Source organism: Leucoraja erinacea, chromosome 18 (genome assembly GCF_028641065.1).
Source record: "Leucoraja erinacea ecotype New England chromosome 18, Leri_hhj_1, whole genome shotgun sequence".
Taxonomy (NCBI): domain Eukaryota; kingdom Metazoa; phylum Chordata; class Chondrichthyes; order Rajiformes; family Rajidae; genus Leucoraja; species Leucoraja erinaceus.
In genome coordinates, this window is record NC_073394.1 from 6064408 (window position 1) to 6136496 (window position 72089).

Sequence of the window (72089 nt, forward strand, 5' to 3'; positions counted from 1 at the left end):
TCACGTATGAACATGATCTTATGACAGGCAGCAGTTCTGGATGGTAATCAGGAGACAGAAAAATGGCAAACCCCCTGTTTCCGAGCACGATAGAGAGTTAACCCTGAATGTTAACTTGAATGATAGAGTTAGAACCTTGAGTGGTTTTACAACATAAAGGATGCAATATACTTGAAGCATGTTCTGCTTTATTGTTGCACATAAAACCTAAAAGAGTGCCGCAATGTTAGAAGCGTAATCTTTTGGGTAAGACATTAAGATTTCAAAGGTTTTGGAATTGATACTAATATATTGGCACTATTTTAAAGAATAGGGGGATTTTCCAAGTGTTATGCCTGAAATCAACGCAATTAACAGCAGGTTATCTGGTCATTACCACCTTGTTATTTTTAAGACTTTTTTTCTCTGCACAAATTGACTGTTGCTTCTACCAGTGAGTACATTTCAACAATGAGTCATTGTCACAGTGGTTAAAGTGATAAGTGGCTTTAATAGAGCCCAGTTTCGAGATAGAGTATGGAAACCTTTGATGGTTCTTCAGCCCATCGTGTTAGGGCTGACCAGCGATCACCCCATACACTGGTTCTACCTTCCTCTTCTTGCGTTTGAGGCAGCAGAGGTTATGTGCAAAGATCCTATAGTGGAGCAAGATAGAACACTCTGCTAAATGCAATGGGCTGAGGTGTAGTATGCAACAGAGCGGAACGTGGGCCTTTTTTTTCATCCATTTCCGTAACCCGACCCGACCCGACTCGCAGTGTAATCAATGTTGCGGGGGAACACTTTGTTTTATTAAATTTAAATTCTGAAAATGAGGAGAAGATTTATACCAAATAACTTTTATTTTTACGAGGATGTTTCCGTAACCGGTTTTCGTCTGCGCACTAGTATCTTTGCTCCGCTACGGGATCTTTGGTGCGGAGACGGAAGCCGGTTACGGAAATGGGGCTGAAAATTTACAGAAGCCAATTAAGCTACAAACCTGTACGTCTTTGTAGTGTGGGAGGAAATGGGAGCACCCAGAGAAAAACCACGCAGTCTCGGTGAGAATGTACAAACTCCGTACAGATAGCACCCGTAGTAAGAATCGAACCTGCGTCCTTTGGGAGTGGAACCAGATGGCGTTGTTCAAACAAAGGCAAGTGAGAATCGCCCAAATATACTTTATTTGTCGCTCACACCTGGAGTATTGTGTGCAGTTTTAGTCCCCTACTTTAAGGAAGGACATTCTTGGTATTGAGGGAGTGCAGCGTAGGTTTACAAGGTTAATTTCCGGGATGGTGGGACTGTCATATGCTGAGAGAATGGAGCGGCTGGGCTTGTATGCTCTGGAATTTAGGATGAGAGGATATCTTATTGAAACATATATTAAGGGTTTGGACACGCTGGAGGCAGGCAACATGTTCCCGATGTTTGGGGAGTCCAGAACCAGGGGCCACAGTTTAAGAATAAGGGGTAAGCCATTTAGAACGGAGATGAGGAAACGCTTTTTCACACAGAGAGTTGTGAGTCTGTGGAATTCTCTGCCTCAGAGGGTGGTGGAGGCCGGTTCTCTGGATACTTTCAAGAGAGAGCTAGATAGGGCTGTTAAAGATAGCGGAATCAGGGGATATGGGGAGAAAGCAGGAACGGGGTACTGATTGGGGATGATCAGCCATGATCACATTGAATGGCGGTGGTGGCTCGAAGGGGCGAATGGCCTACTCCTGCACCTATTGTCTATTGTATACCCAGGTACCGTGAAATTCATTTTTGTATACCGTTCAGTACAAGTACCACTGTACATAAACACTTAGATGGCCTTCTCAGTAGCACCAAGATATCACTTGGCTGACATTTTGATGGGCCCCCCCAGTTGGATCCTTCCCATACCATTAGAGTCTTGATGCATGTTGCCCTCGGGACGGTTGCAACAGAGAGGAGACAGTTGCCCACCTCTTCGCAGAGCGTGGATTTGCAAAGAGGGTCTGAAGAAGGATGCAATGATAGGCGTGAACAACACGGAGAATGACACCGTTGAATGTACAGACACTGGGAATGTACGAAGAGTTTTTGCAAATTTTTAAGCTTGTACATTTATTTTAATTCTGAATAAATTCATTTTTGAAATGAATGAAACACTAAAAAATAACTGTGTCCTGGGTTTCAAGTAAAGGGAAGCACGGTGGCACAGCGGTAGAGTTGCAGCCTTACAGCACCAGAGATCTGGGTTCGATCCTGTTTGCCGGTGCTGTCTGGATGGAGTTTGTACAATCTCCCCGTGACCTGCATGGGTTTTCTCCGGGTGCTACAGTTTCCTCCCACACTCCAAAGACGTGCAGGTTCGCAGGTAAATTGGCTTTGGTCAGATTATAAAATGTCCCTCCTGTGTGTAGAATAATGCTAATATGTGTGATCACTGATGGGCTGATGGGCGGGCACGGTGGGCCGAAGGGCCTGTTTCCTCGCTGTACCTCTAAACTCAAGGTTTCTAGAAGTGTACAGGATCATTGCTGATTTAAATAGAATACAGAGGGTTGTGGGCAATTGTGATTGAAACGTACTTCATTCATCAACTATTAAAATGGCGACACTGTTCTTTTTATATTGTGTTTTAAAAATATCTTTGAAGTGGCACTTGTGGTTAAAACTGTCTCATTCCTCTCAGGTGTGAAATAAGACTGTGCTGGAAGCACATATAATATAAGGCACATCATAACTGAGTTTATCACATGTACCGAGATGCAGTGAAAAGCTTTTGTTGCTCGTGACATCCAGTCAGCGGAAAGAAAATTGTCTATTGTCTTTCGAGCCATAAATTCATTCGTTCTAGGAGGAGAATTAGGCCATTCAGCCCATTCAAATTGCTGGAGAAACTCAGTGGATGCGGCAGCATCTATGGAGCAAAGGAAATAGTCAAGTCAAGTCAAGTCAAGTCACATTTATTTATATAGCACATTTAAAAAACAACTCTCGTTGGCCAAAGTGCTTTACATTTGTTATAAGAATAGTATAAACAAACAAACTACATACATATATACATATAGCCCTCGCTCAGTGGACGTCAGGAAAGGCTTGGGAATATAGCTAAGTTTTTAGTCTTGACTTAAAGGAGTTGATGGAGGGGGCAATTCTGATGGGAAAGGGGATGCTGTTCCACAGTCTAGGCATCGTTTCGGGCAATGTTTCAGGCCGAAACCCTTCTTCAGATGGGTTTCGGCCCGAAACGTTGCCTATTTCCTTTGCTCCATAGATGCTGCCTCACCCGCTGAGTTTCTCCAGCAATTTTGTCTACCTTCGATTCTCCAACATCTGCAGTTCCTTCTTGAACACTTTGCCAATCAATCATGGCTGATCTATCTTTCCCTCTCAACCTCATTCTCCTGTCTTCTCCCCATAACCCCTGACACCCCATACTAATCAAGAATCTGTCAGTCTCCACCTTAAAAATATCCATTGACTTGGTCTCCACCACTGTCTGTGGCAATGACTTCCGCAGATTCACCACCCTCTGACGTTATAGGCTGCAACTCCGAAGAAAAGGAATTGGTGACGTTTCGGGTCAAGACCCTTTATGTCGAGACTGACAGTCTGGTGAAAGGGAAACAAGAAAGAGATCTAGACAGTGATATAGAACAAATAAATGAATGATACGCAAAAAAGTAACGATGATCAAGGAAAGATTGAGCCCACAATGGTCCATTGTTGCCTGTGGGCTAGATGATAATGAACAATACAGACAGGCCCACACCGGCTGACATGTCCCAGCTACACTAGTCCCACCTGCCTGCGTTTGGTCCATATCCCTCTAAACCTGTCCTATCCATGTACCTGTCTAATTGTTTCTTAAACGTTGCAGTGGTCCTGCAACGCTGTAACTAGTTTTATCCAAATAATATTTTCGATCTTGAATCTGCAGGTTAGGTTCCTGAGCTGAAATATCCAAATTAATCTTTCCTCTTGGTATCAATGTTCCCAAATGATGCTTGGAAGCGCTTCAGTTATTTTCCATGTACCTGGAGCTATCCCGACCTACCTGCCCGGCGCGCACACCCAGTACCGTATTGTCCCGAGTAGACCTCGCGACAAAAACTCGACCGCATTCCTCCTGAACAAAAAAAAAACTAAATCCCCCGGACGCTGTCCCATGCAAACGTCTGGCGTTGAAGCACAAACTCATTTTAAATTAAAATAATCCGAAGCCGTTTGCCGTAGCATTGCAAGCAGAGATAGGATTGTGTGCGTCTGCTGTCAATCACCGATTTCGATTTATTAAAAATTAATTTGTATTATTATTATGGCGAATGGTTTTACTTGGATGCATATAATTCGAGTTACTTAAAACAAGAAAAAAAGTAACATAAGCAAAACCTAGCATGAGCAAGAACCTGCAATAGCCAACATCCCAGATTTTTTTTTTTAATCGTATCAGTGGTATTTTGTACAGGTTTGCTCACAACAACAAAAATAGGGAATATTGATTTCTCTAACTTCAAGTTACCCCTGCACTCCCACTCTCACCATCCCTCCCCCACCAAAGTCGCACCAGGTTCTCGTTCTCACCTAGCACACAGCTAACAATGGCCTGTTTCCTTTCTCATTTTTTCTTTTTTTGCACACCTTTCATTCATTTGTTCTATATCTCTCCACATATCTCTCGTTTCCCCTTTCCCCTGACTCTCAGTCTGAAGAAGGGTCTCGACCCGAAACATCACCCATTCCTTCTCTCCAGAGATGCTGCCTGACCCACTGAGGACACTCCATGATTTTGTGTCCATCCACACAAAAAAAACAGACATTATCTGGTCTGTAAAAGGAAACTTTAAAAGCTGTTTTCTCGAACTCTCTCGTGGGGAACAATCTCGTTCAGACCCGTGGAGGAGCGGGTTCGAACCCCTGCGCCCCTTTTTCAATTTACTCTTTTGAAGGGAGAGAGGGGGGGGGGGGGGGGGGGGGGGGGGGGGGGGGATGGGAGTGGGAGAGTCAGGAAATGAATTACTGCAACAACAAAAAACCCAGCACATGCAGCAGACACACAGAGAATCCCGGAGAGAAGGAACGGGTGACGGAATAAGAACCTTCTCCCCAGAGATCCTGTTTATCCCGCTGAGTTACTCCAGCTTTTTGTGTCTATCTTAGGAGAAATTGTGAGGCAGTTCTGGGCCCCATATCCGAGGAAGGATGTGCTGGCGTTGGAGAGAGAGGGTCCAGGGGGGTGGTTTACTCCAGCATTTTGTGTCTATCTTTGGTATAAACCAGCATCTGCAGTTCCTTCCTACATACAGAAAAAAAATTGCTTTATTGTATTTTTTCTGAAATGCAAAGCGGGACTGGCGGTCTGGATGGACTTTTTGCCCTATAAAAAAATCAGTTAAAAAATAATTGATTTATGTAATTTTGAAGCTGCCCGTTGATAATTATTCGCATGCAAAATAATAAAGGGATGGTGAGTTCAATGGGACCTGTGGGTCGGATACGAAGACAGTGGCTTGCGTTGGGTGTTAAGTGAAATGCACAGATTTTTATGTAGGAAGGAACTGCAGATGCTGGTTTACATTGAAGAAAGACACAAAAATGCAGGAGTAACTCAGCGGGCCAGGCAGCATCTCTGGAGAAACGGAACAGGGGGTGACGTTTCTGGTCGAGACCCTTCTTCAGACCATTTTCTCCAGAGATACTGGCTGGCCAGCTGAGTGACTCCAGCAGATACACACAGAATGCTGGAGTCATTCAGCGGGTCAGGCAGCATCTCTGGAGACAAGAATTGGCCGAGACCCTTCTCCAGAATAGCGTCTCGTGTGGAATCAAGAGTGCTTCATTGTCATATAACCCCTGGTAGAAGAATGAAATCATAGAATCCTCTTGCAGGGAAATAGGCCATTCGGCCCATCTTGCGCATGATGACCAGTTGGCATTCCTTCTCTCCAGAAATGCTGCCTGCCCCGCAGTTACGCTAGTATTTTTGGGGTCTATCTTGGGACTAGCGTGGATGGGACATCTTGGTGGAGATTGAGGAGTTGGGCCGAATGTCCTGTTCTCGTGCTGTATCATTATATGACTCTTTAAGATCACGACTCCCGGGTGTAATAACAAACCATCCCTTCTCTCCCGAGATGCTGCCTGTCCCGCTGAGTTACCCCAGGATTTTTTTTGGGGGGGGAGGGGGGAGTGGGGAGGGGGTCTCCTTCGCATCCGTTCTGGAGTGAGATGGGAAGATCTGGTGTGGGTGTGTGTGTTTTTATTTTTTGTGTGTGGCAAGCTCAGGCTTTTCCCCAGGAACAATAGCTTAGCTGTATTACGGTAAGGCGATGCAAGCGGACCATGTGGAGCGGCGCAGTGTTACTGTGGGCGGCGCAGTCTGGAATGCCAGGAATGTCCCGGCTCCTATTAATGATCATGCGACAAGATTCACAGAGAAAGGGAGAGAGAGAGAGAGAGATGGGGGTTAAAAAAAAAACCTTCAGACCCTAAGAGCAATGTGGAGAGGGAAGAGGGGGGGGGGGGGGGGGGGGGGAGGTCAGGAAATACCTCTTTGCAAATAAAACAAATGAAAACATTTAATGCAACCGACGCGCAGAAAATCCCCAGTTTCCTTCCATTTCCTGAAATGCAAGAATTTGCAACAAGCGGAGAATGTTTTAATATTTTTTTTTAAATTTTGCAAATTCGCAAGTTGCTTGCAGTTTAAGGTGGGGGGAGGGTGTGTGTGTGTGGGGTGTAAGGAACCAAGGCTGTCTTCTTTCTTTCTTGCATTGAGAATGCACAGAGGTAGGTGATCCCTCTTTCCGATTGCTCGACCCACAAATAAAAACCATTGGGTGCTTTCACATTCCACAGCACAAAAGGGGAAGGTTTGAGAAGCCAGCGTGATAGATGGCAGCCTGGACTCTCATCGCTCCCCTCGTCTGCCTGGTAACAGCCACCGCCTTCATTGGTTATGCTAATACCGCCGCTGCTATTTCTACCAAAGATCTTAGATTTCTACCGACCCGAGGAGTTCCGCTGACTGATCGAGGACATGTTGCCAATTTAACTTTCTTTCCTGTCTCTCCCCTCCCCTTTCTCTCTCTATTCCCCCTCTTTTCTCCCCCCCCTCCCCCCCCCCCCCCATTCTGTCTCTCTTTCTTCCCTTCTCTCTCTCTCTCTCTCTCTCCTCTCCCCTTCCCACCCCTTCTCTCTCCCCTTTCCCCTTCTCTCTCTCTTCCCCCCTCTTTCTCCCCTTATCTCTCTCTCCCCTCTTTCTCTCCCTCCACCACCCTCTCTCTCTCTCCCCCCCTCTCTTTCCCCCCTCCTCCACCCCTTTCTCTCCCACCCTATCCCTCTCTCTCTCCTTCTCCACCCCCTCTCTTTTCCTCCCCCCCCCTCCCTCTCTCTATCCCCCTCTCCCCCCCCCCCCCCCCCCCCCCCCCCCCCAATCTACCATTCTCTCTCCTATTCCTCTCCCCTCTCACTCACTCTTTCCCCTCCCCACGTGTGTGTGAGAGAGAGCAAAAAAAAAAGTGTTTCCACCCCGGCCAGTAGCGTCTTAATTTTATATATGGATTTGTCCCACAGGCGGGATGAACTGTTGCAGGAAGCCGGGATAAACTGACTTGACCCCTAGTGAAAAGCGGCTGCAAACGGGAAACAAAAGCATCCGCATGCCCTGAAATACCCTCGCGTTGCGCGGATCGTTGCAATTGGCGTGAAAATAGCAATCTGCGATTAAATTTTTTTTTTAAATGAATCCAGTGTCGGAAAATAATTTTAAGGGCTGAAATATGTGCGCTAGGGAGGGGGCGGTGTGAAGAGGGAGCGCATGTTTACTGTGAAGTTAGACACAAAAAGCTGAAGTAACTCAACGGGACAGGTAGCATCTCTGGAGAGAAGGAATGGGTGACGTTTCGGGTCGACTTTACTCTGACTTTGGCCCCACTTTCTAACGCCCTGAGTTATTTCTCAGCTGTCGGCCAGGCCGGCGTGGATTGGCAACATCCACTGCAATGTCCCACTGTATCCGAATAAAGCCTCGTTTGTAAATAAATATATGTATATATTTCTATTATATCTAATATATATTCTAATATATCTATTGTGTAGTGCCTATCTCCCTCCCCCTCATTCTCTCTCTCTCCCTCCCTCCTATATATATATATATGTATTTATAATATATATATATATATCCCTCTCCCCCTCTGTCCACCCCTCTCTCCCCTGCTCATATATCATATACATATAATATAAATATCCCTCCACCTCTTTCTCTGCACCCTCTCTTCTACACATATCGTTCTTCACCCCCTTCTCTCTTCTCATCTATATATGTGTGTATATATATATATATATATATATTCATTTCCTTCGCTCTTTCCCCAGCTCTCTTATTCCCTCCCCTAGATACAACATATACATTGATACAATGATTACATACCGTATGTATATAATCAATACATTTTATTTTCAATGAATAAACAAGACGTCTGCTAATGTGCACATTCACAACTGCAGAAGAAAAAGCTCTATGTGTCGGCAATCGATAAAAGTTGAATTTACATGGATGAAGCCAGCCTCCTCTGGCTGCCATTGGAGCTGCTATGTCGACTGCCCCTGTGTTGGCCTCTCCTATTTCTCCTTTGATCTCGCAGTTCCCAGCTGCTCTGCATAACAACAGCGGAGAGAGAGGTAATTGCGTCACTGGTGGGCACGCTATAGTTAAGTTTTTTTTCCTCTCTCCCCTTGAACTGTAGGCTCCGGAGGCAGGAACAGCATCCTCTGTTTTAGTCAATGCAATAAGGAGAGAGAGAGAGAGAGAAGGAGAGAGAGAGAGAGAGAGAAGGAGAGAGAGAGGGAGAGAGAGAGAAAGAGAGAAGGAGAGAGAGAGAGTGTGTGTGAGTGACTAAGAAAGAGAGGGGAGAGAAATAGAAGCAAAAATAACAAGAGAAAATCCATAGCAATGGAATATCAGCTGCTATGTTGTGAAGAGGAGACCATCAGAAGGGCTTACAAGGATCCCAACTTAATCAATGACCGAGTACTGAATAACATGCTAAAAACCGAAGAGAACTCTCTTCCCTCTCTAACTTACTTCAAATGCGTCCAGAAAGAAATCATGCCCTCCATGAGGAAGATTGTTGCAACTTGGATGCTGGAGGTGGGTGGCGACAATCAGAAAATTATGTGTATACATATATATATATATAAAATATATTTATATTATCGATAATGTATATTCTGTTTACATGCATTGTACATGTTGCCACTTTTTTTTTTGCAGAGTTTGTATCGGTCCCCCCCCCCTCTTTGACCGAGTGAAGGATTTTAATATTTTTTGACGCTCGATTTTGCGGGGGAGAAAATAATATGTTCGACTTGACAGTAAACGGGAGAGAAGGGGGAGATGAGACACTTCCCCATTTGCAAGTTTTATTTCTTCCCCTCCCCGTCATTTCCCTCATATTTTACCCGTTTTATGTTGATTTCTCCCCCCCCCCCCCCCCCCCCCCCCCCCCCCAAACGTGTCGTTCCCTCTTTTAAGTTCGGCGAGGTGGCAAAACTGTCCTCCTTTCTCGCGTTGAGACAGAGAAAGGTGATGGTGAACCTCTCAAAGGCCACCTTGGAAGAGTGGGTGCAAGGGAACGAAAAGTCGTGATCCCCCTTCCCCATTCCTCCTCGTTCTCCCCCATCCCCTCTCCCCCCTCCCCCCCCCAATTTTTTTTGCGCTCCCCCCCCCGGTCCCCCCCAGAAAGTTTCCCCCCTAGTTTCTGGGGCTGAGAAATTAATTTTAAAACCTTAAATAACCTTGTACACGTATGCAGTTCTGTGCGTGCCAGTATTATACGCCATCTTTGTTCTGTGGACTCTTTTTCCCCACCGACTCTTTTAATTCGCGATTAAAAGTGGGTGAAATGTGTGGGGGCTGCAATCTGGGGAGGGTGAACTGGCAGCGGGACATCGCGGGGGAGAAGGGTGGTCGGTTTCCAGGCATTTTATTTCGCGCTAGACTGTGTGAAATTGACGGGATTCTTTGTTGAAATTGACCAGAGAGCGCCCACGTCGCGTCCTCGCCAGAACTTTCACACAAACTTCGCGGGTTTGAGGGGTCAACAAATACCCGATTTGGGGGCTCACCACGGGGGCTACACGTCCATAACACCCCGGGGCTGAAAGCTGAGATTGTCCCCTATATTTTCGTGCCCTTTTCGCCCGCTTCAGACCACGGCTTCTATTTTTAATTATTTTTTGAAGTTGAGCTCAGCCCTGAAATGTCGGCGTCGCTAGCTCGAAACATACAAGCTCAACACTTCGCAGCACCTCAAGCATTCCCCGATCTCTACCCACCAACAACCCCCCCGGGCACCCGATTTTAGTTATTTACACGGGGTTCCCCGGGCGGAAATGCCCCGTGTCCAGCCGCGATGGAAAGAGTTTCGCCCGGGGAGGGTTTTCATCTAAATTTGATCGCCCGGGCTAATTTTTAAATATTTTTAAATATTTTTTGAAAATATGACGACGTGAAAATTGAACTCCCAACTCGTCCAGCGAGTGAGAGAGAGAGAGAGAGAGAGGCGATATCTCAGCTTGTGACACTCGCCCGTTTAGAATTCGTTGTTTGCAAAAATGTTTAATGGTTAGGACTTTGACTGTCAAAGCTGCGGGAATATTTATCTCCGGTAGTTTTTGTGTAATAAGTACAACTTTTAGTAGCTGTCTAATTCCGTGCTTCCTCCCACGTAAACTTGTGTCCCTAGGTATGCGAGGAACAGAAATGTGAAGAAGAGGTTTTTCCAATCGCTATGAATTATTTGGACCGGTATCTCTCGATCCAACTAACGAAAAAGGGCCACTTGCAATTACTGGGAGCTACCTGCATGTTTCTAGCATCGAAAATGAAGGAAACCATTCCTCTAACGGCGGAGAAAGTGTGTATCTACACCGACAACTCCATCCGAATCGAAGAATTACTGGTAAATGGCGAATTTCAACCCCCCCCCCCCCCCCCCCCCCCCCCCCTCCCCCCCCCCCCCCCTCTCTTCTCACCATCTCAGCCCCCTCTCTCCCTCACCCCTTCTGCCCCTCTCTCTTCCCCCTCCTCTCCCCCCCTTCTCCCCCCCTTCCCCCCTCTCACCCCCTTCTCACCCCTCTAACCCCCCCCTGCTCCCCGTCTCACCCCTTCTCCCCCTCACCCCCCTTCTCCCCTCTCACCCCCCCCCCTCTCCCCCTCTCGCCCTTTCTCCCCCTCTCCTCCCCCCTTCTCAACCCCTTCACCCCACCCCCCCCCCCCACCGATCTCTACCCATTCGCAGCCAGTCCCCCCACCTTTTCCCCTTCACCCCTTCTCCCCCCCTCCCCCACCTTTCCCCCCTCTCACCCCCCACCCCTCTCCAACCCCCCCCCCCCCCCCTTCTCCTCCTCCCTCCTCCACCCACCCCCCCCCCCCCAATCTCCCGCACCCCTCTCTTTCACCCCCCCCCCCCCCCCCCCCCCCGGGTTCTTCCACATATTCCACCCGGACTGGACCTCCTCTCTCTCCCCAGCCCACGGTGAACCATCGTCAACTTTCCAAGTCGCTCGACCACGTCTCCTCTCTTAATCCCAACGCCTGTCACCAACGCTCGCCGCAGTCCTTCCTTACAGCGTGTCCCCGCTTTCCCTTCGGAAACTCCGGGTCACGTCCCTGGCCGCCGGGCGCTTGGAGATTTTTGGTGTCCACTTTGCTGCTGACTCCAAACATTGCTGGATCAGCGTTTTTTTTTTTTTGGGGGGGGGGGGGGGGTGCAACATTTTTTTTGGGGGGGCGGAGGGCAACATATTTTTTATGGGGGGGGGGGGGGGGGGGGGGGGGGCAATTTTTGCCAAGGTTGCTTGGAAGTATCATGCCCAAGATCCAAGCCCCTCAAAGATGGTTTTAATTTTGGGAGATTCGCCGCGGTATTTGTCTTACCGCTTGGTGCAAACAAAAATATTCACTTTTATTTTTTTTTTAGGGATTATTTAAAATAAAAGATAATTGGGAATATTTCCTATTTCCATTCAATTTTTATGGAATGGAGATTTGCGAGTTTTAATGGAGTGCAAAGTGGATTTTTGGTCGTGGGGGGTTTGCAATGAGAATGAAAAATCTGCAAACAGGGTGGCAGAAATGTGCCTTTCTCAATAGCTCCCATTCCCCCCCAAGTGTCTTAACATTTCTTTCTATAAAGCGACTCTGTTCTCTAATGTGGGTCGTTAGCGCCCTCTATTGGCATGAACGCCCGTAGCAGCGAGATGCTTCCCTTTCATAGAGTGAAACTGGCGTGGAAACTGCGTGGAAACCGGCCCAACTTGCCCACACCGGCCAGCTACACTGGTCCCACCTTCCCGCGTTTGGTCCATATCCCACCAAACCTGTCCTAAATCGTTTCTTAAATGTGGGGATCGTCCCTGCCTCAACTATAGATGCTGCTGCACCCGCTGAGTTTCTCCAGAATTTTTGTGTACCTACCTCCTCCGGCAGCTCGTTCCATACACCCACAGCCCTTTGTGTGGGAAAGTTACCCCTCAGATTCCTTTTCCCCTTCACCTTTCCACCAACCTCCACAGCACCCTGTCTGACCTTGCTAATGATCAATGGAGAACATACTTTCTTAAACATTTATTCTACCCCTCTCTTATCTTAAAATAGACGCAAATTGCTTAAAAAAAAAAAAGAGCTTGATGGGATGCAGAGATGATGTTGCCAGGACTCGAGGGCCTGAGCTATGGGGATAGGTTGAGCTGGCTGGGACTCTACTCGCTGGAGTGCAGGAGGATGAGGGGTGGTTTCATAAAATCATGTCTTAAATCATGAGAGGAATAGATTGGACGAGTTGCCACAGAGTCTCTGGCCCAGAGTAGATGAATCGAGGGCCAGAGGAAATAGGTTCAAGGTGAAGGAGGAAAGATTTAATAGGAATCTGAGGGGTAGCATTTTCACACAAAGGGTAGTGGGTGTATGGAACAAGCTGCCAGGTGAGGTAGTTGAGGCTGGGACTATCCCAACATTTAAGTATAAGAAACATTTGGATAGGTACATGGATAGGACAGGTTTAAAGGGATATGGGCCAAACGCAGGCAGGTGGGACTAGTACAGATGGGACATGTAGGTCGGCGTGGGCAAGTTGGGCCGAAGGACCTTTCAACGCTGTATTACTCTGACAAGCAGGGAAATATTTGATGAGTCTGATATTTGAATCAGTCTGAAGAAGGGTTTTGGCCCGAAACGTTGCCTATTTCCTTCACTCCATAGATGCTGCTGCACCCGCTGAGTCTCTCCAGCATTTTTGTCTACCTTCGATTTTCCAGCATCTGCACTTCCTTCTTAAACAAGAAATATTTGATGATCTTTCCACTTTGCAATATTTATCACGAGGAGTTTAAAATTCATCGTCCAAAATATTACACTCAGTGGCAGTTTTTATAATCAATTTCTATCGTCGGTCTGATCTGCTAATGAATTGGAGATGGAGAGAAAAGAGACTGCAGGTTCTGGAATCTTGGACAAATAATAACAAGCTGCTGGAAGAACTCGGCAGGTCAGGCAGCATCTGTGGAGGGAAATGTCTGCCCACTTCCTTCCACAGATGCTGCCTGACCTGCCGAGTTCTTCCAGCAGATAGACACAAAATGCTGGAGTAGCTCAGCGGGACAGGCAGCATCTCTGGAGAGACCCTTGTTGCTCGCGTTGGGTGAAAGTCTGGGGTTATTGTACAGCAAAGGCCATTTACTTGGTTTGAAGGTAAAAAAAAAATTTTGGAGACCCCCGCTACCTAAGAATGAGGACATCTTCGATGCCCTGGTTTGGAACACCTCACCCTGGGTGTAGAAACAGCATAGACGGAGGAATTGGGAGCAGGGGGTAGAGTCTGGTTTAGTTTAGAGATACAGCACGGAAACAGGCCCTTTGGCCCACCGAGTCCACGCTGATCAGTGATCCTCTTACACTAACACTATCCTACACACACTCTCAATAGGCACCATTTAGAATTATTCCACACCAATTAACCTACAAACCAGTATGTCTTTGGAATGTGGGAGGAAACCAGAGCATTCAGAGAAAAACCATGCAGGTCATGGGGAGAATGTACAAACTCCTGTACAGACAGCAGCCGCAGTCAGGATCGAACCCAGGTCTCTGGCGCCGTGAGGCAGCAACTCTACCGCTGCGCCACAGTGCCGTGGTGGATCGTCTATTAACGGCATGGAGAAGGTGAAATGATGACAGAAACATTACCCACATCCCGCAATGGAGTAAAGGGCAGTGGGTGAAGGACGGACGGTACTGGAGAAATTAAATGCAGCAGGTCAAGCTGGACATGCAGTAAAGAGAATGCAAAGGGCAGGAGCTGCGTATGCTGGGTTAAACCAAAGATAGACACAAAAAGCTGGAGTGACTCAGCGGGTCAGGCAGCATCTGTGAGATTAGCATGGGTTGGCTAATGATCAAAAATAGACGCAAAAAGCTGGAGTAAACACCAGGGGTCGGGCAGCATCTCTGGAGAGTGGGATTATCCAATTTTCCCATTATTGGCTGGGAATGTTGCAGTTTGCAGCCTCTTACCATTCCTGCTGTCAATCCACCTACACAGGCGTAATTATGTATTTTCTAACCAACAGACCCCAGTCTGTTAGGTTAGACAAGCACACCTCTTCAACCCTCACCCTGAACACCTGTATGTACGTATATATATTTATTGCTCATTGTTCTATGTTTACTCTTCTGGGTAGATACTAACTGCATTTTGTTGTCTCTGTACTGTACACTGCACAGTGACAATAACGTCTGAATCTGAATCTGAATCTTTCTTTCAGCAAATGGAGCTGCTGGTCCTCAACAAACTGAAGTGGGACCTGGCCACCGTGACTCCCCATGACTTCATCGAACACTTCCTCACCAAGCTCCCCATCCCCAAGGACAACAAGCAGCTCATCCGCAAACACGCTCAGACCTTCGTGGCCCTGTGTGCGACAGGTACGTCGCGCCCTCTTCACTTCAACGCCGTTTTAGTTCATTGTCACGTGTCCCGGGGTGCAGTGAAAAACCTTTGTTGCGCGCTGTCCAGTCAGCGGAAAGACAATACATGATTACAATGAAGCTGTCCACAGTGTACAGGCCCAGGTTAAAGGGAATAATGCTCTCCCTGCAGACGAAACATGATTACATACAAGTAACTTACAGTGTATAGATACATGATCAGGGAATGATGTTTGGTGCAAGGTACAGCCAGTAGAATCCGATCAAAGATAGTCTAAGGGTCACCAGTGAGGTAGATAGTAGTTCAGCACTACTCTCTGGTTGTGGTAGGATGGTTCAGTTGCCTGGTAACAACCGGGAAGAAACTGTTCCAGAATCTGGAGGTGTGCGTTTTCACATTTCTACACCTTTTGCCCGATGGGAGAGGGGAGACGAGGCAGTGGCCAGGGTGCGACTGGTCCTTGATGATGCTGCTGGCCTTGCCGAGGCAGCGTGAGGTGTAGATGGAGTCGATGGAAGGGAGGTTGGTTTGTGCGACGGGTCTGGGCTGCGTACACGATTTGCTGCAATTTCTCGTGGTCTTGGATGAAGCTGTTCCCAAACCAGGCAGTGATGCACCACGAACTGTTCAATCAGGCACGTCAGACATGGGGGGGGGGGGTTGGGGCTCGATGCCTGGGTAACGTGCCTACCCGTTAGAGCCCACCCCCCATCCAGCTGGGAAGAGTTAAACGTTCCCTGAGTCTGAAGAAGGGTTTCAGCCGGAAACATTGCCTATTTCCTTCATAGATGCTGCTGCACCCGCTGAGTTTCTCCAGCATTTTTGTCTACCTTCGATTTTCCAGCATCTGCAGTTCCTTCGTAAACATTCGCTTGATGTGTTAACGTAAACAGTTTCAATACCAGTTTCCTTAGATGTAAAATGTAGCAACTAACAGGAATGTCCACCTTCGCCGATTGTCCGCAGCACAAATTCACAAATGATAGGAGCAGAATAAGGCTATTCGGCCCATCAAGTCTATTCCGCCATTCAATCATGGCTGACCTGACTCTCCCTCCTAACCCCATTCTCCTGCCTTCTCCCCATAACCCCCGACGCCCGTACTAATCAAGAATCTATCTAAGTCTGCCGTTAAAAAAAATATCCATTGACTTGGCCTCCACAGTTGTCAGTGGCAGTGAATTCCAGAGATCATCAGTGAATACAGTGCATAAATGTGCAGCCAGCTCTGGATAGTGAAGGAATTGCTGCCTGGTTGACTGTGGCTAAATGGGTTACAGTTTCGGAACCTCCTCTCTGGGTACAGCTGACAAATTAGCCAAAGTCTACTCCTATATCCTGGTCCTTAGTTTTGCCAAGATTTATGAGTAGTTCATTTATTAATCAGCAAACCGATACCCCTTTGGGATGTGGGAGGAAACCGGGGCACCCGGAGAAAACCCACGCGGTCAAAGGGAGAACGTACAAACTCTGCACCCAGGCAGCACCTGTGGTTGGGATCGAACCCGAGTCTCTGGCGCTGTGAGGCATCGGCTACGCCTCTCTGCTGCCCCCCTTCAGTATAAAATAGAATTGCAGATGTACTCCATCCGATTTCCTTCTCTGAAGTTGGCCCTATTAAGCCACACTGGGAGAAGTTGTGGTGTTGCTCCTTATTTATGCTAAAGGGCTGGAATCACGTCGGAGTCACCACTCCTTCCTTAGTGCCAGGCCCTAGTTGGTGTGCAGGTTCTCACACACTGTGTGCTAGTACTGCATCGGAGGCCCTTCAGCCCTCAAATGCATTACTGATACTGTTTCCCATCCGGTTCCTCAACCGGTTTCTGCGCCTCTAGACTTTGGAGATACAGCGTGGAAACAGGCCCTTCGGCCCACCAAGTCCGTGCCGACCGGCGATCACCCCCAACACTCTCTCTCCTCCTCCTAACCCTATTCTCCTGCCATCTCCCCGTTACCCCAGACACCCGTGCTAATCAAGAATCTATCTATCTCTGACAAAAAATATCCACTGACTTGACCTCCACAGCCTGAGGCAAAGAATTCCAGATGCACCACTCTCTGACTAAATAAATTCCACCTCATCTCCTTCCGAAAATAATGTCCTTTAATTCTGAGGCTGTGACCTCTAGTCCTAGACTTTCCCACTAGTGGACATCAGTTAGTTTAGTTTTCTGCCACTCGCAACAAGCTCCAGTGAAAAGATTTTGTGCTGTGTGCTAACCAGTCAGCGGAAAGACAATGCATGATTACAATCAAGTTGCAATTGGTTACAATCCAGCCATCCAGCTTGGCTTAGCTCAGTTTAGTTTATTGTCACGTGTACCGAGGTACAGCGAAAACCTTTTTTGTTGCGGGCTAACCAGTCAGCGGAAAGACTGTACATGATTACAATCGAGCTGTCCACAGTGTACAGGTGCAGGATAAGGGAAAATAAATAGCGTTTAGTGCAAGATAAAGTCTTATTAAAGATAGTCCGAGGGTCTCCAATTACGTAGATAGTCAGTCAGGACTGCTCTTTGGTTGGCAATATGACAGTCTGAAGAAGGGTCTCGTGTCGAAATGTTGCCTATTCCTTCTCTGAAGAGCTGCTGCCTGTACCATGGAGTTACTCCAGCATTTTGTGTCTACGGACAGTTCTGTTGCCGGATAACGGCTGGGAAGACACTGTCCCTGAATCTGGATGTATGCATTTGGACAGGTATATGGATAGCAAGGTTTCAGAGGGATACAAAAGGCTGGAGTACTGAAGAAGGGTCTCGACCCGAAACGTCACTAGTTCCTTCTCTCCAGAGATGCTTCCTGTCCCGCTGAGTTACTCCAGCTTTTTGTGTCTATCTTCGGTTTAAACCAGCATCTGCAGTTCCTTCCTACAAGTTTCAGAGGGATGTAGGCCAAACATGGGCAGATGGGACCAGCTTAGATACTAGCTTAGATGGGGCATCCTGGTTGGCATGGGCAATGGGCCGAATGGCCTGTTTCTGTGCCGCATTGCTCTTTATCCAGCCATTGGAATATTGCAGTATTTCGACAGAAAGCGCTTCACCCCTGTTGAAGATGGCCTGTGGGACATGCTGGCCTTTTGAATCGTTGAGAGAAACGTGTTTTCGAGCGGAGTCAGTGTAGCATCTTCCATTGAGGATGGCAAAAGGTTTAATCTAGAGATACGGTGCGGTAACAAGCCCACTGAGTCCCCGTGGACTAATTCTGGCTAATTCTTAAAAATAAATCTTCCATTTACCAGAAGTTAGAGTGGTGTTTGGGAGAAACTAAAGTTCCAATGGGTGAATCGAACTAGGTTGATGATTCATATCTAATTAGTTTAGTTTAGCGATATACGGCGCGAAAACAGGCCCTTCAGCCCACCGCGTCCGCGCTGACCAGCGATCCACACACAATAACACAACCCTAAATACGCTAGGGCCAATTTACAATTTTGGCCGAGGACAATTGACATACAAAAACCTGTACGTCTTTGGAGTGTGGGAGGAAACCGAAGATTTCGGAGAAAGCCCCATGCGGGTGATGGGGAGAACGTGCAGACAAACACACGTGGTCAGGATCGAATCCGGACCCTGGCGCTGTTAGGCACCAACCCTCCCGCTGCGCCACCGTTTAGAATCTGTGTTAACAGCGCTTGAGCTGTGTTTTGCTTTGTCGGCTTTTCCAGCGGAGGGCTAAATCGGGACAGTTCGAAGGTCGCAGAGTGCTGACATTCCACTACTTTGATCAGTGGCGCCGACAACCTTTTGACGGAGGGGGTGAAGGGGGCGAGAAGAAATAGGCGCAGCTAATTCCTGCAAGACAACAGGGCGGTACGGTGACTCAGCAGTAGAGCTGCTGCCTTTACAGCGCCAGAGACCCGCGTTCGATCCTGACTATGGGTGCTGTCTGTAGCGAGTTTAGACATGGGTTTTCTCCGATATCTTCAGTTCCCCCCCCCCCCACACACACACTCCATAGACGTACAGGTTTGTAGGTTAATTGGCTTGGAACACATGTAAAATTGTCCCCAGTGCATGTAGGATAGTGTTAGGTGTAGGAAGGAACGGCAGATGCTGGTTTATTTTTGATCATTTAGCCAAAACGTGCTGTTGCTATCCGTCGACACAAAGTGCTGGAGTAACTCAGCGGGACAGGCAGCATCTCTGGAGAGAAGGAATGCATGACATTTTGAGTTGAAACCCTACTTCAGTGATCAACGTTAGTGATAGTACCTGGCACCTTGCACCTTCCGAAGGGTCGGCCAGGGACTATACTGGAAGCTGGACAATATTTTTTACACTGGACAATTTTTTAAACATTTACCAAGCCAATTAACCTACAAACCTGCACGTCTTTGGAGTGTGGGAGGAAACCTGAAGATCTCGTAGAAAACCCACGCAGGTGGAGACGGGGAGAACAAAACTCCGTACAGACAGCGCCCGTAGTTGGGATCGAACCCGGGTCTCCGGTGCTGCATTTTGCCTAAGGCAGCAACTCTACCGCTGTACCACCGTGACCGCCCTAGTTCCTGCATGGGTGAGAGTGTGATTAGTGATGCTGTGTTAGTGTGCGGGGATAGCTGGTCAGCGTGGACTCAATGGGCTGAAGGGCCTGTTTCCGCTCCAAACTAAACTAAATGTTTGATTCTCAGCACTGGGCAGAATGCATGTCTACAGCAGTGAAGCAATTACGCCTTCACAAAAGCCTGAACAAGAGGCGCGGAGTATGCGCGACGGGGAGAGATGATTTTTAAAAGGCTTTTAATGGAAGGGATTACGCTGAAGGTGGTGTGGGGCAGAAATCCTTTCTGTGCAACCTTTGAATTGTCTACTTAATAGAGCTGGGTTTCATCTTTCTAAAGATCCTCTTTTATACTGCGGTAGGCCAAAATAAAACATTATTAACGTCGTTTGAAGTTAAAACATAATTGCCAGCTATGAATTGCTCCTGGCATGGACTAATTCTGGCTAATTCTTAAAAATAAATCATTCGGATCTTCGAGCCAGCACCTTCGAGCCATTCAATGTGATCATGGCTAATCATCCCCAATCAGTATCCCGTTCCTGCCTCCCCATATCCCGACTCCACTATCTTTAAGAGCCCTGTCTAGCTCTCTCTAGATCTCAGAGAAAGCCTACGCAGTCACGGGGAGAGCGTAAAAACTCCGTAGAGACAGCATCCTGAGGGGTGGGGGGGGGATTGCAAGATTGATTTGGTTTGGGTGGGGGGGGTGGGGGGGGGAGTGAGGCAGGACGGGTGCCCTCCACCCACACCGACATTTCCGCCCCACCCCTCCCCTCCCCTCCCCTTCCAACAGCTGTAATCAGGCACTATCCTCACACCAACTGACCTACCATCAATCTTGCTGGAGACCCTCGGACTATCTTTAATCGGAAATTTATCGTACGGTACGATTGGACTTTATTTATTTATTCCCGAGGGGGAAATGGTCTGCCAGCAGTCAGAAGATACAGTTTCAAGGCAGTGAAAGCATCTGGTGCATTGTACTGATAATGAAATTTAAGTGACCAGTTATTGCACGGCACATGTGTAATATTACACAAATATGAAATTCAATCATCGAGTGGAGAGCTCCAGGGAGAGGGATGTGCAGAGATGGGATTGCACTAAACATTATTCCCTTTATCCTGTCTCTACGCTGTGGGCAGCTCGGTTGCAATCATGTATATAGTCTTTCTGCTGACTAGAGAGCACGCAACGAAAGGTGGTTCACTGTGCCAGCGCTGCATGTGACAATAAACTAAACTAACTGCTGGTTTAAACCGAAAATAGGCACAAATAGCTGTAGTAACTCCAGGTCTAGTGCAACTCTGCAGTGGCACAGCGGTAGAGTTGCTGCCTTACAGCACTTGGAAGAGCCGGAGACTGGGATTCGATCCCGACTCGGGGTGCTTTCTCTATGGAGTTCGTACGCTCTCCCCGCGACTGCATGGGCTTGCTTGGAGATCTAGAGAGAGCTAGATAGGGCTCTTAAAGATGGTGGAGTCGGGATATGGGGAGAAGGCAGGAATGGGGTACTGATTGGGGATTACACAAAAAAGCTGGAGAAACTCAGCGGGTGCAGCAGCATCTATGGAGCTCCATAGATGCTGCTGCACCCGCTGAGTTTCTCCAGCTTTTTTGTGTAACCTTCGATTCTCCAGCATCTGCAGTTCCCTCTTAAATACTGATTGGGGATGATCAGCCAAGATCACATTGAATGGCGATGCTGGCTCGAAGATCCAAATGGCTTACTTCTGCGTCTATTGTCTATATCTTCAGTCCCCCCCCCCACAGTCGTGCAAGCTTGCAGGCCAATTGGCTTGGGTTTGTGTACTTTGTATAAGTGTAAATTGTCCCCAGTGTGCGTGTCAGGACAGTGGTAGTGTTAGGGGATCGCTGGTCGGCACGGACTCAGTGGGCCGAAGGGCCTGTTTCCACGACTGTATCTCAAAACTAAAACTTACGAACGAGTCCTGTCGCTCCTTGAATATCGACGCTGATTGGGCAAAACGTATTTGGCAACTTTTTTTGTTTAATTCTTTTTTGCAGACGTCAAATTCATATCGAATCCTCCATCGATGATCGCGGCGGGCAGCATGGCTGCCGCAGTCCATGGTCTCCACCTGGGGAGCCGCAACACTATCCTCTCCTCGCAGTCCATCACAGACTCCCTAGCACAGATCATCAAGTGCGACTCGGTAAGTCTGCCTCCTGTCCTGAACCGAGATCTTGCTTGCCTTGCCTCTCTCACTTTCAAAAGGTTCCACAGAGTCGAGAGTGCGCAGTTGTCGTATGTATACGCTGACAATGAATTGATGACATTGTTACTTCCAGCAGCTTTGCACAGCGAGCTGAAAGCAAAAGTCGACACACGGGACTGCAGGTTTAGTTTAGAGATTACAGCGCAGAAACAGGCCCACCGGCAAACCCCACACACTCCAGAACCAGGGGCCACAGTTTAAGAATAAGGGGTAAGCCATTTAGAACGGAGACGAGGAAACACTTTTTCTCACAGAGAGTGGTGCGTGTGGAATTCTGGTGGAGGCCTAACCTGAGTGTTGCGATGGTGTCTAATGATATTGTGAGTCCTGTAGCTATTATTTAGGGGAGGGACTGTCACAGAGATAGTGTGCTGTATTCAAGTTGAACTTGAACTCGTGAGTGCTGGTGTTCAATGGTGTCGGGGAGAGTGATTTTCAATGGAGGGCCATTTCTTCTCCATCAGCATTTAGGTCAGCGTGGAACGGGGAATCTCCTCACAGCTCCAGGGGTGCTCTGTTCGCTGCTGCCCACGGGTGCTGTCTGTGTGGCGTTTGCACGTTCTCCCTGTGCCTGCGTGGATTTCCTCTGGGTGCTCCAGTTCCCTCCCTCACCCCTAAGGTGTGCAGAGCTGTTGGTTAATTAACCTGGCGGTGTGTCAGGATGGATGAGAAATCGGGGCAGCATGGAACTAGAAACGGGGGGTCAGGATGGGTCGAATGGCCTATTTCACTGCTGTATCTTTCACTATTGGCCCAGCACAGGGAACTTGGGTTTGAATATATAACTGGTTTAACGTGGCAAGTTGCATTTAGTCGTAATTCCAAGTCGGGAAATATCTTTATATACTGCAAGGGCTGGAAATAATTGCTTTCCCCAGACTGAAGAAGGGTCCAGACCCGACACGTCGCCATTTCCTTTCTCTCCAGAGATGCTGCCTGACCCGCTGATCTACTCCAACACTTTGTATCTATCGTCAGTAAATAGTTGCCTCGGGGCTTCATGTCTAAAGCTAATGCCCCTGTCCCACTTAAGAAACCTGAACGGAAACCTCTGGAGACTTTGCGCCCCACCCAAGGTTTCCGTGCGGTTCCCGGAGGCTTGCAGGTGGTTGTCGGAGGTTGCAGGTAGTGGAAGCAGGTGGGGAGATTGACAAAAACCTCCCGGAACCGCACGGAAACCTTGGGTGGGGCGCAAAGTCTCCAGAGGTTTCCGTTCAGGTTTCCTAAGTGGGACAGGGGGCATTATAGAGTGGACGTGAAATGTTCTGATATAGAGTTCCAAAACAAAAGGGATTTCAGTGGCTTGGTATAATGACCATGTCATGTATGTCACACAGCCCAACCTCCCTTGCCTGCCATTAACTTCCATCTACACCTCACGCTGCCTCGGCAAGGCCAGCAGCATCATCAAGGACCAGTTGCACCCTGGCCACTCCCTCCTCTCCCCTCTCCCATCGGGCAAAAGGTACAGAAGTGTGAAAACGCACACCTCCAGATTCAGGGATAGTTTCTTCCCAGCTGCTATCAGGCAACTGAACCACCCCTACCCACAACCAGAGAGCGGTCCTGAACTACTATCTACCTCTTTGGTGACCCTCGGACTATCCTTGATCGGACTTTGCTGGTTTTACCCTGCACTGACCGCTATTCCCACAGCCATGTATCTGTACGCTGTGGACGGCTCGATTGTAATCATGTAATGTTTCTCGGCTGACTGGTTAGCACGCAACAAAAATCTTTTCACTGTACCTCAGTAAAGGTGACAATACACTAAACTGAGCCATTCAAGGGGACAATAGGTGTGTGCATCTCTACTGAACCTCTGGCAATTAATAGTGTACCAGCAGAGATGAGTAGAGGGTTCAGCTTAAAAGGAGAATAGGAAATGGCTCATCAGAAATGGACCTCATGGTGTGTGTGTGTGACCTTTGAACGTGGCCCTGTAACCCTCTTAATGACAAGTGGACCCAGTGTCCTTTTTCAAAGCTTCCCAATGGAATAGGAATAGGGGTAGAATTAGTCCATTCGGCCCGTCAAGTCTACTCCGCCATTCAATTGTGGCTGATCTATCTCTCCCTCCTAACCCCATTCTCCTGCCTTCTCCCCACAACCTCTGACACCCGCACTAATCAAGAATATGTCTGTCTACCTCTCTATCCACCGACTTGGCCTACACAGCCTACAGTGGCAAATAATTCCATGGATTCACCACCCTAAAGAAATGACTCCTCATCTCCATCCTAAAAGAATATATTTTAATTCTGAGGCTGTGACCTTTAGTCCTAGACTCCCCGACTAGTGGAAACATCCTCTCCACACGTCACACATCTCAGTCCAGTTTTATCGTCTGAGTAACAACGCAGTGACATTACCAGTGACCCAGCGGTAGAGTTACTGCCTTACAGCGCCCGAGACCTGGGTTCGATCCCGACCACGGGTGCTTGTCTGAACGAGGTTTGTACGTTCTCACCCGTGACCGCATGGGTTGTCTCCCTGGTCTTCGGTTTCCTCCCACTCTCCAAAGACGTTGAGGTTTGTGGGTTAATTGGCTTGGTGTAAATGCAAAAAACTGTCCCTAGTGTGTGTAGGATAGTGTTAATATGTCCGAATATGCCATAGAGGGAGTGCAGAGAAGGTTCACCAGACTGATTCCTGGGATGTCAGGACTGTCTTATGAAGAAAGACTGGATAGACTTGGTTTATACTCTCTAGAATTTAGAAGATTGAGAGGGGATCTTATAGAAACTTACAAAATTCTTAAGGGGTTGGACAGGCTACATGCAGGAAGATTGTTCCCGATGTTGGGGAAGTCCAGGACAAGGGGTCACAGCTTAAGGATAAGGGGGAAATCCTTTAAAACCGAGATGAGAAGAACTTTTTTCACACAGAGAGTGGTGAATCTCTGGAACTCTCTGCCACAGAGGGTAGTTGAGGCCAGTTCATTGGCTATATTTAAGAGGGAGTTGGATGTGGCCCTTGTGGCTAAGGGAATCAGAGGGGTATGGAGAGAAGGCAGGTACGGGATACTGAGTTGGATGATCAGCCATGATCATATTGAATGGCGGTGCAGGCTCGAAGGGCCGAATGGCCTACTCCTGCACCTAATTTCTATGTTTCTATGAAGGGCCTGTTTCCGCGCTGTACCTCTAAACTAAACCAAAACCCCGTTGCTAAAGAGGAGATTTTTTTTCCCTCTCTCTCTCTCTCTCCCTGAGTGTCTATTCTTCTGCCTTGTCGGCCAGCAGGAGATGCGCCTCAGTAGGAAACAAGCAATAAAAGGCAGTCGGGAATGAATTGGGGAAGGGAGGAAGGAGGTTTCTCATTTAACATGCGCGAGGGCTCGATGCGAGTGTGCGGTGATCTCTGAGGCAACGGCAGGCTTTTTTGTTTCCTGCCACAATGCCCGGACCAAACACTGCGATGGGTCAAGAGTTGCGAGCCCAGATTAAGTGTTTAAGAAGGAACTGCAGATGCTGGAAAATCGAAAGTAGACAAAGTGCTGGAGAAACTCAGCGGGTGCAGCAGCATCTATGGAGCGAAGGAAATAGGCAACGTTTTGGGACGAAACGTTGCCTATTTCCTTCGCTCCATAGATGCTGCTGCACCCGCTGAGTTTCTCCAGCACTTTTGTCTACCTGAGCCCACTGGCAGTGTCGGAAGGAACGGCAGATGCCGGCTTAAAGCTGGGGTGACTCAGTGGGCCAGGCAGCATCTATGGAGAAAAGGAGTAGGTGACGTTTCGGGTCAAGACGCTTCCTCAGATTCAATCTTTAGCAGTGTGTGACGGACCAAAAGGAACGGGGTGGGGGGGGGGCTAAAGCAAAGATTGTCTTTACCAACGATTATAGGATCTTTGGTCTTTACAGCATTGGTGGGAAACTGAACAAAGGGAAATGTAAATGTGTCTCGAATTTGCAGATGAGGTGAGAAGTAGGACTGGCTTTTGATTTACTCAGTGGGGCTGGAGGTGGAGTTTCCTGCTCTCTTTCCCGCGACGTTTCGGGCTTTACTTGCCAGGCTTGGCTCTCTCTCGTCCCCGCCTCTTCCCAGCTTTACGCAACAATAAATGTGAGGTTATCCATTTTGGTGGCAAAAACGGGAAAGCAGACTATTATCTAAATGGTGGCCGATTGGGAAAGGGGGAGATGCAGCGAGACCTGGGTGTCATGGTACGTCAGTCATTGAAGTGAGGCATGCAGGTATAGCAGGCAGTAAAGATAGCGAATGGTATGTTATCCTTCATTGCAATAGGATTTGAGTATAGGTGCAGGGAGGTTCTACTGCAATTGTACAGGGTCTTGGTGAGACCACACCTGGAGTATTGCGTACAGTTTTGGTCTCCAAATCTGAAGAAGGACATTATTGCCATAGAGGGAGTGCAGAGACGGTTCACCAGACTGATTCCTGGGATGTCAGGACTGTCTTATGAAGAAAGTCCAGGACAAGGGGTCACAGCTTAAGGATAAAGGGGAAATCCTTTAAAACCGAGATGGGAAGAACTTTTTTCACGCAGAGAGTGGTGAATCTCTGGAACTCTCTGCCACAGAGGGTAGTTGAGGCCAGTTCATTGGCTATATTTAAGAGGGAGTTAGATGTGGCCCTTGTGGCTAAGGGGATCAGGGGGTATGGAGAGAAGGCAGGTACGGGATACTGAGTTGGATGATCAGCCATGATCACATTGAATGGCAGTGCAGGCGCGAAGGGCCGAATGGCCTACTCCTGCACCTAATTTCTATGTTTCTATGTTTAGCCCTCCCTCCCCTGCTGCAGTCAGCCTGAAGAAGGATCCCGACCCGAATCCTTGCCTTTTTTACTGTAGACTTTAGAGATGGGGCGCGGAAACAGGCCCTTCGGCCCACCGTGTCCGCGCCGACCTGCGGTCCCCGTGGGGCACGCGCTAGGCACACGTTACCAAAGTCAAATTATCCTACAAACCTGCACCGCACGTCTTTGTGGAGTGTGGGAGGAAACTGGAGCACACTGGGGGGAGGACCCAAGGGGAGACTGTACAAACTCCGTACACACACCAGCCGTAGTCAGGATGGAACACGGGTCTCTGGCGCTGTGAGGCAGCAACTCTTACCAGCTGCGCCACCGTGCCGCCCTTCAATAGATATGATGGAAGTATTTAAATCTAAAACGAGCCGATTTGCACACCCTCTTCTGTTTGCCCACCTTAATCCTTGCTGCCATTCAATGTTACACAAAAAAGCTGGAGAAACTCAGCGGGTGCAGCAGCATCTTTGGAGCGAAGGAAATAGGCAACGTTTCGGGCCGAAACCCTTCTTCAGACTTGCATTCAATGTTGTGGGCTGTTTAACTATTAAAGCAGATTGACTTTAGGTCGACATACCTGCACTTCAGTCTAACCTGCCAACTTCCTCGCTAAGTGAATGAGGCTAATATTTGCTATGACTTGGCTTGCTTTATGGGGGTGGGGGGGGGTGAGAAGAAATGGGGATGTACTTGGAGCTAATGATGCAAGGAGTTGGCATGAATCTCCGAAGAAGGGTCTCGAACCGAAACGTCACCCATTCCTTCAATCCAGTGATGCTGCCTGTCCTCGCTCAGTTACTCCAGCATTTTGTGTCTATCTTCAGTGTAAACCAGCATCTGCTGTTCCTGCCTGCACAATAACTTGCAACTAGTTGGCCCTAGTTAATAATTGCAAAAGATTCAAGAAAATTGATAACCGAAAGTAGCTGTAAATTTGACTTCACATGATCAATAATCTAATCGAAACCCTGAAGCGCAGATTCATTAATTTTAAAAAAATAGAATTCGTTAAAAGTGAAATAAACGGGATTTTAATTTTTGTTCTTTTGCCCACGTATTTCGCTTACGACTTCAGTTTGTCAAGTGTGCATGGGGCCGCTTTCGTTCCTAGATCAGTCGGTTTCAGCACTGGGTCCAATTTCCTGTTTTCCTTTGATCATTGGTAATTAGAGCCCAAATTAAGTATAATTGAACCCCATGGGAAGCCTCCTACTTTTCAAAAGGTCTCTTGCCCTCATTGTGTGAGGGCTCTGCATTTTGTTAGGTGTGATCAAGTTTCTAATTGTCTTTCGGCTTAATCTTTTGCCTGCCCACACACCTTTAGATTAGGCATCTGTTTTTTCTCAAGAGATTGTGGATGTGGGAACACTGAAGCGCAAACATGGCCCTTTCTGATGGTTAATTCTCCAATCCTCCCCTCCTCCTCCTCCTCCCACCACTCTGTAAAATGACCTGTGCTCTCCCGTCTACAGCAACCTTCACGTGGTCTGCCCTGTTTCGACGAATGCAATCAACCTGGCAGGCACAATCAAATACCATCAAATAGAACAAGTTGCCCTACAACTTTAGGCTGTGCACGCCCCATATGCAAGTAGAAAGTTTAGTTTAGAGATACAGCGCGGAAACAGGTCCTTCGGCCCACCGAGTCCCCACCGACCAGCCGTCCCCGCACACTAACACTATCCCACACACGCTATGTAAGATGCCGATTTGAATTAAAGAGTTACTCCAGCATAATGCTGGAGTAATTCAGCGGGTCAGGCAGCACCTCTGGAGAAAAGGAATAGGTGACGATTTGGGTCGAGACCCTTCTCTAGACTGAGCTAGGGGAGAGGGAAGCTAGAGGCGTGAAAGGATACAAAGAACAAGTGAATGAAAGGGTATGAAAAGAACAAATCAAAGCCAGCAACGATGATCAAGGACAGGTGGAGCCCACAATGGTCCATTGTTGGCTGTGGAAAAGGTGATAACGAGTGATACAGACAGTGAAACCAAGCAGGACGACAGTGAAACTAGTACAGGGACGGAACATGGGGGGGGGGGGGGGGGGGGGGGAACATGTATCTATCTGAGCCTTAATGGCGTCCAAAAAAATAGCATTTTGACTCCCAAGTACAATGGTAAATCGTCACCTATGATTCCAGAGCAGGTCTTGAATTCACATCCATCTTGCTTGATACCCGAGGTGGTAATGGGAAGGGGGGGATGGTCTAGTTGAGTTTATTGCATTAGTTTTGTGTATCGAGGTACAGTGAAAAGCTTTTGTTGCGTGCTAACTAGTCAGCAGAAAGACAATACATGATTACTATCGAGTCGTTTCACAGTGAAGGGGACGGGTTTTACAAATTACGTGCACTATTGTGCTTCTTGTCTCTTGAGAGGAAGGAGGGAGAAAGAGCAAGGGAGGGAGAGGGAGGCTTCCAAAATGGTTTCTACATCATCATCTGGTGCTAAAAGCAGGAAGCGGCCGTTCAAACAGCAGTATACAAAGAGATGGCAATGAATGCACTGTCAAGTAAGGTGCGTAGAAGACATGTCAATTGGGAGCAAAGTTATGCATTCTTGTACTCTTACATGGGTATGACCGCACATTAAAACAACACTTTTTTCAGCAAAATGGCACCACGTAAAAATACTGATTTCCTCAGCAAAATACTGATTTTCAGGTACTAGAATACTGAAATGCTCTGACAACACGTGGCAGCACTGACCCTATCAGTAAATTGATTTGGTCATTGAGGAAGAAGGATTGAGGGAAAATAGATTAAAATGTTGCCATAGATGGGCTTATTTAGCGATTGAAAATATTTGTTTCCAGAAAGGAATGTAAAGGCTTGACAACCTAACAACACTAGTATTCGGGATCGAACCCGTGTCTGTGGTGCTGTACAGCAGCAGCTCTACCCCTGCGCCACCGTGCCGTCTCGCAGCCTGTACCGACAACGCATTGCAATCCACGCAATTTGCAATTCTCTCTCATCGTACTTTCTCTACAGACTTGCACGTTTTGTTCGAAATGGCCACGGTATCTTGTGACTGTTTCGGAAATAACTTGTTGAAAAATGCTCGTGAGTTTTGCAAGTCTTTGGAAGAAAGAATTGGATGGCCAAGGTTAACGTTTGCCTTTAGATCAGTGGTTCCCAACGTGGGGTGTACGCCCCACAGGGGGGCAATTTGATTTTTAAGGGGGGCAATTGAGTGCGACTGAGGAGGTCTGGGTCCAAATTTTCGTTTTATTTTTTTTTACAATTTTTTAGTAATTTCTTGCTCAGAACTTAACCAAGGTTAACCTTTGCCTTTAGATTTTTTTTTTTCAAGAAAAGCTGGAATTTCTTGCTCTCAGTGGGTTCTTTTGAGCAGCAAACCAAGGTCTTCTTCAGAGAAACAGAGTTCACTTTTTAAATGGGAATTATATATGGGTGGGGGGGGGGGGCATCAGGATTCTAGAGGTGATTAGTTTGCATTTAAAAAAAAGTTGGGAACCACTGCTTTAGATGGACAAGAAAAGCTGGAATAAGTCAGTGGGACAGGTAGCATCTCTGGAGAGAGGGAATGGGTGGCGTTTCTGGTCGAGACCCTTCTCCAGTTTGCCCTAATTGACCCCTCTAGTTTCCCCCCCCCTCCTCCCTCCTCTCATCCCCCCCCCCCCCCCCCCTCCCTCCCCCCCCCCCCCCCCCCCCCCCCCCCCCCCCCCCCCCCGTCCCCCCCTCTCCCCCTCCCCCCCCCCCCCCCCCCTCCTCCCCCATGCACAGTTGGTTGAATAGATTTGGGGAGGCTTTGAATGAATCTGTAGGGAGTAAACGTCATGGCTGTGAGGAGGACCACCTGACTCTTTGATGTCAGACAATAGGTCACGATGTTTAAATTGTCGAGAGATATCATCATTGATCTTTGATGGGGGGTTTTTTTGGGGATGAGAGATGGTGAGTTAATAAAATACGCATTCTTATGTTGTTCTGCCTATATAAGGGTTGGGAAAGATTTAAAGGAATTGAGCGCTTTTTATTTTACACAGTGAGTGGTGAGTGCTTGGAACACTCTGGTGCTTGAATACAATAGTGGCATTTTTGGATAGAAACATGGATATACAGAGAACGGGGGGGGGGGGGGGGGGGGATATGGATTAACTGCATGCATGCAGATGAGGTGGTCTTGGCGTCAGAGGTGAGGTGGTCTTGACAAAAAGCTTTGCACTGTACCTCGGTACACATGACATTAAACTAACTGCAACTGATGGACATTGTGGTCTTGGGGTTGGGCCCCATCTTGGAAGCATTATCTCATTGGTGACCCTTGAACTATCCTTGATCGAACATTACTGGCTTTACCTTGTACTAAACTTTATTACCGTATCATGTATCTATAAACTGTAAACGCCTCGAATGTAATCACGTATTGTCTTTCCGCTGACTGGTTAGCACGCAACAAAGAGCTTTGCACTGTACCTCGGTACACGTGACATTAAACTAAACTGCAACTGATGTTCGGCATGGACGTTGTGGGCCGAAGGGCCTGTTTATGTGTTGCACTGTTCTATGAATGGCTGAGGGGATCTCGGACCTTAAGACTTGTAGTATCTGATAAATTGTTGGCGGTGAGTCTGGTAATGCACTGATGTCTCCAAAGTCGGAACTGCTGTGAAATTGGATCGGATTAACAGTGCCGCGTGGCCTGAATCAAGTGCTTGTGGCAGGGCTTCACAGTTTCTCTATCTATCTTAAAGGCAGGATCGGGCCCGGAATGAATTGAGAATGCATTACAATAAATCATGTTTTGCGCTGCTTGCACCGTGTCCCTGTGTTTGCATTTGATGTCACTGTTCCAAAGTTGGCCATTGACTGTTTCTACCCACTGTTATTTCTGGCACTGCATGAAGTGGATAATTCATAAGTTCATGAGTGATAGGGGCAGAATTCAGTCCATTGAGTTCACTCTTCCATTCATTCATGGCTGATCTATCTCCCTCCGAACTCCATTCTCCTCCTTTCTCCCCATAACACCCGTACTAATTAAGAATCAATCTCTCCCTGATTGTCCCCCAGTTGTCTCTATCTCAATTGTTCCTATTACAGAGAAGCATAGAAAATAGGTGCAGGAGTAGGCCATTCGGCCCCTCGGGCCGGCACCGCCAATCAATATGATCACGGCTGATCATCCAGAATCAGTACCCCATTATGGGGAGAAGGCAGGAGAATTGGGTTAGGAGGAAGAGATAGATCAGTTATGGTTGAATGGTGGAATAGACTTGATGGGCCGAATAACCTAATTCTACTCCTATCACTTATGACCTTATGATTGATGTATCTTCAAAATCCATCCTTGCACGCAAAAACATTTTTTTTTTAAATCTTTTACAAGTGTGGCTGCTTTTAACACTGTCCTGCAGTTGACAGACTGAGCTGTGCAGAGCTTAGGTAGGGTTGCCGATTATGGCTGGCAGTTCCTTGAAGTTGTCATCTCTACCCCATTGTGAACATTGGACTTTGTCTGTGGAACTAATGCGCTGCAATGCCGAGCACCATGTTCTGCACTCAGTATCTTCCCCTTTTAGTTTAGTTTATTGTCACGTGTACCGAGGGTTCAGTGAAAAAAAGTTTTGCGTGCAAACCGGTCAGCGGAAAGACTATACATGATTACAATCGAGCCATTTACAGCATATAGTTTTGGGTATAAAGATTTAAGAGTGTGGAGCGATTGTGATATGTGATTGTAGATCCGCTTCTACGACCAACACACAAAGAGTCGCGTGGAGAGTGATCTCCAATTGGAGGCGTGGGTTCGAATCCCACTTCTGACACCATGTTGAGTGATGACCATACAAATAACGAAAACCTTACACCAGTATAAAGATCCAAAGATTTTATTAACTACATAGCAAGCATGACTACACACTTGCACATTCAACTTACACTAAAGGAATTCAGCAAGCAATGATAACTGAAACACTAGTGGGCATGACTCATGAAATGAGTGACACTAATCTACAGCTTGGGTGCCATCTTGGAAGCAAGATTCTCTTCCTATTGTACCTTGAGTTTGAGTTGATTGGATTTATGTGTGGTATTAGCTTGATCTGTTTTAATAGCATTCAAAGCAAAGCCTTTCATTGTACCTGGGTACACATGGCAATAATTAACCTGAACCTAGAACTATCTAGAGACTGCAAAGAATGGATCCACTGGGCTTATATTCACTGGAATTTATGATGAGGGCGATCAAATAGAAACATATAACAATTAAGGAATTGGACAGGATAGATGCAGGAAAAATGTTTTGAGTAACTCAGCGGGCCAGGCAGCATAGCATATCTGGAGAGAAGGAATGTGTGACGTTTCGGGTCGAGACCCTTCTTCAGACTATCTTGTTACTTATCTATCATCCAGGGATCTAGACTAAGACGTATGAGTGTGAATTTTGCCATGGGAGCCAAGGACATGCTGGTTTGTACGTTAATTCCCCCTAATGTGTGGGAGTGAATGAGAAAGCAGGATAGCATAGAACTGGTGTGAACGGATGGATGATGGTTGGCGTGGACTCAGTGGGTCGATGAGTTTCTTTCCATGCTGTGTCTCTAAACTAAACTAGGGTGGCATGGTGGCGCAGTAACAGAGTTGCTGCCTAACAGGGCCAGAGACGCGGGTTCGATCGTGACTTTGGTGCCCGTCTGTACGGAGTTTGTACGTTCTCCCTGTGATTGTATTGGTTTCCCCGGGTTCTCCGATTCCTTCTCACACACCAAAGACGTGCAAGTTAGACGGTTAATTGGCCCATGTAAAATTTGTAAATCATCCCTAGTGCGTTGGATACTGTGAATGTGCGGGGATCGCTGGTCGGTGTGGACTCGGTGGATAGATGGGCCTGTTTCCGTGCTGTATCTCTAAACTAAACTAAATCTAACGGGTCTGTCCCACTGCACGAGCTTATTCAAGAGTTCTCCCGAGTTTTCCCCTGATTCGACCTCGGAGAATGTCCGTAGGAGTTCGTGGATGTCTCGAAGCGGCTCGTACGAGTAACAGTAGGTACTCGGGGAAACCCGGTAAACTCGTGACGTTTTTTCAACACTGTGAAAAAATGTCCACGTAAAAAAATGCTCGTGATGAAAAAATTGTTACTTTTTACTCGTACGAGCTGCTACGAGACATCCACAAACTCATACGGACCCGCTACGGACATTCTCCGAGTTCGCATCAGGGTAAAACTCTGGAGAACTCTTGAATTACCTCGTACAGTGGGACAGGCCCTTAAACTGTAAGTGAAAATGAATCAGATAATTCCTTGGAAACATTTTATTTAAAAAAAACTCCAACGCGGTATTTTCTGTCTCCTGTTTGAATTTTCTTTAAATTTGTTGTCTACTTGTCTTTGCCTTCCATCACAGTGAGAAATGTGTGGGAGTCACTGCAGTGGATGTTCATGTTAAAATGTGCGTTTGAGTGATCTGTTGCTTTTAATTGTAAGACTGACCTGGCAAATGAAATTCCTCGTATGTTGCAAAACATACTTGGCGAATAAAGTGCGATTCCGATTCTGATTTTTCTCTACTTGTTCGCCTTCTGCACAGGACTGTTTACGAGCCTGCCAGGAACAGATCGAATCCCTGCTGGAGTCCAGCCTCCGCCAGGTACAACACACCAGCATATCCCCGGAAACAAAAACTCTTGAGGATGAACTGGACATCTCGTACACACCGACCGACGTGCGGGACGTGAACCTATGATGACCGACAGCGCGATCACATGCAAACTCACAAGGAAATGCTCGCTATATATATATATTATCTATCAAAAAAAAAAACATCATGACCTCCCCTCCAAAACATCCAGCACATTGTAAAAAAGAAGGGAACGGCTTCCTTTTTAGCTTTCAGTGCTCCCATCCTTTCACCAAGCATTACATACGAGTAGTCTGAAAACTGTAAAAAGGCAAAGAAAGGCATTCGCAATGCTGAACACGAGACATGCCACAAAACACATGCCGATTATATGAGACCTTAATGAAATAGTGTTTTTTTTTATATATACAAAAAAAAATTTAAGTGTTTATGCTTCTGCGTTTTATAATAATAGATAATAGAAAATGTCATTAGGGGAGCTATTAGATCTGATTTTTTTTTTGAGTGTGAATGAACCATTTTTAATGTAGAAGAGGGTTTTAGGTAGTAACAATTTTAATTGTTTATTTTTCTTTTTAAAAAAAAGAAAAGGAAAAAAACATGTAAGGAAACAATGCATAGCTTTTTACAGCGAATTAGACCTTTCTATACTTGCTTGTCTATGTGTTTAGTCACTTTATAATCAGTGTGTCCCGATGATAATTTGATTCCTTTTGTGCTTATCCTCTTCACCTTATAAATGGTTGATGTAACCCATTTTTTGTGTATTTTTAGTTATCAGCATTATAATATGTATTCTATGGAGTCTGTGGATAGCCTGGACGAGATTGTTGCAAAGTTCCACATTATTCAAACCGGCCAATTTTACTACCCAAGGCTAAATACCTAATTATACACACACTTACTAATGCTATAATATCTTTTTAAAAGACTTGGTCTTTTTTAAATTTTATTTTTACTTTTATTTGTTTGGACAGAACAAACCTATGTAAATAGAGTGCTAGCTGGAGTCTGCTCTTCCTGCTTGGTTAAGGACAGGTTTGATCAATGGCCTTTCTTAAACCATTCCATTTCAAAGCACTTTCAGTCGGTAGGTTTTTTTTTGGAAAAAGTCCTCTTTTTTGTTGTTTTTTTTTTCTTCTTCCTTTTGTGTGGAATTTTTTTTTTTTTTAATTTTGAGGGGGAAAAAAATGGAATGGTTTAGAAATATTAAGACGCTTGTGTTTTGCAAAACAAGTAACGTTGACTATGGTGACGGAGAAGGGGAATGAAACTTGGATGTGACGTTCTGATGAATGGCATTACATTCCAATCAAAACTGCTGGCATTGCTGAATTTTATTTTAAAGATAGAACGAACAGTGTTTAGAAATCATTCATGTGCCAACTAATTTAGAAATGGGGCCTGTTTAGATGTGTTTTTCAGGTTATATCAGCACGCATAGATTGTAACCATATTGTTCTGGAAGCTATTTACTTAATTATCCACAATGAAAGGAACTCCATGTAATTTATTTATAAGGTAATGTAGATCTATTTATTGTAAGACTGAGGTAGAAGAAGCTTCCAGTGGAAGGACATCAAAAGTTCGAGGGTTGTGGCGCAGTTGTAGGATCTTACACCTTGAGCAAAAGTGACATCCACCCAATAAGAGTTTTTTTTGAAAAAGTTTGAAATGCCACGGGGGGCATTACAGAAACTAGAAATAAGAAGATCCTTAGGACAGGGATTTCTCGATGATTGAGGGGGTATTCACGAGGTGCAGTTGTTATTGTGACTAACCCACCCCTTCCTCCCTTTGCAGACTTGAGTGTCTGCAATATTGTGTGCAACGGGGGACAGACACACAAACCCAGTAAACACTCACGAGGGGGTGAAGGGACACACTTGCACTTGATCTCAAAAGACGATGGTCTGTGGTTAACTGGCAAGTAGGAGGGTGAGTGGGTCAAAGTCACACTTGAGAAAAACCTGTTTTTTTTTTTCATCTCTCTCTGTTAAATGGCATTGCAAGTGGTTTTGGGATTGGGAGATGCATTGGTGGTGTTCACTACTCTGTCCGCCTAACCTCTCCATCAACATGGAAAATAGTCTGGGGATGACTCATTCCGGTGGAGAAAGTGGACTGGCCACCTGCTACAGATCGGCCAAACTAACCTGCATCTTCACCCGACGGGACTTCATTATTTTCCTATGCGAGTTTGTCTCGTTCTTCTTTGCTGCACCCAATTTATTATTATTTTTTTAAAAGTTATTATTTTTTTTATTTTTTTTTTCCTTTTGCTCTCGATAGTACTACGATTTGAAAATAAAAACCGGCTGGGAAGGGAACTTTTGAGCTGCCCTTTCTGGAGATGCAGGCCGCGGTCTCTCTCTCGAGGCCAGGCGCTCTTTATTCCCTCGTGTTCGGTTCGGTGTCGCGATGGAAGCGTGAGGCAATATTGGTGCTTCTAGGGCGAGTGCGATGAGGCAGAAATTCTGGATAAAGCTGCTGCTATTCTATGCCCCATGTGGAGAACGCTGGTGGAATGGACTCATTGTCAGTTTGTATGTACTTCTTTAAAATAAGAAAAACTTCAGGCCCCATTTTGAGTATCGATCGAGGTCTTGTGTTTTGTAGATTCAGTCTTGGACAAAAAAACAAGAGGTGCGTTTTAAAGTTGTTCCAGTGTCTTACATCCTGGCTTCTAGATATTGATAGAAAATTTGCACATCTTGGTATGTACTGATGCTAGAAAGTGGAGGGGAGATGTAGAAATTAAACTCAGACTGATGATGTGGTGTGAGGAGCATGTGATGGAGAGATATTTGTGTGAAACTGCCATTTATGGTGTTGATTGTAAGTTATGGAGTGGTCACTCCTAATGAGCTGCTACAGAAAAGTTCCCAGCTTGGTTTGAAATTAACATTTTTTTTTTTTTTTTTGCTTTTTCCTCTTTTTATAAAAAAAAAATTTAAATCCTTTTTTGTCATTGTGTTTTGCTGCTATTTTTGGATCAGTTTTTATTAATGCCATATACTGCCATGTTATAGGTTTTTAATTTTCACTTAGAAAATTGACATCAGTTTTGTAGATTTTTTTTTTTTTTTTTTTTTTGTTTTGTTAATGTGATCAGTTCTTCTTAATGTGATTACTGCTCTATTCCAAAAAAAAAGGTTCCTGTTCACATTACCTCAAACTACAGTTAACCTGACCTTTTTTACACCGTGGGTTTTTTTTTGTTTCACATATTGCCTCATAGTCCTGTTTTACTGAAAACTGAAATACGTTATACACTTATCTGAAATGTTTCTGCCTGGGAGAGGAAAAAAACAAAATTTCCTTTCAGGATCCAAGATGGTTCTGATGTATAATGTCTGAATTTCAGGAGTATTGCTTACCTCAAGTTATTTCTGCATTTGGCATCTCTGTTCTTCTGAACCTTCCAGTTTTTAAAACCATAATGCTGCACATACCACAGACGTTGGTTGTACAAGATTGTGTACCGAAAAAGGCAGTGTATTGTATTTTTTTGTATTAAAAAGAGGAGAATCTGTACTGAAAGGCCGAAAGCTCGATAGGGGCCTCGCATACCGACGATTATGTCTGTTTTAAAAAAACAAAACAAATGTTTTCACGTATTTTCAGATGGTCACAATCTATATAAAGCATTCAATTACAAATTTGTACTTTTATATTTTACAAAATGTCACTGTTCATGGTCTGAAATGCACATTTTCACAAACAGACCTGTACTAGACAAGTTTTCAACAGAATAGAAATAAACAAAAATATTTTGAAGCTGTCTTGTGTGCTTTTTGCTTTTTTTTGTTTAGAGCATTGGATGATACTTTATTATCGCATGTAACTTGTCACAGTGAGATACTGTATTTTACGTGCCAGTTAGGTTATTGTCACGTATACCGAGGTACAGTGAAAAGCTTTTGTTGCGTGCTAGCGAGTCAGTGGTAGAAACTTAGAAACATAGAAATTAGGTGCAGCAGTAGGCCATTCGGCCCTTCGAGCCTGCACCGCCATTCAATATGCTCATGGCTGATCATCCAACTCAGTATCCCGTACCTGCCTTCTCTCCATACCCTCTGATCCCCTTGGCCACAAGGGCCACATCTAACTCCCTCTTAAATATAGCCAATGAACTGGCCTCAACTACCCTCTGTGGCAGAGAGTTCCAGAGATTCACCACTCTCTGTGTGAAAAAAGTTCTCCTCATCTCGGTTTTAAAGGATTTTCCCCCTTATCCTTAAGCTGTGACCCCTTGTCCTGGACTTCCCCAACATCGGGAATAATCTTCCTGCATCTAGCCTGTCCAACCCCTTAAGAATTTTGTAAGTTTCTATAAGATCCCCTCTCAATCTCCTAAATTCTAGAGAGTATAAACCAAGTCTATCCAGATAAACCAAGTCTATCCAGGTAATACAATACATGATTACAATCGAGCCATTTACATGATAAAGGGAATAATGTTTAGTGCAAGATAAAGCCAGTAGTGTCCGTTCCGTTCAAAGATAGTCTGAGGGTCACAAAAGAGGTAGATAATAGCTCGGGACTGCTCTCTGGTTGTGGTAGGATGATTCAGTTGCCTGATAACAGCTGGGAACAAAACTGTCCCTGAATCTGGAGGTGTGCCTTTACACGTTTGGATACCTTTAGCCCGATGGGAGAGGGGAGAAGAGGGAGTGGCTAGGGTGCGACTGGTCCTTGACTGTGCTGCTGGCCTTGCCGAGACAGCGTGAGGTATCAATGGAGTCAATGGAAGGGAGGTTGGTTTGTGTGATGGTCTGGGCCACGTCCACAATTCGCTGCAATTCCTTGCGGTCTAGGATGGAGCTGTTCTCAAAACAAGCAGCGATGCATCGTGGTGGGTCCCTGGCGCTGTGAGGCAGCAAACTCTACCGCTGCGCCACCCCACAACATGGGTCGTCAACTATGTTGAATTTGGCACGAGGTAGAATCCGAAGGGCCTGTTTCCGCACTGTATCTCTAAACTAAACTAATAGTCACATGCCATGGTATGTCTCGAATTCAGTCCACAGCTCAAGATGCCATTGTGAATATTTCACAAAATACTGTGTTTAGTTTAGTTTAGTGGTTGTAGAGAGATTTTAGACCATACAAGTCTATTTCTCTCCGAAGTCTATTTCTTTATTTGGACAGCACCAGTTAAAAACAACAGATTTTTCTTTCCCCTCTGAAAGACTTTAGTGAGAATTAGTCTTTGCAGCCACTCAGTAATTTAATGTCCAGATTTACAAACACACGACATATTAAGCCAAATTTACAAACACAGGCCATATTTTCAGATATTTTAAAAAATATTTAAATTCTCAATCTATACTGTTTGCGTTTGAAGTCAAAATCTATGGACTTTAACCTTGATTGGAAGGAAAAACTTTAGAAAGAATTCTAGTAAAAGGTCAAAATGGCTTCCCTGTGTGTGATTATTTGAGATGGGCAGCACAGTGGTGCAGCGGATAGAGTTGCTGCCTTTCAGCACCAGAGACTCAGGTTCGATTCTGACTACGGGTGCTGTCTGTACGGAGTTTGTACGTTCTCCACGTGACCTGTGTGGGTTTCCACTGGGTGCTCCGGTTTAGTCCCACATTCCAAAGACGTGCGGGTTTGTAGATTACTTGGCCTTTATAAGTTGCCCCTAGTGTGTAGGGTGCGAAACTGGCAATAACATAGAACTGGTGGCGGGCGATCGATGGTTAACGTGGACTTGGTGCGCCAATGGGCGTGTTTCCGCGCTGTGTCGCAAAACTCTGAAATAGCCACATTTTCTGGATTTGTGCACGGAAACTGATCATTTGAGAGAAGGCTGTGGAGGCCAAGTCAATGGATATGTTTTAGAGTGGAGATTGATGGATTCTTGGTTAGTACGGGTGGTAGGGGTTAAGGGGAGAAGGCAGCAGAATGGGGTTGAGAGACAAAAATAGATCTGCCATGATCAGTGGCGGAGTAGACTTGATGGGCCGAATGGCCCGATTCTGCACCTACAAGTTATGAAATATAGATGGACCCAAAAACTCTGTGGGACTCTAGCTTGGTATCAACCAGGCCAGAAATAAAAACAAGTGAGGAAGCTACAGAAAAAGGGCGCAGAGAAGATTTACGAGGATGTTGCCAGAACCTGAGGGCCTGAGCTATAGAGCTATAGAGGTATAGAGAGATATTGAGCAGGCAAGGACTCTATTCCTTGGAGCGCAGGGAGCTGAAGGGCGATCTTATCAAGGTGTACAACATCATGAAAGCAATAGATCAGGTAAATGCACAGAGTCTCTTGCCTAGAGTAGGGGAATTGAGGACCAAAGGACACAGATTTGAGTTGAGGTGTGGGCAGATTTGATAGGAATCTGAGGGATAACTTTTTCACGCAAAGGGTGGTAGTTGCATGGAACGAGCTGCCAGAGGAGGTAGTTGAGGCAGGTACAATCGCAGCGTGTAAGAAACATTTACACAGGTGCATGGATAGCACAGGTTTAGAACGATATGGACCAAACGCAGGCAGGTGGGGCTAGTGTAGGTGGGACATGTGGGCCGGTTTGGGCAAGTTGGGCCGGATGGCCTAAGACTCAAAGACTAAAGACAGATCTCAATCTATTTTCACTGCGTAGCACTAATGGGGAGAACAAGCCTTCAGTTTGCGAAGTGGACAATGATTCTTCAATAGGCGAAGTCCCTCTTAATTTCCAAGGGACGCACCAGTCAGCCAACATCGGAATGAGGCTTCATGGTGGAGTGCTTACACGGACATTGTTGAACGATTTATCTTTCCCATTATCTTATTCTGCTGACAACTGTGCAAGGGATCATTTCAAAGATCCCAAGTCAATGGTTGCCAATGTCTATTGATGTGTACGGCTCTGTTAGACGGCTGTATGTGACCCAGGTTTCACAGTGTTGCCGAGAAGCCAATCCCCATTGTTCGTTCCAACAAAGATAACATGAGCTCGTGTCAGGTTTTTTTTTTAGGTTATATTACCTTGCAGGACATTAGGTTGGTGTTTTTCATCCTTTCTTAGTACAATTAGCAGCAGATGCGAGTCTCAACACCAGTCTCAGTGGAAATAAACCCCCTGGATTCAAGTGCCTCTGCATATGGTGAATCTTATTATTAATAGCAATTAAAAAATGAGTGGGGGGGGGGGGGAAATTGAACTTTTTTAACAGCTTGCCCTGGCAGATATAGGGAAGAAAGATAAAACGATCGGGTAAATTTATACTTCAAAATTACTTGTGTCTCACTTTCTTTCAGTGTAAGTGAGCTGAATAACATCAACTAATATGAAAATCAGATTATTTCCAAAATGCACCATACACAAGGAAATTGGCCAGATGGGAGGCTTTCAACGGGTGGAGCCGGCCTGCCTTCCTTCTCACTTAGAGTAATGGAAGCAATGTAGTGATAGTCATAGGGTGATCATCGGCGGGCACTCGAAACGAGTATGACTGTCCTCTCATGGAGGACGCCTGTGCGTGACTTCGTTTAACGTGGGGAGACTGGTGCACAGACAACCACCACACAGTCCTTGACAGATCTGGGTCAGGATCCAGTGGCATGGAGTCCAAGACGACCGGAGACCCTTTCCTGCTGCAGCCTTCATTTAGCAATGTTACAAAATTTTGAGATTTAAAAAATCAAGTCTGCAATTTATCCCATCAGATAAAGCATAACAATAAGTTTAATTTGACACCTAATTCACTTTCATATCTCAAGTAATAAAAAAGTTATGGCCATTTTCATACCCGGAAATTAGCATCTTGTTCCCTATTGATTTTCTATGGACATAACAAAAAAGCTGTGATCGAGGACAGTCAAAAGCCCATAACCTTCTTAAAAATGAAGAGAACTGAATGAAATTTTCAGTTACCATAGATTGAAGCATTCTGAAACAAATATAAAATAATCTTACTTGGAGGACCTGAAATTAAAGCATATAATTAGTTAGTTACCCAATTGTAGCTAATTTCAAACTTCAATTACTAGAACTAAACATCTATCCATTTCTAAATAAATGATTAACATTTTTAAATAGCCTAAGTGTCCAAATAATATTCACAAATAACTCACAATAAAACATGATTTTTAAATCTCATTTACATTCATATATAAGCCACATGGAAGAAATATTGTGTTCAATTGCCCTAAATTACTGTCAAATTAAATCAGCTCCCTAGTGGCATTCTCTGAACGCGCTGGTTTAGAACTTCACATTGCAGTGGATTTGTGCCCTCAAATGCCCAGAAAAATACTGCGGGATATAAAGAGCCCAAAATGAACTATTCGCTATAGAAAGCTTTATATACAGGGTTCTTAAGAAGCCCCTTTTAATGTAAAAATAAGGTACATACCTTTAATTGTTTGCTTTATAAAACCCTGGGGCTGCGAGAGGTTGCGGGTTGAGAGAGTGGTTTTTAAACTATTATAACTATTATACAAGGCCATAAAAACTAATAATACCTTTTGCGACGGGGTCCTTCAGCGATTTTCCATTAATGATTTACTAGGCTGAACATTTTCGATTGCAACAGCCTAGTAAAAATCGCGTTTTAAAACCCGTCCCCTCTAAACAGCCCCAAAATTGCGCACACGGCCTGGGGGCAGATTCTCATCGACGATTCGGGTAAGTTTTGTAACATACCTACTTCATCCGCCTTCCCAGCCGTTGTGACGCTCCGCTAAGGTCAGCCATCGTCCTCCGCCTGTTCCACCGTTGAGGTCTTGGTTGGATCGCTCTTTGTCAGAGACTTCCCCCTCGACCTTACCGCCATGGGTGGCCCTATGAGGAGCATAGCTCCAGACGGCATCGCTCTCAGGATCTCAGGACCACACAAGCTTCTCCACCACGACAAGGTGACAAGTGATACTGCATGGAAACAGGCCCCTCGGTCCAACTTGTCCACTCTGGCCAACATGCCCCATCTACACTAGTCCCACCTACCTGGGTTTGGCCCAACTCCCTCTAAACCTGTCCAATCCATGTACCTGTCTAAATGTTTCTTAAACGTTGCGATAGTCCCTGCCTCAACTACCTCCTCCCGCAGTGTGTTCCATACACCCACCACCCTCTGCGTGAATAAGTTACCCTTCAGATTTCAAGTGGGGTCCCTTCTTCAGACTCAGGAAGCGTTAATTATCCACGTTCTCCAGAGATGCTGCCTGACCCTCTGAATTACTCCAGCACTTTGTGTCCCATGCAAGATGCCAACATCTGCAGTTCCTTGCGTTTAAATAAACGTTACTGTTCCAGTTTGTGTTGACCTTTGGTGCTGAGAGAGTGGCTGGGCACTTAACTCCCCCACTGGACATATATACCAAGGCGAGACAGTCAACTAAATGCCAACTTGTGGTTGACCCATGTCTAGTACACCAGCATACCAGCTTCATGGCTCTGGGCTAGAGGTTAGGATCACGAACCTGTACTAACCTGAAAATGTTGAATCCAACCCTGGTTGCCAGGGAAATTAAATTCAAATAATTCATTAAATTTGGAATTTGAAAACAAGCCTGTCTCAGTAATAGTGACCAAGAAACTATTGGATCCATTAGATATAACGTCAAAACAAAACTAGTTCGCTCATGACTTCAGGTAAGGAAAGATGCCTTTCGAACCATCTGACCTGTATCTGACCCAATGTGTTTGACTTTTAACCCTCTCCTCAATTTAAGGGCAATTAGGGCCAAATTATAAAATTTTAATCTAGCATTTTGTGTCTTGCTCAGCACTTCAACTCCCCCTCCCATTCCCAATTTGACCTTTCTGTCCTGGGCCTCCACCATTGTCAGAGTGAGGCCCAGAGCAAATTGGAGGAGCAGCACCTCATATTTCGCTTGGGTAGTTTACACCCCAGCGGTATGAACATTGACTGCTCCAATTTCAGGTAGTCCTTGATTCCTCCCTCCTTCCCAGCTCTCCCACAGGCCTAATGCCTCCGCCTCTTCCTTTCATCCCCCCCCTCCCCCCTGACATCAGTCTGAAGAAGGGTCTCGACCCAAAATGTCGCCTATTCCTTCTCTCCATAGATGCTTCAGATAGCCCTTGCTTTCTCTCTCCATCCCCTTCCCCTTCCCAGTTCCCCCACTAGTCTCACTGTCTCCGGCTACATTCTATCTTTGTCTAGCCCCCTCTCCTGGCATCAGTTTGAAGAAGGGTCTCGACCTGAAACGTTGCCCATTCCTTCTCCCCAGAGATGCTGCCTGTCCCGCTGAGATACTCTAGCATATTTTGTCTACCCAAATTATAAATACAGGCATTTCCTTTACAATAATCCTTTATGAAGATTGTTCCCGGTGTTGGGGAATCCAGGACAAGGGGTCACAGCTTAAGGATAAGGAGGAAATCCTTTAAAACCGAGATGAGAAGAACTTTTTTTCACACAGAGAGTGGTGAATCTCTGGAACTCTCTGCCACAGAGGGTAGTTGAGGCCAGTTTCATTGGCTATATTTAAGAGGGAGTTAGATGTGGCCCTTGTGGCTAAGGGGATCAGGGGGTATGGAGAGAAGGCAGGTACGGGATACTGAGTTGGATGATCAGCCATGATCATATTGAATGGCGGTGCAGGCTCGAAGGGCAAAAACTGGGCCTACTCCTGCACCTAATTTCTATGTTTCTATAATCAAACGGTTCCTTCCCACATATGTCTTTGGGATGTGGGAGGAAACCGATGTACCAGGAGAAAACCCACGCGGTCCCGGGGACAACATACAAACTTTGTATTGACATAATACCATAGTCAGGATCGAACCCGGGTCTCTGGTGCTGTAAGGCAGCAACTCTACTGCTGCACCCCTATTGTGCCCTTATGTCATTGTAAAAGCACAGATCAGAGTGGGAGGGAGCAAGGGATTTAAAGGCACTTGAGCAGATCAGAGTTATACTGCCTCCCGGAGATTGCGGGAGATTTAATGATGTTTTGGTCAGAAAGCCCCCCTTAACGTGCCATAATGTCCAGACACATCCACTCCCTTGACAGCTGCACACTAGACTGGCACAGACAGACCTAACGGAATGTGTGTGATGTTTGAGCTGTGGTTCTGAAGCGGAGCTCCACTGGCTGTGAACGCGGTGTCTTTATTAGGTAAAGAGGGAAATGTTCCCCCAGTTCTAATTTGTACTGCTCCTTAACAACTGAAAATCATTAATACGTCGTCTGGGCCTGAAAGTGAAAGTGGCCGCTGAAAAGAAATTGTGGCACCGTTCAGGAAGAACACGGTGTATTATGTGGAATATGAAACAAGTAATTGATGGAAAAGTGGGATTACGTAGAGGAGGTACATGATGGTCGACATGGACTCGATGGGCCGAAGGGCTAGTTTCCATGCTGTAGACTTTAGCCTTTAGAGATACGGTGCGGAAACAAGCCCTTCGACCAATTCCACGCCGACCAGTGATTCCTCCCCCGACCAGTGATTTCCCCACTAGCACTATGATACACACCAGCTCAATCTCAATGCTGCTCTTGGACAATTTACAATTTTTACAAATAGTAAATTAACTTACAAAGCCGCGAATCTTTGGGCCGTGTGGGGGAGGGACCGAGCACCCGGAGAAAACCCACGCGTTCACTTGGAGAACATCCAAACTCCGTACAGACAGCACCTGTGGTCAGGATCAAACCCGGGTCTCTGGTGCTGTAAGGCAGCAACTCTACCGCTGTGCTGCCCCATAAACTAAATCTCTTAAACTAAAACTAAATCTAAAGTATCATACTGCTTTCAGATGGATGTAGAAGGTGCCATGCAGTTTTTGGAAGAAGCGATTTATCCCAAGTATCCAACCAATATTTCCCAATAAGGTACACAAAAAAGCTGGAGAAACTCAGCGGGTGCAGCAGCATCTATGGAGCGAAGGAAATAGGCAACGTTTCGGGCCAAAACCCTTCTTCAGACTTCGCTCCATAGATGCTGCTGCACCCGCTGAGTTTCTCCAGCTTTTTTGTGTACCTTCGATTTTCCAGCGTCTGCAGTTCCTTCTTGAACAATATTTCTCTCTAAGCGGACATCGAACATTACTGATCACCTCACCATTATTAACTGTTGGAGCCTATTGTGTAAAGATTGGCTCTTGTATTTTTCGTACAGTTGTACTTACAAAGTACTTAATTTCCTGTGAAACCTGTGGGAATTTTTTCTGTTTTTTCCTGTAGCTTAGAGATACAATGTGGAAACAGGCCCTTAGGCTCACTGAGTCCAGGGCAACTATCGATCATCTGTACATTGTTCATTGTTATCCCAGTTTCAAATCCCACAGCAGTCACAGTGGCGCAGCAGTAGAGTTGCTGCCTAACAGCGAATGCAGCGCCGGAGACCCAGGTTCGATCCCGATTGCGGGCGCTGTCTGTACGGAGTTTGTACGTTCTCCCCGTGGGTTTTTTCCGAGATTCCGAGATCTTCGGTTTCCTCCCACACTCCAAAGACACACAGGTTTGTAGGTTAATTGGCTTGGTAAATGTAAGACAAAAATTGTCCCTAGTGGGTGCAGGATAGTGTTAATGTGCGGGGATCGCTGGTCGGCGCGGACCCGTTGGGCCGAAGGGCCTGTTTCCGTGCTGTATCTCTAAACTAAACACTGGGGGCAATTTACAGAAGCCAATTGACCTGCAAACCTGCACGTCTTTGGAACGTGGAAGGAAACCGGAGCACCCAGAAAAAACGCCACGCGGTCACGGGGAGAACGTACAAACTCCGTACAGACAGCACCCGTGGTCAGGATCGAACATGAGTCTCTGGCGCTGTAAAGAACTAGCCCTACCGTCATGAAAGGTGCTATATAAATGCAAACATTTACGTTTAAAAAAAAAAACGAATTTCAGTGGAAGTGTGTGTTCCCCCACCCTGACATGAATGTACCAGATACTCTAAACCCATAGGTAGACAAAAATGCTGGAGAAACTCAGTGGGTGCAGCAGCATCTATGGAGCGAAGGAAATAGGCAACGTTTCGGGTCGAAACCCTTCTTCAGACTATTTCCTTCGCTCCATTGATGCTGCTGCACCCGCTGAGTTTCTCCAGCATTTTTGTGTACCTTCGATTTTCCAGCATCTGCAGTTCCTCCTTAAACACTGTAAACCCATAATTTGTTTTATGGTAAACATTTAATTTTCAGATAAATGACAGGCTGTTCATATGCTACACATTCCACAGGAAATCCATACCTGAACTTAGCGAGGTATTTGTTTCATCATAAATTTGTGGAGAGCATGCTGAGGTGAAACCCAACAAGAAGTATTTGCGATCATGAATGGGATTGATTGTTTAGGACGTGCAGGAATATGTTTCTAGTTTTGAGGGAGACCACGATTAATGGCCGTGAATTTAAGATGGCCGCAAATCCATTACGGAATTTGGAAAAGGCTTCTTCCTGAAGCGGGTGGTTTGATTGAGGAGCCTGCCTGCCACCACATGCACGAAATGTGTGAGAAACACACAGATAAAAGAGAAAGGGAATGGAATAATATGTGCGGTTGGGTTCAGAGCAAGACTCTTGTGATGCAGTGGCACTGGTATGAACCTGCTCGTCTTGTTATAAATACTCCACCATATCTGATACCCTCACCGAGGGATTAGTCTGTTAGCCGCCACTGACAGGAAGGCTTATGTACAAATAATCTTCACTCGAGTTAGACATCAGGGAGTCGTTGTGTGCAAGGTGACACAAAGGTGGCCAAAACCAACCCCACTCTATGAAGTGTTTCAGAAGGAACTGCAGATGCTGGAAAATCGAAGGTAGATAAAAAAAAAGCTGGAGAAACACAGCGGGAGAGGCAACATCTATGGAGCGAAGAAAATAGGCAACGTTTCGGGCTGACAACCTTCTTCTGCCTGAGGAAGGGTTTTGGCCTGAAACGTTGCCTATTTCCTTAGTTCCATAGATGCTGCCTCACCTGCTGTGTTTCTCCAGCATTTTTGTCTAACCACCCTATGAAGAATGCTTGTAATCCTTTTCACCCCTCAACCAAAGATTCCAAAAGCAGTTTCATCGGTAGATTCTCTTCTTCTTGCGTATGGCGTGCACAGCCTAAAGTTGTAGGGCAACTTGGTCTATTTGATCTGACTTGAGTGTGCACGCCAGATTGATTGCATTCATCGAAACAGGACGGACCACATGAAGGTTGCAATCTCCCACCCCATCGGTAGACTGAAAGATGCAGCATGGAAACAGGACGTAAGGTCATGATTAGGAGTAGAATTAGGCCGTTCAGCCCATCAAGTCTACTCCGCCATTCAATCATGGCTGATTTATCTCTCCCTCCTAACCGCATTCTCCTGCCTTCTCCCCATAACCTCTAAAACCTGTCCTTCAGCCCAGCGAGTCCACGCCGACCATCGATCCACCCATTCACACTAGTTTTCTCGGACTGGGACCCTTCTTCAGGCATTTCAGAAAGAGTCTGAAGAAGGGTGCCCATCTGAACTGACAGTCTGAAGAAGGATCCTGACCTGAAATGTTATCCATCCGTGTTCTCCAGAGATGCTGCCTGACCTGACCTGCTGAGTTACTCCAGCAGTTCATGTCTTTTATTGTAAACCAGCATCTGCAGTTCCTTGTTTCCACACTATAGTAAACCCTTGTGTTAATAGACCTCTTTATAACGCACGTCTGTTATAGTAGATGGACCTACCGATGGCTGCCAACGCCGCCCCAGATCGTGCCGCTTCCAGGCCCGGACCTACTGCCACCACATGTGGCCCCCGGGGTGATATCCCTTCCCTTGTTTGAGGGGCGTCTCCACCGCACACTGCCCCCTCCCCCCCCCAATGTGATCCTCCCCCACAGAGCCTTGGCGTTGGCTGCACCGAGCTTCAGTGCATCCCTCAGCACGTACTCCTGCAGTCTGAAGCGGGCCGGTCGGCAATATTCCCCGACGGACATCTCGCTCCGCTGGGAGGTCAACTAGGTTTGGGCTGACCAAAGAGCATCTTTCACCCTGTTGATGACCTTCCAGCTACAACTGAAAAGGCACAGAGTCTTTTGCCCAGAGTAGGGGAACCGAGAACCGGACGACATTGGTTTAAGGGGAGGGGGGGAAAGATTTAATGGGAACTCGAGGGGTAGCATTTTCACGTAAAGGATGGTGGGTGTATAGAACGAGCTGCTGGAGGAGGTAGTTGGGGCAGGGACTATCGCAATGTTTAAGAAGCATTTAGATGGGTACATGCATAGGACAGGCTTAGATGGATATGGGCCAAATGCAGGCAGGTGGGATAGTGGAGTTGGGACATGTCGGTTGGTGTGGGAAAGTCGGGCTGAAGGGCCTGTTCCCATGCTGTAAGACTCTATGACTCTAAAGGGTCTCGACCAGAAACGTCACCCATTCCTTCTCTCCAGAGATGCCGCCTGTCCTGCAGAGTTACTCCAGCATATTGTGTCTATCTTTGGTTTAAACCAGCATCTGCAGTTCTTTCCTACTCACTCTATAACATGGATTGGGACAGGATGCTAGGCTTCAATTGGATTGTGGAAGAGCAAGGAAATCTCTTGGGAGGGAGTGGGAAGGAGAAAAATGCTAAACTACAAAACAAAACAAAAAAAATAGTTTCCCACAGTCTTCACCACTTTTACTTTCTATCAGAATAGCAACAGGAAAGTAATTGCTTTATTTACGACCGCAAAATAAAACCATGAACTGAAGGATCTGCCTGTTTTCTCATAAATGTTCATCTATTTGCCACTGAATAAGCGCAGTAGGCCGGCACGGTGGCGCAGCGGTAGAGTCGCTGCCTCACAGCGCCAGAGACCTGGGCTCGATCCCAACTACGGGTGCTGTCTGTACAGAGTTTGTACATTCGTTCTCCCCGTGACCCGCGTGGGTTTTCCGCGGGCGCTCAGCTTTCCTGCTACACTCCGAAGATGTCCGGGTTTGTAGGCTAATTGGCTTTGGTAAAACTGTAAATTGTCCCTAGTGTGTGTAGGATAGCGTTATCGTGCGGGGGATCGCTGGCCGGCGCGGGCCCAGTAGCATCGACGGGCCTGTATCCGTGCTGTACCTGGAGACTAAATTAAAACTAAACTTAAAATAACACAGAACTGCTCCCAGGGCAGTTAGTGGGAAGTAAGAATTACATTGCCAGGATTTGTATTTTGTTTTTTTTTTTTTGCATGAATCACCCACTCCCCCCCCCCCCCCCCCCCCCCCCCCCCCCCTTCCCTCCCATTACAAGTTTTGAAGTCTTTCTGTGCAGTCAGCCTTGCATTATGTGACAGGGTGTACAGTATTAGTTATGCAAGGAATGTCTTTGATCAGGAATTTATGGAAAGCCAAGGAACTAATCCACTTCAACGGACTGCTACCCGTGGGTGATGCCACCGGTACGAAACCTCATCTGGCTACAGAAATAAAGTGAATGAGAACAGGGCGGCGCGGTGGCGCAGCGGTAGAGTTGCTGCCTTACAGCACTTACAGCGCCACAGGCTCGGGTTCGATCCCGACTATGGGTGCTGTCTGAACGGAGTTCGTGACGATTTCCTCCGAGAGTAAGAACAAGGGGCTGGCCATTGAGAACGGAGATGAGGAAAAACCTTTTCGCCCACAGAGTTGTGAATCTGTGGAATTCTCTGCCTCAGAAGGCAGTGGAGGCCGATTCTCTGGATGCTTTCCAGAGAGAGTTAGATAGAGCTCTTAAAGATAGTGGAGTCAAGGGATATGGGGAGAAGACAGGAACAGGGTACTGATTGTGGATGATCAGCCACGATCACAGTGAATGGCGGTGCTGGCTCGAAGGTTCGAATGGCCTACTCCTGCACCCGTTGTCTATTGTCTATTATCTATCGCCGGTTTCCTCCCATACTCCAAAGACGTGCAGGTTTGTAGTTTAATTGGCTTGGTGTAAGTTGTCCCTTGTGTACGTGTAGTGTACTGCTGGGCGGCACGGACTTGGTGGGCCGAAGGGCCTGCTTGCGCGCTGTATCTCTAAACTTAACTACACTAAACATAATGTCAGGAGTTACATTTTACTGAATTCAACGTTAAATAATCAAAGGGAGTGAAAAGTCACAGAGTGGCGGATTATTCTGATACAACCACTCCCAGAAGGAAAGGATTACAGTTTCACACTGTCTCCGATAACACACACTTAATTAGAAAATACTCTTTTCCCTCCTGGTCTCTTAAGCATTTAGTATTCTTGGAGATATTAAGATACAGGAAGCATGCTTGAATTCTACTACTTACTGGCATAAGGTTCGGAGGAATGTATATACAAACCCAGCAGAGCTTTCCGACACCATTCACTCAGCTTCATAAAGGACTAATCCGAGCATGGTCTCAATCTGAGTTTTAAGTTGAATGAGTCTGATGGTTGTGTATTGATCGTAACCCAGCACTACCAAGGAGTCAAGAGATGGAATACGATACCAAGGAGGTCGTGTCTGTATTTTGATCATCAAGTTACAAGCACCACAAGCTTCAGATAACCAACAATATAGGCAAACCCTGACCAATGTTCTATTGAATCTCCCTCTTTTGAAATACCCATCTCTTTCAGTGTCTGACTGGTTTGTTGTGTACTTTGATTTAAAAAAAACCTAGTTTCAGATCAATAGATCTGATTATTTATTACTGTAGGAGGGGGGGGGGGGGAAGCGCGGGAAAACAAAGAGGGACCCGGCGTGGGGGGGGGGGGGGGGTCGTCGAGAGACAAGGAGGGGCTGGGGGGGTGCGGGGGGGGCGGGGCAGTGAGTGAACGCGAAGAGAGATTATAAGGAACACATTTGTGCCTTTGTCAGCGCCCTTTACGTGGAGACTCGTGCACATTTATCCTGTACGCAAACAAAGAATCTCACCTGATAATAAAGTATCAATCAATCAATGTGGAGAAACACCCTTGGTCACCCTTGATCAGCCATGATCACATTGAATGGCGGTGCTGGCTCGAAGGGCCGAATGGCCTACTCCTGCACCTATTGTCTATTGAGTCCAAAGACGTACAGGCTTGCAGGTTAATTGGATTGGTATTATATGGTATTATGAATTATGGTATATGAATTATGGTATATGAATTATGGTATTAATTGGATTTGTATTATTGCCTGGTTTTCAACAACTAAGTTACAGAGATAGGTTGAATAAGTTAGGTCTTTATTCTCTGGAGCGCAGAAGGTTAAGGGGGACCTGATAGAGGTCTTCAAAATATAGGAGAGGGATAGACAGAGTTGATTTGGACAAGCTTTTCCCTTTGAGAATAGGGTAGATTCAAACAAGAGGACATGACTTCAGAATTAAGGGACAGAAGTTTAGGGGTAATATGAGGGGGAACTTCTTTACGCAGAGAGTGGTGGCGGTGTGGAATGAGCTCCCAGTGGAAGTGGTGGAGGCAGGTTCATTGTATCATTTCAAAAATAAATGGAGATAGGCATATGGATGAGAAGGGAACAAAGGGTTATGGTACGAGTGCAGGCAATCAACTAAGGGGAAAAACATTTGTTCGGCATGGACTTGTAGGGCCGAGATGGCCTGTTTCCGTGCTGTAATTGTTATATGGTTATTATATGGTTATATGTCAAAACAATTGTCCCCAGTGTGTGTAGGGTGGTGCTAATGTGCGGGGATCGCTGGTCGGTCCGGACTCGGTGGGCCGAAGAGCCTGTTTCCGTGCTGTATCTCTAAACCAAACTAAGCATGAATGCTCTGTATTTTAAGCGAGGATCGCCTGTTTTTGTTCCCCTTCCCCCTTTGCTATAAAGACCAATGTTCTGCGATCACTCCGACCAGTTCCCAGCCTAAGAACACAAGCTTCCTCCTCCTTCATCTCTGTGGCTCATTTCAGAACAGCATAATTCATTGAACCGCCAAGTCAATGAAAAAGGAAGGATGTTCAATTTTTTAAATATATATATATATAATTATTAATACGACTGCACAAATCGCCCTCTGAGAAGCGAAACAAAATGTAACAGCTCAACCTTAAGAACTTGACGGAGTCTTTTCAAAGAGCAGGGAATGTTGAAAGGGGCATTATCTGATTTGTGCTGGCTTTGAAATAAAGCCTAGGTAGGTTGACAAAGAGAATGCTTACAGGTTGCGTGCTTTCACAGAGGTTAAAGGTGAGCATTCACCAGGCCACCAGCCTTCCTAATTGCCACAGCACAGTGGTAATAAAAAATTCTTTCATCAGCTTCATTTGATATATGTTGGTGGACAGATCATTTATCAGCTTCCTGCACTTTGCCAGAGCTTTTGTCGTGGAATTTCATTCAAATAGAAATTCCATCTTGACGAGAAGAAACACCATTTTTTTTGTTTCTTGTGGCTGACGCATTCCTGATGTAAATGTACAAAGGGACATATTAGCCCCAGAAAACAAATATTCAGCGGGGTGGAGGTTTGTCGACATATGGAAATCTCATCTGCTTTTTGTTGCTCTGTGTACTGACTTCCAAAATCGTTTTGGGTTTGAGTTTAGTTTATTGTCACGTGTACCGAGGTACAGTGAAAAGCTTTGGTCTCGTGTTAACCAGTCAGCGGACAATACATGATTACAATCGAGTGTATCACCGTGGGAGTCACAAAGGGAATCACCGTGGATAACATCTAGTGTAAAGTAAAGTCCAGTAAAGTCCGATTAAAGATAGTCGGAGACCTAATCCAATTCCATGAAGAAGGAACTATACGTTATAAACTTTCTCCAAGCGCTCTAAATCTACCCTTCGTGAAGCGATTATGTTAAGTTTACTTTCAATTTATTCTTGACAAATTGAAACAATGTTCATAAAGGCCCAGCTTCGATGGTCAGGCATTGTAAGGCATTTAGACAGACAATGGGTACAGGAGTAGGCCATTCAGCCCGTCGAGCCAGCACCGCCATTCAATGTGATCATGGCTGATCATCCCCAATCAGTACCCCGTTCCTGCTTTCTCCCCATATCCCCTGACTCCGCTATCTTTAAGAGCCCTATCCAGCTCTCTCTTGAAAGTATCCAAAGAACTGGCCTCCACCGCCCTCTGAGGCAGAGAATTCCACAGACTCACAACTCTCTGTGAGAAAAAGTGTTTCCTTGTCTCCATTCCTAATGGCTTGCCCCCTTGTTGTTAAACTGTGGCCCCTGGTTCTGGACTCCCCCAACATTTCTGTCCCTTGAAGCCATTAGTCAACCAGGAAGTTGTTTACATTGTAGACACAAGGAACTACAGAGGGGTTATGGGGAGGGCAGGAGAGTGGGGTTAAGAGGGAAAGAAAGATCTGCCATGATAGAATGGCGGAGTAGACTTGATGGGCCGAATGGCCTAAATATACTCCTATCACATGAACAAAAACAGACACAAAAGGCTGGAGTAACTCAATGGGCCAGGCAGCACGATTACAGCAATCAGGCACAGTGGCGTAGTGCGTTGCTGCCCTCACAGCGCCAGGGACCCAGGTTCGATCCTGACTATGGGTGCTGTCTGTAGGGAGTTTGACCATTCTCCCATTGGGTTTTCTCTAGGTGCTCTGGTTTCCTCCCACACTCCAAAGACCTACAGGTTTGTAGGTTAATTGGCTTCGGTAAAATTGTGGATTGCCCCTAGTGTGTTGGATAGTGCTGGTGTACGGGGTGATCATGCTTTGGTGCCGAGAGAAGAAGGAATGACCGGGGTGGGACAGACTTTGAACACACACACACAAAAAAAAATCATAAACTCAATTGAATGCCAAGCCCTTTATTTTATCTCGAAGACCAGAAAACAAGGGGTTATAAATTGTGCAATGGCTACAAAATAGCTAGTTAGACCAGACTCGTAGTATTTCAGGATCTGTCCAAATGTTTTACAGTCAAGAAAGGTCCTTTTGAGGTATAGGCACTGCAATAATGGTGTTCACTGACTTGTTTCTGCAAAGCCAGGTTCCAAAATAACTCAGTGAGAATGAGCTATTGTTTTGTTTAGATTAGCGATACAGCGCGGAAACAGGCCCTTCGGCCCACCAGCGATCCCCGCACACTAACACTATCCTACACACACACACACACACACTAGGGTCAATTTACAATTTCAATACATATACCGAAGCCAATAGGTTCATGGTGTGTGGGAGGAAACCGGAGCAAACTCAAGCTGCCACAGGGAGAACGTACAAACTCCGTACAGACGGCACCCGCGGTCAGAATCGAACCCGGGTCTCTGGCGCTGTAAGGCAGCAACTCTACCGCTGCGCCACCGTGCCGCTGCCAGGATACAAATGATAGCGTTCGTTTGAAAGCATGAAAGCATGTTTAACATCCACCAAAGGTGCGGCATGGTGGCGTTGCTGCCTTGCAGCGCCGGGGACCCAGGGTTCAGTCCTGACTATGGGTTTGATCCTTACTACGGGCGCTGTCTGCATACACACGGAGTTTGTATGTTCTTCCCGTGACCTGCGTGGGTTTTCTCCGAGATCATCTGTTTCTTCCCACACGCCAAAGACGTACAGGTTTGTAGATTAATTGGCTTGATATGAATGTATAAATGTAAAATTGTCCCTAGTGTGTGGGATAGTGTTAACATACTGGGGGGGTCGCTGGATGGCGTGGATCTCTAAAATAAACTCAACTAAGGAGAGAGAAGGCAGAGCCTTGATTTAATGATGCATCTGAACTAATATTAATATTGAACTAATCCTTAACATTGCTGCAAAGATTCAGAAGGAAGATTTACCACCATGATACTTGGACTCCAAGGGTTAATTTGTGAGGCCAGATGATTGAAACCACGATAACAGCATCTTACTGTCTTACTGCATATTACCAGAGCTAAAAATCTAATGTTGCTTCAATAGACTGTAATGAAACAGAACGTGACACAAAGCAATGTAATAAGATATCATTGGGAAAGCTAAGTAAAAGCAATGGGTTTTAAGGAGTGCCTTAAAGGAAAAAATGGGTACACGGAGCCTGTGTGTGCGAAATGAACTGCAGATGCTGGTTTACACCGAAGATAGACACAAAATGCTGCAGTTACTCAGCGAGTCAGGCAGCATCTCCGGAGAGAAGGAATGGGTGATGTTTCGGGTCGAGACCCTTCTTCAGACTGAGTTTCCAGGGAGAGGGACATTAGAGGTATGAAAAGGTATATAGAACAAAATGAATGAAAGATATGCAAAATGCAGCGATGATCAAGGAAAGGTGGAGCCCACAATGATCCGTTGTTGGCTGTGGGGAAGGTGATAAGGAGTGATACAGACGGTGAAACACAGCAGGACGACATTGAAACTAGCACGAGGACTAGACTAGACTGAAGAAGGGACTCGACCCAAAACGTCACCCACTCCTTCCCTCCAGAGATGCTGCCTGTCCCGCTGAGTTACTCCAGCATTTTGTGTCTGCGCAGAGCCTGGGGTGCTGAAGGAGGGATTCCCAGAGTTTCGGAACTCAAAAGGTGACGGCCAGGCGATGAATAGCGGGCTGATTAAATTCAGGGATAAATACTGGGATGAAGGTAGTTTGTACCATCTTCAACCATGGCCCTCTTTTGGCATTCCAAAGCATCTTACAGCCATTGTAATTGTCATGTGGGTGCCAATTGTGGACTCCAACATCCCACAAGATGTCGCGGTGGCGCAGCGGTAGAGTTACTGCCTTACAGCGAATGCAGCGCCGGAGACCCTGGTTCGATCCCGACCACGGGCGCTGTCTGTACGGAGTTTGTACGTTCTCCCCGTGACCTGCGTGGGTTTTCTCCGAGATCTTCAGTTTCCTCCCACACTCCAAAGACGTACAGGTTTGTAGGTTAATTGGCCCTGGTTAATGTAAAAATTGTCCCTATTGGGTGTAGGATAGTGTTGATGTGTGGGGATCGCTGGTCGGCGCGGACCAGGTGGGCCGAAGGGCCTGTTGTCGTGCTGTATCGCTAAACTAATCTAAAGGGGTTGGACAGGCTAGATGCAGGAAGATTGTTCCCGATGTTGGGGAAGTCCAGAACAAGGGGTCACAGTTTAAGGATAAGGATGAAATCTTTTAGGACCGAGATGAGGAAAACTTTTTTCACACAGAGAGTGGTGAATCTCTGGAATTCTCTGCCGCAGAAGGTAGTTGAGGCCAGTTCATTGGCTATATTTAAGAGGGAGTTAGATGTGGCCCTTGTGGCTAAAGGGATCAGGGGGTATAGAGAGAAGGCAGGAACAGGATACTGAGTTGGATGATCAGCCATGATCATATTGAATGGCGGTGCAGGCTCGAGGGGCCGAATGGCCTACTCCTGCACCTATTTTCTATGTTGTTACAGTTTCACCTCCAAGATGTCCAGATTCTAGGGTGGGTTCTTCCCAGCTGTGATCAGGCAACTGAACCATCCTCTCACCAACTAACGAGCGGCCTTGACCTCCCATCTACCTCATTGGAGACCTTTGATCTATCTGTAATCGGACTTTGCTGGACTTTATCTTGCCCAAAACATTATCCCCGGAATCTATCTGTACACACCGTACATGATTGTAGTCATCCTGCACACGAGGGCAATTTATAATTTTGCTGACTCGGGGCGGCATGGTGGCTCAGCAGTTGAGTTGCTACCTCACAGCGCTTACAACGCCAGAGACCCGGGTTCGATCCCGACTACGGGATCTGTACGTGTGAAATTTGTACGTTCTCCCCGTGACCGCATGGGTTTTCTCCGGGATCTCCGGTTTCCTCCCGCACTCCAAAGACGTCCAAGTATGTAGATTAATTGGCTTGGTATAAATGTAACATGTTCCTAGTGTGCGCAGTAGGATGGTGTTAGTGTGCGGACCCGTTGGGGCCGAAGGGCCTGTTTCCGCGCTGAATCTCTAAACTAAACTTCACACACATTTCATGCTCAATGGTTTGTGAAATGCATCACCGTTTGAAGAGAGGTCCCACACATGTCGTACGTTAACAGGGTTCCGATACCTCACCCAATGACATCAACTGCGATCGCGGTCCATCGCTGATTTGTCACGCTGATTTATCTCAGATACGGCTTCTGCTGCCATCTGTGAGAGGTGCAGGGGAGCTTTATCTTATTGCAGGCTTCCTTTCACTGTCAACGAGTGGTTATGAAACTCTATCTGCCCCACTTTACAATGTGCTTTTGACATGGTCTGCGTTCAGTTGATGCTTTTAACAGCAGGTAGGATCAGGAGTGCTTTGATTTGACATGGCCTTTATAAGCAGTGGCCCAGCGCAGATCACCCAGTGCTCCTTCACACCAGTGTTTGTTTGTCTTAAATAAGGTGGTATAAAAAATTGCTTGGAATTGGACTGCACAAGTCACATTACAGAATTGCAGTCTGAATAAAGGTCTCGACCCGAAACGTCACTCATTCCATCTCTCCAGAGCTGCTGCCGGTCCTGCTGAGTTACTCCAGCATTTTGTGTCTATCTTCAGTGTGGGAAACTGACAGTCCTTGAAGCATCAGTAAAAATTGCCCCGTAAAAATTGTCCCTAGTGTGTGTGTAGGATAGTGTGGGGATCGCTGGTCGGCGCGGACACGATGGGCCAAAAGGCCTTTTCCGCACTGTATCTCTAAACTAAATTCATCAGCTGGTATTTGGACTAAGGCAAGAGACAAACCTAGCCGCCCCCTTCTAGATTCTGAAACCCTTCTGATATTTCCATTATAGTTTATTTTTTACTGTAAGCAGCCTGATTGCCTTTTGATAGTTTTGTAAGAAAATAACGAAAGAAAAGCATTTTCACCCATTCCTGTTGTTTGCTAATTAAGACACAAAATGCTGGAGTAACTCAACGGGACGGGCAGCATCTCTGGAGAAAAGGAATGGGTGACGTTTCGAAGAAGGGTCTCGACCCGATCCGTCACCCATTCCTTCTCTCCAGAGATCCTTCCAGCCCGGCTGAGTTACTCCAGCATTTTGTCTGCATCTGCAGTTCCTTTTTGCACATTGTAGAATTGTTTGCATCCAGTGGCAAAAATGTTGCTTGTTAGGATGACGGCTTCATTCCTCTACCCTGTTTAATTTAGTCTAGCGTGACCACCCACAGCGCAGTACTAATATTTAATTTAGTTGGAAAGAAATGCAGCGCTGGTTTACACGGACGAAAGACACAAAATGCTGGAGTAAGTCAGCGGGTCAGGCAGCATCTCTTGAGAAAATGAATAGGTGACGTTTCGGGTCGAGACCCTTCTTCAGAATGAGTCCGCCCAGTCGTCCAACTAGTTTCACTGTTGTCCTGTTGATTTTCACTATTTGAATCACCCGTTATTGCCCTCCCCACTGCCAACAATGGACCATTGTGGGCTCCACCATTCCTTGATCATTGTTGCTTTTTGCATATTGTAGAATAGTTTGAATCGAGTGCTTTTCTATTCATTTGTTCCATGTACCTTTTCATTTCTCTCAATTCCCTCTCCCATGGCTCTCCGCCTGAAGAAGGGCCTCGACCCGAAAAGTCACCTATTCCTTTTCTCCAGAGATGCTGCCTGTCCCGCTGAGTTACTCCAGCGTTTTGTGGCAAGTATTTAAATGCAATTTATTAATGGCATTATCGTAGATACGAATAACGCAGCCTCTCCAAACAGAATTTGATTTTGTCAGAAGCTCAAACAAATCTTTAACACAAAAAGCAGTGGTTTAGATGGAGCATTCTGTCACTCAGTTACACCGTGAATATTCACTTTCCCATGTATTTGCCATATCCCTTAAGTACTAATTGTCCAAGAAGTCTCAATTGAATCCACATGTACGCTCCCCAATACAAGTCTATTGTTTAGATATGACAATTGCCTTGGAATCTCTAAAAATCAAACCTGATGGAAGTTCTTCAGTAAACTGCATTCTGCAAACAAACTTCTGCGAGTGTCCCAAGTAACAATTTCACTCATATAACTTATCCATGTAGAAATTAAACTTGAATCAACTTTAGGCTTTGCTTTAAACTTTAGATGCAGCGTGGAAACAGGCGCTTTGGGCCACCGAGTCTGCGCCGGCCAGCGATCACCCCGTACATTAGCACTGCCCTGCACATAAGGGACAATTTACAATTTCACCAAAGGCAATTAACCTACAAAGCTGTACGTCTTTGGAGTGTGGGGAGAAACCGGAGCGCCCGGAGAAAACCCACGCAGGTCACGTGGAGAACGGCACAGACAAGCATCCGTAGTCGAGATCTAACCCGGGTCTCTGGCGCCGTAAGGCAGCAACTCTACCGCTGCGCCACCCTTCTGTAGGATGTGTTGTTGCCTATCCTGGCTGAAGGTGGAGCATGGGGTTGAGAACGTCAAGGATCCAGTGGAAGATGAGGGTATGTGGGCTCATTCAATGAACGGTGGGAGATTGTAATCCACTTTTTAAAGGCAGAAAGCCTCACCACTTTCAAAAAGATGAAGGTGAACGGTACAACCCAGTGGACATTTAACGGGGAAGTAGGATTGACCTGAAACCCATTCTTGATAATGGACTGAAAGGCCTCCTTTCTTGCTGTAACATGCTGTGTGCAGTCCACAGACGATGGGAATAATCCCTTCAGTAATGAGCATTCTGTCACTCTGTTTGACTGTGAATATTCACTTTCCCATGTATTTCCCATATCCCTTAAGTACTAAATGTCCAAGAGGTCTCAATTGAATCCACATGTATGCTCCCCAATACAGAAGATCTTTTGGCACCACTTTTATGCTGAACAGCAAAGTTCCTCCCTTGGTGTGCTGATCACCAGCACCATCATCCAACTAAGATCGTCTCATTAGTTTCATGTCACGGACTGCAGGATCTTGCCATGCAGAGGTTGCATTGCTGGGATTTATACATTGCCACCAATAGCCAAGCTTCATTGGTAATCTCAACTCAGATGCAGCACAGTTTAAAGATGCACTTGCACTGTTTGACAGGTATTGGAATTGGCGCTGGTTCACATATGCCCAGATACAGGGTGAAAATTTGTCTTGCTTGCTATCCAGGCAAATTACACCATACATACTATAGAACAACTATAGAAACAAGGAACCACAGATGCTGATTAGGCAAAAAAAGAGACATGGCTTCGCTCAGGTTGAAGAAGGGTTCCAACCCACAATGTCACCTATTCCTTTTAGCCAGAGATGCTGCCAGACCCGTTGAGTTACACCAGCATAGTGTGTCTATCTTCTGTATAAACCAGCATCTGCAGTTACTACCTATACATTTCGTCTTCTCCAGAGATGCTGCTTGATCCGCTGAGTTACTCCAGGACATTGTGTCATCTTGAAAATGTCTTTAGCTTGCTGAAGTCATGCTAACAGATATATTCTTCTATCAAGTCATCCCGCAACCTCTGACGTTCCAGAGAAACCAATCCATGTCTATCCAACCCCTCCCTACAGCTGATTCCCTCTAATCCAGGCAATATCCCGGTAAACTGCACCCTCTCCAAAGCCTCCGCATCTTTCCTGTAATGGGGCGACCAGAACTGCACTCAATACCCCAAATGCAGCCTATCCAAAGTCCTACAGATCTGCATCTGAAGAAGAATCCCGATGTGAAACGTCACTTATCCATGTTCTCCAGAGATGCTGCTTGACCCGCTGAGTTACTCCAGGACTTTGTGTCAAATATCTTTAGCTTGCTGAAGTCACGCTAAATGATAGACTTTACTACACCAAGTAAGTTGAGAATCGATTCAGATCTTATCAAAGTGAAATGATTGGCAACAATGCTGGCTTGCAGATACCTGACTTGCCTTTGTCAAGTCGTTCTCACCTACTTTGATGAGCGTTTCATCCAGTTTATGTTAAATGGTTAGCAGTTGTCTCTGTCAAAATAGTGGAGGCAGGAATATGATATGAATGAGTTTATCCTTTGCGTGAGAACACTGTTTATGGTGCTTTTCAAGGTCTTTTGAGGGACTGAACTCACCTTGGTTACAAGATTTAAGTTAGAACGACACAGTGGCGCAGCGGTAAAGGTGCTGCCTTACAGCGCCAGAGACCCGGAGTCGATCCTGCTAACGCAGTTTATGGTGTTTTTTATCGGGATGCATCACAGCATGGTTTGGGAACAGCTCCATCCATGCGCAAGAAATTGCATCGGATTACGGATGCAGCCCAGACCATCACAAACCAAGCTCCCTTCCATTGACTCCATTTATACCCCACCCTGCCTCAGCAAGAGGTACAGAAGAGGTACAAACACACACCTTCCCAGATTCAGGGACAGTTTCTTCCCAGCTGTTATCAGGCAACTGAACCATCCTACGACATCTAGAGAGCAGTCCTGAACTGCTATCTACCTCATTGGTGACCCTCGGACAAACCTTGATCGGACTTTGCTGGCTTTAGCTTGCACCAAACGTTATTCCCTTATCATATATCTGTACACTGTAAATGGCTCGATTGTAATCATGTATTGTCTTTCCACTGTCTGGATAGCATGCAACAAAAGTTTGGCACGGACTTGTAGGGCCGAGATGGCCTGTTTCCGTGCTGTAATTGTTATATGGTTATATGGTTAAAAGCTTTTCACTGTACCTCAATGCACGTGACAATAAACTAAACTAACTAAACAATACCAAACTTTTCAATGTCTTTTGAGGAACTGAATTCACATTGGTTATGAGACTTAAAATGTTCAGCTTTTCAATTGTCAAAATGAAACCCCAGTGTTTTTGATTAAAGAAATGTTACATGCTGTGACCCCATCCACTGGCGACCATCCATATGCTCATTTCTCATTCCAATCGGTTCTGCTCTTCCAGCAACTTTGGGAATGTTATTGTTATGTTAATAAGAATGTACAGCAAGTTGTTTTTAATAAGCTGTTTAGTTTAGTTTAGAGATACAGCACAGAAACAGGCCCTGCGGCCCACCAAGTCCGCACCTCACACTGCACGCTATCCCACACTAGGGACAATGTTTACACTTACACCAAGCCAATTAGCCTACAAACCTGTACGCCTTTGGAGTGTGGGAGGAAACTGAAGTCCTCTGAGAAATCCCACACAGGTCACGGGGATAATGTACAAACTGCGTGCAGACAAGCACCCGTGGCCAGGGTCTCTGGCGCAGTAAGCGCTGTTATGCCCCTGTCCCACTTAGGAAACCTGAACGGAAACCTCTGGAGACTTTGCACCCCACCCAAGTTTTCCGTGCGGTTCCCGGAGGTTGCAGGTGGTTGCAGTTAGTGGAAGCAGGTAGTGGAAGCAGGTAGGGAGACTGACAAAAACCTCCGGGAACCGCACGGAAACCTTGGGTGGGGCACAAAGTCTCCAGAGGTTTCCGTTCAGGCTTCCTAAGTGGGACAGGGGCATTTAAGGCAGCAACTTTACCGCTGCGCCACCGTGCCGCCCCTGTTGTTGAACATCAGGTGGGAAGAGGACAAATCCGAGTCTGGCGTTGACTATTTGTTGGGTCGGACAAGTTTTTTTTAGTTATAATGTACCGCCAACAAACAGCATCACTTTGCTTCTAGTCACTGGGTTGAGTCCAGCAAAGCATGAGAAGCAAGTCGAAACTTTCCCACAGACTCTGGCCACACTGACGTTCCAAAGAAGGAAGTGCTTCATGTTTTTTTTTTCTCATTCTGCATAACTGCATTAAGAAACTTTCACATTCTACATATTCGCGGAAGTGCCAAATAATATTTTTCTGCTTTTGAAAATGCAAAAAAATCTTGTTCTTCCGGAATATAGAACAAAGGCCGGGACATTTGGATTGGCATACGCATATTCAGGAAATAGAGAGAAATAGATGATGTACAGGCTGATAAAAGTAGGTCTCAGCATCATGTTCAGCACGGATGTTGCGGGCCGAAGGGCCTGTTCCTCCATTGTGCTGTTCTGGGTTCAAAATATTTTCTGTATTCTTTCCTAATTAAATCTTTCACTTTAGTTTAGTTTAATTTAGTTTGAGATACAGCATGGTAATGGGGTCTCGACCCAAAAGGTCACTGAATCGTTCTCTTCAGAGATGCTGCCTGTCCCGCTGAGTTGCTCCAGCTTTTTGTGTCTATTTTATGGTAATAGGCACCATGGCCCACTTTGGCCCACTTGTTTGTAGGTTAATTGGCTTCTGTAAATTTGTCCCTGTTGGGTAGGACAGAACTTGTGGTGATTGTTGGTCGGCGCGGACTCGGTGGGTCCAAGGGCCTGTTTCCATGTTGTATCTCTAAACTAAAGTAAATTAAAGGGCCTGTCCCACTTTAATGATGTCCCACTGACATCATTTGTGAGTCCCAAAATCCTGTCACTGCCTCGCCACCGTGCCTCAACACGTGCCATGCGCGCGTAATGCACGCATCATGTGCGCGTCACGACACGTGCGCCGTGCGTTATGACGCGCAAATGACGCCCAAGTGTGACAGGCCCTTAAACTCTCTCATCCACTCCCCACACACACGTGCAATTTACAGAGGCCCAATTATCGAGGGCCAGTTAAAAATAAGGAGTAAGCCATTTAGAACGGAGACGAGGAAACACTTTTTCTCACAGAGAGTGGTGAGTCTGTGGAATTCTCAGCCTCAGAGGGTGGTGGAGGCCGGTTCTCTGGATGCTTTCAAGAGAGAGCTAGATAGGGCTCTTAAAAATAGCGGAGTCAGGGGACATGGGGAGAAGGCAGGAACGGGGTACTGATTGGGAATGATCAGCCATGATCACATTGAATGGCGGTGCTGGCTCGAAGGGCCAAATGACCTACTCATGCACCTATTGTCTATTGTCTAATTAACCCACAAAATCGCATGTCTTTGGGATGAGAAAAATCTAATTTCTGATGAATTTTTCTCAGAGAAAACCCAGGGGTCGCGGGGAGAACATGCAAACCCCTCACAGACAGTGCACATGGTCAGGATAGAACACAAGCTCTACCGCTGCACCAGCACGAGCCACTTTAATTTACTTACATTCATCAGCCTAATGCATTCACATATAGTACATTTGGTCCTTTGAGCAGCAGGTCTTGTTGCCTTTCACTTCCCACTCCTTCTACCTGTTCGTTCTTACCTGTCTTAGGTGTCTTTGACACAATTCAATACAATACTGCAGAGGTGACCATTTTTATATATTTTCAGAATTTTTAAGAAAGAACTGCAGATGCTGGAAAAATCGAAGGTAGACAAAAATGCTGGAGAAACTCAGCGGGTGAGGCAGCATCTATGGAGCGAAGGAAATAGGTGATGTCTCGGATCTCGTTTGTCTACCGTAAGAATTTAATTGTTCTGTATGGGGTATATGACAATAAGACACTCTTAACTCCTGAGCTGCGGAGTTAATCCAGCGCTTTGTGTCTACTTTATGTTGAGGGAGTGTGAGGGAATATTGTATATGTCCAACCTCTGTGGCTCAGATGGCCTTGGGGGAAACTAGTCTATCGCATCGGGATAAATCGGAGATCAGAGTTTGGCTCAGGTCAGGAGATTTAGCCTGTGGTCTTAACATGAGTTGTATTATTTTGTTTCAGTTTAGTTTAGAGATAGTGGGGGAAACAGGCCCTTCAGCCCACTGAGTCTGTACCGACCAGCGATCGCTGCACATTAACACATGCCTACACACACTAGGGATAATTTAAACTAATGCCAAGTACACAAACCCAAGCCAATGAAGCTGCAAACCTGTACGTCTTTGGAGTGCGGGAGGAAGCTGAAGGTCTTGGAAAAAACCCACTCAGTTAAGGGGAGAACGTACAAACTCCGTAAAGACAGCGCCCGTAGTCGGGATCCAACCCGGGTCTCTGGCGCTGTGAGGCAGCAACTCTACCGCCGTGCCACGGTGGGAGAGAAGAGGGTACCGCGCCCATGTGGTCAGACTCGGCCGTGGCTGGGTGAATGATGAGTAGGGCCGGGTGCTGGACTGCACACAAAGCCCAGCCGGCGGGCCAGCTGAGGAGTTTTGGCCCGGGCCGCGCTCAGAGGTCGGCACCACATCCAACTCATGAACCGATGATCGACCATGAGAAGGAGGGGTGGTGGTGGTGGTGGTGTCGGCAGTAAGCGAAGGTCCAAAGGTCGGACAGCTGGACGGGCTGCCGACCGACGGGGTCACGGGCGAGGCGCTGCTGCTGCACTCCATGAGCTGCGCTACGTCGGGACGGGTGAGGCAGGGCCGGACGCGACGCTCCAACCCGATAGTCCCCCCGACCAGTCAAATACTGGATAAGGGCGGTCCCGCACGGGACAAACCAATTTAGCCCAATATACGGGATGACCCGGCTAATACGACCCTAGGTGGAAATGTGACTGGTACCTTCCTCTCTTTCAGCCGGTCCCGACGGCTTTCTGTGCCTCCATTCCTAATCTCATTAGGAGATCCCTTTCACTAGAACTCAGTCTGAAGAAGGGTCTCGACCCGAAACGTCAAACATTCCTTCTCTCCAGAGATGCTGCCTGTCCCGCTGAGTTACTCCAGCATTTTGTGTCTACCTTCAAGATTTATTCTGCATTGCCACCCAGTGGAGTTGCACTAGAGCTGCACACTGAGTAAAAAGAAAGCATGCGGCAAGGTGGCGCGGCGGGTAGAGCTGCTGCGATGCAGTGCCGGAGATCTGGGTTCGATCCTGACTAGGGCGGCTGTCTGTACGGAGTTTGTACATTCAGGCCCTTCCATAAGCTAGGGTACAGGTCGATTCACCCCTACCCCACTGCGGACATTGGATCAGTTCTCTGGAACTGGTGCACTAAAATGCTGAGAATTAGATTCTGCACTCTGTATCTCCCCTTTGTCTATCTATTGTACATTAGACGTGATTGGATTTACACGTAGAATGATCTGATGTGAATGGATAGCATGCTATGCAAAGCTTTCCACAGTACCTCGTACACGTAGCATTTATAAATCTAAACCTGAACCTTAAATGGGATACTGCAGTTTGAAAGAGCTACATTTGCGCCCACCCAGGTTTGTGAATGCTCGGAAAGGAGGAAGAGAGACAATGGAGATGGTGACCAGCTCTGAAGAATAGTTAGTTGATATTATCCTGCACTGTCAAAATTGTCCAAGTTATCTAGATAGAGCAGAGTTGACTACAAGAACCTCAACAGAGGAGGAAATGTTTTAATGTGCAGGAAAGAAGTGCAGATGCTGGTTTAAATCGAAGATGGACACAAAATGCTGGAGCAACTCAGCAGGTCAAGCAGCATCTCTGGAAGGAAGGAATGGGTGACGTTTAAGCCTGAAGAAGGGTCTCAACTCGAAACGTCGCCCATTCCTTCTCTCCAGAGATGCCGCCTGTCCCGCTGAGTTACTCCGGCATTTCGTGTCTACCCAGGGAATTTTTTAAACATTCTGTTTTACAAAATATTACACTCGTTATAGGTTTAGTAGTTTAGTTTGGAGATGGAAGCAGGCCCTTCAGCCTACCGTGTCGGTGCCGAGCAGTGATCACCCTTGCACTAGTTCTATCTGACACACTTTTATTGCACAATAATACATTTGTTCCCGATGTACATATCACTGATTTGTTTGGATTTGTGCTTGAAACTATTGACTTTATACTGAGTGTTTCATTGGGTTAATAAAAGGGTCAACCATGCTGTAATTGTCCATTAAATACTTGATGGAAACCAAAATAAATAATCAAACTCTTTAAACATGTTAATTGAAACTAAGAATTCATAAATAGATCGGGTAGATGTGCTAAGTGGCTTGCCCAGAGTAGGGGAATTGAGGACCAGAGGACATAGGTTCAAGGTGAAGGGGAAAAGATTTAATAGGAATCTGAGGGTGGTGGGTGTATGGAACAAGCTGCCGGGTGAGGTAGTTGAGGCTGGGACTATCCCAACATTTATGAAACATTTGGACAGGTTTGGAGGGATTTGGACCAAACCAGGCATGTGGGACTGGTATAGCTGGGACATGTTGGCCGGTGTAGGCAGGTTGGGCCAAAGGGCCTGTTTCCACACTGTATCACTCTATGAAAAGTAATGTAATTCAATTCTCATCCACTAGACGTCACATTGCGAACATTGTTAATACAGAAGTAATTATTGAGGGAGAATTATTAATGCATTTATTTGTATAGAGTCTTGGAGTCATATACCCTTCGGCCCAACTTTACCCATGTCCAGCAAGATGCCCCATCTACGCTAGTCCCACCTGCCCACGTTTGGTCCATATCCCTCTCTACCTTTCCTATCCATCTACTTCTAGTTTAGTTTAGAGATACAGCACGGAAACAGGCCCTTCGGCCCACCGAGTCCGCACCGAGCTTCACACATTAACACTATCCTACACACACACTAGAAACAAGTTATACATATACCATGCCAATTTACCGACAATCCTTCTTTGGAGTGTGGGAGGAAACTGAAGATCTCGGAGAAAACCTATGCGGTCACAGGGAGAACGTACAAACTCCGTACAGACGGCACCCGTGGTCGGGATTGAGCCCGGGTCTCTGGCGCTGTGAGGCAGCAACTCTACCCGCTGTGCCACCGTACTTGTCCAAATGTCTTTTAAATGTTATTATAGTACCTACCTCAACTACCTCCTCTGGTAGCTCATTCCATACACCCACCACCCTCTTTGTGAAAAAGATGCCTGTTCAGCTTCCTATTGCATTTTCCCTCTCTCATATATAGGAAAGATGTTGTCAAGTTGGAAAGGGTGCAGAGAACATTTACGAGGTTGTGGCCAGGACTAGAGGGTCTGAGTTATAGGGATGGGTTGAGCAGGCTAGGACACTATTCCTTGGAGCGCAGGAGGATGAGGGGTGATCAAAATCACAGCGAGGTGTACAAAATCACGAGAGGAATAGGTCGGGTAGATGCACAGAGTCTCTTGCCCAAAGTAGAATAATCGAGAACTAAAGGATAATAGGTTTAAGGTGAGAGGTTAATTGAGTCGTCCACAGTGTACAGATACAGGGTAAAGGGAATAACGTACAGTGCAAGATAAAGTCCAATTATAGATAGTCCGAGGGTCTACAATGAGCTGGCTGGTAGCTCTTGAGGAATGGTCTCTTGTTTTGTTTCTGATTCTATGAGACGTACCAACTTCAAATGGTTTTCTTCCTTAAAGCTTCCAAAATAGATTTCTAAGAATTTGGATCTTGCACGACTTTGTCTCGAGCTACCCTTTTATTTCCGTACTTATCATCGCCATTCTCGGGATAAGCATGGACAAGAGGATTAAGTGAATCGAGGAGGTATTTCACCAAGTAGCGGAGTGACCCTAATTTCTCTGTTTCAGAGGCCTTTCTGAAGCCCCAGCAGGCACATGCATCAGAATGCGCCCCCCCCCCCATTCATTGTCAGGATGTGTCTCTTTCCTGAAAAGACCTTGCTCTCTTTTATCAAGCTCTGGTCTTCTTAATGAGGCCAGCCAACAGCTTGTTTAATTAATGCCAGGCTGCGCTGCTGAATAGTCGATGGGAAAATACCTTGCTCCAAACTCTTAAAAGACATGGCTCCTTAATTGTGGTATTGATTGACTTCACATACACTGGTTGGCATTGTTCACTGCTGATGCAAAAGTGTTAAAAAGGAATTAAAAAAATACTTCCAATCTTGGCCCAATAAGACGTATCGGAAAGTAGAATTGGAAACGGCTCGACGAAAAATCGAGCGTGATTTAAATTTTTTTTTTAAATGCGTTTACTAGTTTTCCACATGGAAGAATAACATCAATGTTAACATAGCTCAACATAACGCGATAAAATGGTACAGGATGTAGTTACACACTTCTACATCCAATATCGCCCTTTTTTATTTACTAAATGCAAAGATAAATCATATTGAACTATAATGGGTTAAAGTAAATGCTGTTTTTCCAGACATCAAGATGTATATATACCCAGCACAAGTTAAAACTATTAAATCAGCAAGGGTTAGCTCCTTTGAAACAGGGTCGTTTTTTCGAGGTGCTTGGTCCCAAATTTCCTTTTGATTGATGCTTTACTCCTAATAGAGAATACAAGAAGAAAACAGCAGCTGCTCCACACACCCTCTATATTGATGTGAAACTTTTGATATAGGACGCTTTGATATACAGTCAGACCTCATTATAATCACTTTCTTTATACTGCAACCCTCACAAATTACATCGCACCCCCCGAACAAAAAAATCAAAAAAAAGAAAAATCGTCGGAGCAGATTTATTTCCGCTGAGCTGATCTCATTATACTGACCCTCTCTGTACTCCATTTGCCAAGAAACAAATGGGAACATGGCACTGCGTCCGTTCCCAACACACGGCAACAACACTGTAAACCTGGTGTTAGAGCGCGGGGCCCTGTAACAATCTGCTCCATCTCAGGGCCCTGCCGTTTCATTCTGTCTGCGAAAATACCAATCGGAGGAGGAAAACATTTGCAGAGAGTACGTGAGGTCGAAAAGATTTACAGAGCGCTAGAATGGCAAAGTTAAAGAGGTTGAAAGGCACAGGAGATCGCGGAGAGCAAAGCATGAAGGGGAGGAAATCTGGACCACTCGGTTATCATAGGTGGTAGCAGATAATTAATGAAATTGTCATAAGATAATTGCCATCAAAGACCAGTGATTTATTTTTGCAACTGATTAGTCTCAATCCATTACAACATAAAATATTAACAACTCTTATAGAAACATAGAAATTAGGTGCAGGAGTAGGCCATTCGGCCCTTCGAGCCTGCACCGCCATTCAATATGATCATGGCTGATCATCCAACTCAGTATCCCATACCTGCCTTCTCTCCATACCCCTGATCCCTTTAGCCACAAGGGCCACATCTAACTCCCTCTTAAATATAGCCAATGAACTGTGGCCTCAACTACCTTCTGTGGCAGAGAATTCCAGATTCACCGCTCTCTGTGCAAAAAATGATTTTCTCATCTCGGTCCTAAAATACTTCCCTCTTATCCTTAAACTGTAACCCCTTGTTCTGGAATATGTTTCTGGACCCCTTGTTATATATGTGACATGGCTGTAAAACTTCAAATAAATTGGTATGCAGCTGAGAGATCAAGTACATTCACATCCGCCATCTTTGTCCTGATCGGACACTGACTGCTGAATTACACAGCAAACCCAGGTATAAATGTATAGCTAGTATGGACATGATCATTTAATTAATAGACAAACTATGTATCTATAAAAGTGATATTTATTCGTCGTTACCTATTTTTTGTTAAGGGCGGCACAGTGGCGCAGCGGTGGAGTTGCTGCCTTACAGCGCCAGAGACCCAGGTTCGATCCTGAATACGGAGTTTATACAGTGGATTCAGAAAGTATTCAGACCCCTTCACTTTTGCCACATTTTTGTTACGTTACAGCCTTATTTTAAAATGGATTAAATTCTTTTTTTTTCATCATCAATCTACACACAATATCACCAGAATGAAGTGAAAACAGGGGTTTAGAAATTTTTGCAAAGTAATTAAAAATAAATGACTGAAATATCACATTTACATAAGTATTTAGACCCTTTGCTGTGACACTCAAAATTGAGCTGAGGTTCATCCTGTTTCCTTGATTATCCTTGAGATGTTTCGACATCTTGATTGGAGTCCCCCAGTGGTAAATTAAATTGATTGGACATGATTTGGAAAGGCACACACACCTGTCAATCTCCACCATAAAAATATCTATTGACTTGGCCTCCACAGGCTTCTGGCAATGAATTCTACAGATTCACCACCGTCTGACTGAAGAAATCCCTCCTCATCTCCTTTCTAAAGCAACGTCCTTTTATACTGAGGGCTATGGCCTCTGGTCCTAGACTCACCCACTAGTGGAAACATCCTCTCCTCATTCACTCCATCCAAGCCTTTCACTATTCGGTAAGTTTCAATGAGGTCCCACCCCCTCCCCCACTCGCTCGTCTAAACTCCAGTGAGTACAGGCCCACTACCATCTAATGCTTAATCGTGTTTCCATGTGTGTATCTGTGTGACCCAATCATTCCTGGGATCATTCTTGTAAACCTCCTCTGGACCCTCTCCAATGCCAGCACATCCTTCCTCAGATATGGGGCCCAAAACGGCTCACAATTTCTCCTCTATTTCCAGGAAAGTCTTCGATAATACAGACAGTGTACAGTACAGAGACAACTAAATGCATTTAGCAACTCCCTTGAAGAGCGACATAGCAAACGATTTGAATAAAAAAATAATAAGTGTCCGGAGGGGGGGGGGTTGGTGATTGGCAGTCACCGAAGTCTTCGATAATACAGACACAAAATATAATTCTAATTTCCC

At 46.0% G+C, this 72089-nt stretch overlaps 1 protein-coding gene across 1 annotated transcript; it reads left to right on the plus strand.

The window, feature by feature from the left end:
* Positions 1–8643: 8643 nt before the first annotated feature.
* ccnd1 (cyclin D1) lies at positions 8644–37866 on the plus strand. Its single transcript, XM_055649196.1, has 5 exons — positions 8644–9109; positions 10707–10922; positions 14785–14944; positions 21483–21631; positions 34032–37866. Exons 1-5 carry the CDS (start codon positions 8912–8914, stop codon positions 34185–34187), a joined length of 879 nt encoding a protein of 292 aa, XP_055505171.1. The 5' UTR covers positions 8644–8911; the 3' UTR covers positions 34188–37866.
* Positions 37867–72089: the final 34223 nt, after the last annotated feature.

What these genes read in the sequence shown, in the direction of transcription:
- ccnd1 (XM_055649196.1), top strand. Translation starts at nt 8,912, where the DNA reads ATGGAATATCAGCTGCTATGTTGTGAAGAGGAGACCATCAGAAGGGCT. An exon ending in TTGCAACTTGGATGCTGGAG is followed by an intron (nt 9,110 to 10,706) that starts GTGGGTGGCGAC and finishes TTGTGTCCCTAG; the next exon opens with GTATGCGAGGAACAGAAATG. An exon ending in TCCGAATCGAAGAATTACTG is followed by an intron (nt 10,923 to 14,784) that starts GTAAATGGCGAA and finishes TCTTTCTTTCAG; the next exon opens with CAAATGGAGCTGCTGGTCCT.